The sequence below is a fragment of the Arachis hypogaea genome, chromosome 10, assembly GCF_003086295.3.
Source record: "Arachis hypogaea cultivar Tifrunner chromosome 10, arahy.Tifrunner.gnm2.J5K5, whole genome shotgun sequence".
Classification (NCBI taxonomy): Eukaryota; Viridiplantae; Streptophyta; class Magnoliopsida; order Fabales; family Fabaceae; genus Arachis; species Arachis hypogaea.
The window spans coordinates 110,264,656-110,336,744 of NC_092045.1; the positions used below are offsets into that span (position 1 = coordinate 110,264,656).

The 72,089-nt window shown below is 29.5% G+C and overlaps 7 protein-coding genes and 1 long non-coding RNA gene across 14 annotated transcripts in view; 4 read left to right on the top strand and 4 right to left on the bottom strand.

Annotated features, from left to right (window-relative positions):
- The window catches only part of LOC112716515 (uncharacterized), a 1,843-nt gene extending 1,699 nt beyond the window's left edge, over positions 1–144 (top strand). For all 3 annotated transcript variants that reach the window (XM_025768435.3, XM_025768433.3, XM_025768434.3), the window contains exon 2: positions 1–144. This exon is cut by the window's left edge and continues 1,176 nt beyond it. The gene's annotated coding sequence lies outside the window, so the exon portion shown is untranslated.
- A 9,208-nt stretch (positions 145–9,352) lies between these two features.
- Positions 9,353–12,051, top strand: LOC112716517 (transcription initiation factor TFIID subunit 8). Of its 2 annotated transcripts, XR_003160383.3 has the most exons (4): positions 9,353–9,406; positions 9,530–10,541; positions 11,536–11,614; positions 11,927–12,051. XR_003160383.3 is itself a non-coding variant. In XM_072205424.1 (3 exons), the coding sequence occupies exons 1-2, from the start codon at positions 9,362–9,364 to the stop codon at positions 10,502–10,504; spliced, it is 1,020 nt and encodes a 339-aa protein (XP_072061525.1). In that variant the 5' UTR covers positions 9,353–9,361; the 3' UTR covers positions 10,505–10,541; positions 11,536–11,755. The 2 variants fall into 2 exon arrangements, 1 of the variants encoding a protein (XP_072061525.1); XM_072205424.1 differs by lacking the exon at positions 11,927–12,051 and having other exon boundaries at positions 11,536–11,755.
- On the bottom strand, positions 11,631–16,549 carry LOC112716518 (protein LONGIFOLIA 2). The gene is made up of 5 exons (XM_025768439.3): positions 16,194–16,549; positions 14,951–15,003; positions 13,032–14,873; positions 12,800–12,953; positions 11,631–12,699 (listed from the first exon to the last, which is right to left on the bottom strand). The coding sequence occupies exons 1-5, from the start codon at positions 16,339–16,341 to the stop codon at positions 11,909–11,911; spliced, it is 2,988 nt and encodes a 995-aa protein (XP_025624224.1). The 5' UTR covers positions 16,342–16,549; the 3' UTR covers positions 11,631–11,908.
- Positions 16,550–43,897: 27,348 nt separating this feature from the next.
- Positions 43,898–48,629, bottom strand: LOC112716519 (uncharacterized FCP1 homology domain-containing protein C1271.03c). 2 transcript variants are annotated; one of them, XM_025768440.3, is made up of 8 exons: positions 48,453–48,629; positions 47,064–47,186; positions 46,268–46,748; positions 46,109–46,190; positions 45,445–45,511; positions 44,930–45,115; positions 44,757–44,820; positions 43,898–44,443 (listed from the first exon to the last, which is right to left on the bottom strand). In XM_025768440.3, the coding sequence occupies exons 3-8, from the start codon at positions 46,602–46,604 to the stop codon at positions 44,229–44,231; spliced, it is 951 nt and encodes a 316-aa protein (XP_025624225.1). In that variant the 5' UTR covers positions 46,605–46,748; positions 47,064–47,186; positions 48,453–48,629; the 3' UTR covers positions 43,898–44,228. The 2 variants fall into 2 exon arrangements, with proteins under 2 accessions (XP_025624225.1, XP_025624226.1); XM_025768441.2 differs by lacking the exon at positions 47,064–47,186 and having other exon boundaries at positions 48,453–48,628.
- A 1,959-nt stretch (positions 48,630–50,588) lies between these two features.
- LOC112716520 (UDP-glycosyltransferase 74G1) lies at positions 50,589–53,243 on the bottom strand. Its single transcript, XM_025768442.3, has 2 exons — positions 52,487–53,243; positions 50,589–51,651 (listed from the first exon to the last, which is right to left on the bottom strand). Exons 1-2 carry the CDS (start codon positions 53,153–53,155, stop codon positions 50,905–50,907), a joined length of 1,416 nt encoding a protein of 471 aa, XP_025624227.1. The 5' UTR covers positions 53,156–53,243; the 3' UTR covers positions 50,589–50,904.
- A 9,783-nt stretch (positions 53,244–63,026) lies between these two features.
- LOC112716523 (uncharacterized) lies at positions 63,027–64,360 on the top strand. Its single transcript, XR_003160387.3, has 3 exons — positions 63,027–63,471; positions 63,705–63,740; positions 63,907–64,360. It is a non-coding gene; the product is annotated as an uncharacterized lncRNA (long non-coding RNA).
- A 418-nt stretch (positions 64,361–64,778) lies between these two features.
- Positions 64,779–68,802, bottom strand: LOC112716522 (probable protein phosphatase 2C 73). Of its 3 annotated transcripts, none has more exons than XM_072205425.1 (5): positions 68,449–68,802; positions 66,064–67,045; positions 65,859–65,976; positions 65,672–65,776; positions 64,779–65,240 (listed from the first exon to the last, which is right to left on the bottom strand). In XM_072205425.1, the coding sequence occupies exons 2-5, from the start codon at positions 66,430–66,432 to the stop codon at positions 65,218–65,220; spliced, it is 615 nt and encodes a 204-aa protein (XP_072061526.1). In that variant the 5' UTR covers positions 66,433–67,045; positions 68,449–68,802; the 3' UTR covers positions 64,779–65,217. The 3 variants fall into 3 exon arrangements, with proteins under 3 accessions (XP_072061526.1, XP_025624229.1, XP_025624228.1); XM_025768444.3 differs by having other exon boundaries at positions 64,779–65,296; XM_025768443.3 differs by having other exon boundaries at positions 64,779–65,776.
- Positions 68,803–70,735: 1,933 nt separating this feature from the next.
- Positions 70,736–71,230, top strand: LOC112717950 (uncharacterized). Its single transcript, XM_025769869.1, has one exon. The coding sequence runs from the start codon at positions 70,736–70,738 to the stop codon at positions 71,228–71,230; it is 495 nt and encodes a 164-aa protein (XP_025625654.1).
- The last annotated feature ends 859 nt before the right edge of the window (positions 71,231–72,089 follow it).

Consider the following 72,089-nt stretch of genomic DNA (forward strand, 5'->3'; position numbering starts at 1 on the left):
TTATTCTGTGTTCTTGTATACTGATTTTGATTAGTTTATTACTATTATGTGTACAATTTTCCGTTCAGTTTGAGTTTGAGATTTGAATTTACGTCTTATATGACATACAAAGGTTTATAAAGAATGGTTTAATTTTAGTTGTAATTAATGTTATCTCATTTTGATAGTGCCTTTAGTTTGGGATTTATTATAAGAGGATATTCGTATCTTAAGTGTGTGTTTTATTAAACCCTTAGTGATACAACATTATTCTACTTTTTTTCATGCTTCGATATTTTTACATCTTTTGGTATTACATGAGAGTATGAGACCAAAAATATATAGCAAAGGAAAGCATATTAAATCTGCAATAAGTTAGATGCACTAGTCTTCAACAAAATTAAATTAATTAATTAAAATTATATAACTTCATTTTGTACAAGAAATCACATTTTTTATATAGTAGTAATGAAACCAATCAACACATTAAATATGTTTCATCAATTTTTTCCTACAGAATTTTCTTAATTATTATATTGTTATATTATAAAATTGCTAGAGATATAATTATTTTGACATCCAAGCAAGTTTAACATCCAAGTTTATTAAAGTGATTTTAGGTCACGCGCTTTTTTCATTTTCTTCTCCTTCTTTTCACGTTCGTTTACGCACGGAGCTTCTTCTTCTTTTTCGCATTCCTCCTCCTCCTCATTCTCCTCCTTTTTTTTCGCGTTTCTTCTTTTTCATGTATTTTCTTCTTATTGTCGTTCTTTTGTTGTTATTATTTATGTATTCTTTTATTTTTTCCGCCTTCTCTCCCTGGTGAGAAGCAGTAGAAGGTGAAGAGGAAGAGTTTTGAATTGTGTAAAACAAAAATGAACCAAAATAGCCAACTCCACTGAATCGAACATCATTCATGTGTTGAATAAAATATCATAAACATTTAATTATCAAAAAAAAAATATTTCTACATGCACAAGGATTCAATTGAACACACTAACAATCAAGTAAATCAAAATGAGCAACTCCACTTAACCGAGCAACATTCATATGCTGAATAAAATGTCAAAAATATTCAATCATCAATAATAGTATTTTTCCATGCAAAAGAAGTCAACTGAACACATAACAATAAGGTGAACTGAAATGGTCAACACCACTGAACCGAATGCCAATCATGTGCTGAATAAAATGTGATAAGCATTCAATTAGTAAGAAATTTTTTTTGCATGCATAAGGACTCAACTGAACACATTAACAATCAAGTGAATCAAAATGAGCAACTCCACTTAACCGAGAAAAATGTTGGTGTTATTGGTGATGACTATAACAAAATATGCGTGCGCGAACCGAGCAATATTCATGAGCAGAATAAAGCGTCATAAACATTCAATCATCAAGAATAGAATTTTTCCATGGAAAAGAAGTCAACTGAACACATAACAATCAGGTGAACCGAAATGGCCAACACCACTGAATCAAACACCAATCATGTGTTGAATAAAGCGTGATAAACATTCAATCAGTAAGAAAAATATTTATGCATGCACAAGGACTCAACTGAATACATTAACAATCAAGTGAATCAAAATGAGCAATTCCACTTAATCGAGCAAAATTTTAGTGTTGTTGGTGATGATTATAACGAAAGAAGACTGCGTGTGCGAAGAAAAAGAAGCAGAAGAAGAACCTACGTATACGAATTTGAAAAAAGAAGGAGAAGGAGGAAGAGGAGGAGAAGAAAATGGAAAGGAGAAGACGAAGACGAAGACGAAGAGATTGCGTTATGAAATGCGCGTGTGATCACGTTCCTTTAATGAGAGTGATTTTTGTTAGTGTTGGGCCTACTTGGATGAACTTAGATGAAAATATACTTAAATGTGTAGCAATAACTCAATTATTTATGTGCCTTTCTAGCTTTTTCTATCAATTTAAATTTTAGGAGAAGTAATTTTATGATATAGTATCAAAATTTTTTTGACTCCATCTAGAGGGACAAAGCTGTTGTTATTGTTGTTGTTGTATCAAAATTTTTATGACCGAAAAATTTAGAATTCAATCTTTATTATTCCTTAAAAGAAAAAAATATTATAAGACAAAAAAAATACAAAAATTCAAACAAATTTAAAAGAAATTTTTACTTAAAAGAACATGTTAAAAATATAACTATTTGTGTTTTTTTATCAACTTAAATTTTTAAAAGAAGTAATTTCATGATATAAGTATCTTATAAACAAAATATTAATTATCATGTGTTAGCTTTTGTCTTTGAATACTATTTTTAATTTAGCAAGGAGATGCAAAAGATTTGTTATTCTCATTTTCATCTCTTATATTTTTCTGTGTTATTTTTTTTATCGGTTAAAATTTGTATTTTTATCTAGAAAAAGGTTAGAAAATTAATAAAATTTATTATTTTTAATTTATAGTTAGTCAATAATATTTAAAAATGTAATTTAAAAATATATTATTGAGTTATAAGCTAAAAAAATTGAATTAATAACTAAAAATATTAAATTCTGTTGGACCTTAAACTTTCTCAAATAAATATTACAAGGGTTACTATCTTAATGTATTTGATGAATTTGTTGTGACTGGTGACTATGGAAATGTAACTTTTAAGTGTAAAAGCTCGATGTTCTTGAATATTTCTAAGATCTCGTTTGAGACGGAAAATGTAATTATTATTATTTATATTTTTGCATGGCGAAAATTTAAATGCCGTTTATTTTTATATATAAAAATAATAATAAAAAATCGTTTATAAATAATAATTTAATTAAATTTATTAAATTATCTAATAATTTTTAAATATCAACTTTACATAAAAATAAGTATATTTAAACTTTTACGCTTTCATATTGTATTGTTAAGGGAGACATTATTTTTTTAAAAGTTGTGATAAACGACAATAGTGATTGGACAATGTTTTCATTAGAGTTTTGCTCGATATCATGCAAATGTTTTTCGCACTTGAATTGTATGTTGATCTTGATGATATAGATCAGATGGAGGCCAGGCATGACCAGTTCTTATTTATGGAATTGTGGAAAGTCATAATGATAGTTTGTTCCTTTATCATATATACTCGATTAGCCATGTGTTGAGGTTCTTGTACATCAAAAATCTATCATTTTGATAATAAGTAAAATAAACAATATTGTTTTGTTGCTGGTGTTGTTAACTTACTTTGTTAATCAACGCATTTGAAGAAACTTGGTATTTTGAAAGTGAAAATGTAGAATTAGAGATTAATTGATTAAAAATGATGACATTAATAATTATGGCTCATACAAAAGTGGTTAAAATCTTATCCATAATAATATGTTCATATAGATGATTGATGATCCATTGATGATGAGGAAGATTACCAAATACATCAGTGCTTAGATTTGATTATCAATATAACAATGTCAGAAACAGCCAAAAACCAGCTAAATATTTTTAGATGAATTCAAATTTTTTATGTAAATGATATTTATATTAGGTATTAGGATGTTTCTTCTATTAAGTATCAGAATATTTTTTTTTCATACTAAAATAGATATTTTTTTTATATTTTATAAATTTTTTATATACTAAAAATCGGGATTGTTAAAAGCAGAATTCTATGATCTCCGCCTCTAATTCTCCAACGTTAATTTGGAGTGAGAAGTAATTAATAACAAATATTATAAATTAAAAACAAATAAAATTAATTAAATATAATTATAAATTAGTTAAATTATTTAATTTTTGGCTGATTATCTCATGATTTCATATACTTTTCCTTATTAATATGATTATTTATATTTGTGTGTAATAGATTTTATATGTATTTTTTAATTTTTAAATATTTTAAAATAAAAATTTATGTGTAATTATTTTTATATAAAATTAATAATTAAATATTATTAAATAATAATTTAATTAAATATATTAAATTATTTAATTATTTTTTATTAATAATTTTATATAAAAATATTTGGACGTGAGTTTTTACCGTATTTTAATACTAACAAAAGTTTACTATTTCTATGAATGATGCATTGGTTCTTGAAGAAAAGTTCTTAAACGAAGAAGCCGTATGTAATTGCAAGACTTGCGCATAAATAAGTCTATGGTTTACAAGTAGTATTAATATTTAAATTGGCCCTGAAATTTGTACCCCGACTCAATTTAGCCTTCAAGGTTTCAATCGACTATAATTGTACCCTGAAATTTTGCCTCGAGTTTCAATTTGGCCCTTCTGACGTTTTCCGTCACTGGAGAGCTGACCTGGCAATTTTGGTAGACACCTGGCACCCTAGCAGTTAGATGACGTGGCAAAATATTTGAAGACTTCAATTTAACCCCTAAAAATTTCAAATAAAACCTAAAAAAGTTCCAATTTTCCCAAATCGAAGAGTGTCTCCAAGAGGTGAGAAGAATGTTGTGAAGCAGCAGCCAAAGCTCAGATAACTCTGGTAGAGCTCGTTCGCATGGTGGCTGGGTGAAGAACACACACGGTAACAGAGGTGGGAAGGTTCCACATTGGTGCGGTTATGGGTTGCGTCCTATTCTTCGGTGGTCTGGGACGGATTCTAATTCAGAAAGACCATTCTATGGATGCTCTAACTATAATATGAGTTAGTTGAATTATTGCAAGTTGATTGTGTATGTGTCTTATTTCTCAAATGCTTGTTGATTTTGTAGCTGTTCTTCCTCTCAATTTTTTTTTGATTTTTTGTGTTGTAGACTACCGGTAAGATATGGTGTGATTTTTTTAATTTGGCAAATGTTGAAGAAGAAGAAGCCATAGTTGGCAGAAATGAAAGTTCAATTAGTGAAGACCATTGAAAAATATCTCTGAGATGAAAAATTAGTGCAGTTGAAGTTGAAATTAGAATATTAAAAATGTGGAATATTATGTTGTCTGTGTTTGTTATTATTTTTGGAATTGTGATTGTAGCTTGTGAATTAGGTGGGATGAAATATATGTAACTGTATATCAGTTATGTGAATGAAACATTGTTATGTATTTAATGAGAAAATAGAAATAGAATTTTATGTTCTCTTTGCTAATGATATATCCTGTAAAAATTCTTTAAAACTGAGATTATATATGAAGCTGCTATGAGTCTGTATATGAAGACAATATCAGGAGCTGACTCTAATAACTATATATGTAGTATGTACTTTTATTAGTGAATAAATTTAAGTGTATAGTTCATTTGTGAAAAAGATATAAATAGATGAGATGTTATGACAAAAGAAAATCTAATAAAACCTTGTGTGGTTCTTGCACTTGACAGAAGACTCAGAAATAAGTAATTCATTAAGTAATTCATAGTCATTAATCATTGTCAATATCACAGCATTAGCAATAACAGTATCTGTATCATACCTTAGATACCCTAGATAACATAGTTTCAAATATCCTAAGCCAAAACAGATTACTCTACATAACATAGTAACAAAATATCAAAAGAGCATAGTTTAATCAAATGCTCTCTACAAAATATGTTCTACACAACTTTCAGTCAACATTGCAAAGTATTTTCTATTTTGTTGTTGGTGGTTTGAAGCTTGGGGTGGAAACGAATGTCATAAACTCTGCCAAGCGTGCAGCTGTCCCAGAACTTGCTCCTTGCATTGGATCCACATTGAAAGTTATTTTCCTCTTAGATTGCAACTTGTGAGGCCTTGTCACCTGTTGTGGAGGTGGAGGTGGGTCTGATGGAGGGACCTAGTAAAATTGTGAACAGAAATAGTGACCAATACAACCCAATAAAAACCAATCAATATGTTATCAAATAGTATCAATAAGATAGATCTACCCAATATTTACTCGTGTATTATAAATCAATATAAACCAGTTAACAGTTAATCAAATATTAGAAACCAAACACTACCTGTTCCTGATTTTCTGGCTGAGAATAAGTGGGTTGGGTGAGTACAATCTCTGAAGTATTTGCATCAGCAACAGTTTGACCTGGTGCTAATGGAGCATTTTCATTAATCTCAGCAGCTTGGGTGTTAGTAGTAGCAGCGTTTGCTGGATCTGTAACCTCTCTAGAGTTAAAAGCTTTTTCTTTTGCAACAACTGCCGCTGCTGCATTAACAAGGGCACTAGCAAGGTCATCAGCTTTTCTATGAGCACAACTCCTCTTTGTATGCCCTCTCGTACCACATAGTAAGTACATGTGAATTCTTTGTATTTCCTCTTCAACTTGGTTTCAGTTTTTGACTTCTTAACACTAGATGACTCTTCATCAGCATCCTTCCGTCTTTTTTGGGTTATTGGCCCTGGCTTTCGCTTCATTTTAGGTGCATAAGGCCTATTTTGTTCACTTCTCTTCCAAAAATATTGTCCTGGTATTGGATTGAGAGAGTACTTGTAGATATCTCTATAAGCTTCCATGGTCAGCCAATGATAACAAAAATCCTCAGGATTTCGATTTATCTTGGAGATAGCTGCACATGCATGGACACACAACATGCCTACAAGGACAGATGTTATGAAACAGTATCCAACAATCTATTTAAATAGAAACTAATCACCGGAGACATAAAACATAGTGAAACAAATAAGAACACTTAAATGAATACAAACCAGTCACTATCTAATCTAAACTATGTTTAATTAAATGAATACAAACCTCATTCTTGTTACTGAACTTCATTCCAACTTGTAGCTTTAGTTCACCGAATCGGCCACCCTCGGAGAAGATTGGGTGCACATCATCAGCGTCGTCATCATCACTCCACTCCTCATCTGAGTTTGGGGGGTTTTCAATTCTTCAGACTTCCAAGAGTCGTTTCCATCAGAATCATCGTGAATCGGATCATATGCATCATAAGATTCTTGGTTGTTTTCTCTGTTACCCAATACTTGTACCCAATCTACTTCTTCATCAGAATTCTCCACAACCAAACCGTCATCTTCCTCTACTATTTTCTTCTTGTAGTAGTCTGTCAGTGAAAATACATCTAATACGTCCTCATCCAGCCCAATCAACTCATCAGTATGATCATTGTCATAAACCAAACTGCCATTTGATTTGATGACAAAATTTCCTCCATGATGATACACAATCGTTATACGTTCATCCATCTATAAATAAGATTCAGGAGATAATGGTTAAAAACAACACTAACTTTAATAAATTGACAACAACACTAATTTCAATTTGTCTCATGCAATCCTTAAATATAATTACATATATAATTGTTCCCATTTAAAGGGAATATTAAAAGTGATCATAAGTAATTAATGGGAGAAACTATTCAAATTAAAACATTAAGAAGAAAAGTTAAAGATACGGTATAATCCCCATTTACTCAAACCTCTTCAAATATTTTTTACTAAAAGAGCACATTCTTCCATTTAACAAATTGATATGAAAAGAGTTGAAGTCAACTAATATTAATGAAGCACCTACTAGGATAAACACAAGATTCATCCATAAAATTCACACATGCATATATTCAACCCCTATTATTAATATAATCTACAAACTTATCAATATAATATAAGTTGACAATGGTGTTCAACTGAATTTAAGAATTGTCCTATATTAGCAATTTATATGTTCTGCTACATTAGATGAAAATATGGAAACAAGTTCCTTTTTTAATGTGATAAGGATCCGTAGAAAACTATGCCAGGATAAAAGAAGAAAGGAATATCTAGAACAAGACGAATATAATGAAAAAAATAGCATAAACTCTATTAACGAAACAATAATCAAAAGTTAAATACACTACAATGACTGACCAAGATACAAAATCTTCAGTTCATGATTATCACTTAAACATTCATGGTGGTCATTGATGCATACAATGTTCAACACAGAAAATATTTTATTTTTACAAGAAATTATCCAATCAACAATTAAATTAAAATGGGATATGAAGGAGTATAATTGTTATTTTAAAATGGAATATGAAGAATCAAATATTGTTCAAACAGATAAAGAATTAAACGATTCGGTTGATCACAGCTACACACATGCAAAAAAATTAAACCCTAACATACAAAAATTCTATCATCATCAACAACCATAATCAACCACATTCTCCCAAAGTTTCACTAATAAAGTAGGGTGAAAAAAATGAAAAACAACACACAACCAACATTTTGATAAAAACAGAACACGATAGTTGAGAGCATCGATTTTGTTACTAACCTATTTTTCAAAAGATGACTCCCAGGTAATTAATCTTCACAATGGGGTAGAAAGAAGTAAGAAAAGCTTCAAAGCTCCATTACTGGGACATCCATGGTGCTTCTCTGACGGGAAGAAAAACGAGAGGAAGTGGAGAAAGAGAAAGGGTCAACTGAGTCTCACCTTTGGAGTGGTTAGTGTTTGGATTTTCATTTAACCCCTTCTTAAGGGATACGACGTCGTTTCTAACAATTTCGGCGCCAACAGTAAAACGGCGTCGTTTTGAGACTGTTAGGTGTCATTTAAATTTGTCAGGTCAGCTCTCCGGTGACGGAAAACGCCGGAAGGGCTAAATTGAGGCTCGAGGTAAAATTTTAGGGTACAATTAGAGTCAATTAAAACCTTGAGGGCTAAATTGAATCGGAGGTCAAATTTCAGGGACCAATTTGAATATTAACTCGTAGTATCCATACCTAAATTTACATTTAAAGGGATGCGAATTATATTAAGAAAATTAGAGAAACTCACTTGCATTAACTATATTTTTGTGAAGTTGACAAATGTTAATTATTAGATAATTTATAATTTTAGTTAAATTATTATTTAATAATTTTTAATTTTATATAAAAATAATTATATAAATTTTTATTTTAAAAAAATTAACTGAATAAATTATTTTTATAATAAAATGTGATTAATTTTTTTCTTATATTTTTTTATTAATTTTTATTGTGCCAATAGATATTAAACCAACTTAATTATTAAAATAATTTAATTATTAATATTATCAAAAATCCTATATTACAATATTTTTGCAATAAGCAATTATATACTTAGAGCTTCATTTAGAGTTTATCATTTGAAAATTATGGCTGTAAGGTCTGATATTTAAATATAAATAAAATATTATTTTTTACTTAAAAATTTAAAGATAGTCAAATATAATCATAAAAGATATAAATATAATCTAATACAGTAATACTCATAAATATTGGATTAATTTAATGAAGGTAAATACTTTAATAATGATATCTTTGTATAAAGATTAAATTGTGAACTACTATTAGATAAATTAATATTTTAATTGAATTATTTAATTAAATTATCTAATAATTTATAATGTGATGTTCATATTAAAACAACATTATTAAAATATTTACCTTAAAGTCACAAAAAAAAGTATTTACCTTTAATGAAATTATCCAAAGTATATTAGAGAGAGTTATAACAAATTATCTATTTTGGTTAGCACGATGCAATTGACTCCTTATGTTATGGAGCGAAGAAAAAGCAAAAAGGTATAATTTAATTTCGATACGTGCATTCAATTCCTTACTGGATGATTAGACGATTTTATAAAGTATTTTACGGGAAGTGCATCAAAATTAAAAAATATGTGTTTTTTTTTTTTTCAATTTAAGTTTTATGAAGCTCTGAACATGATCAATGGCGGTGACGACACTGGAAGAAGCTTTCAACAGAGGAAGTTGTGTAGCGGCGGCGACGATTTTGCCAAAGCAATCGCCAAACTCGTTGTGGCACAACTCTGCGAGATCGAAGGGTTCCAGAGTTTTCAGCACTTAGCACTTGACACATTATCCGATGTTGCGGTTCGTTACATTTTCAATACAGGAAAATCTGCGCATTACAATGCTAATCTTTCAGGAAGAAATGAATGCAATGTGTTTGATGTGATTCTAGGGTTGGAAGAGTTGGGATCAGTTCAAGGCTTTGTGGCTGCTTCTGATGTTGATCATTGCCTTGCAGGTTCCGGAATTGTTCGGGAGATTGTTGATTTTGTTTATGAATCTGAACAGATTCCGTTTGTTTTCACTGTTCCGAAGTTTCCGGTGACGAGAGAAAGGGCGATGAGTGCTAGTTTCTCGCGAATTGCGGAAGATCCTCCCGGGGAGCATATTCCGACTTGGTTGCCGGCATTTCCTGATCGGAATGGAAGAGGGATGGAAGGTAATGCTGCGAAAGAGGAACATTCTCTCCTACATTTGCAGAAGCATCTTTTGTCCAATGGATTTGAAGTATCTACATTTGTTGATCATGGTGATGCTAAGGCCAAACGAATAGCTATAGAAAGTAATCCGTTTCTTGCTGCGCCTTTATGGGATAAGGAAGTTGCGTCTGTTGTTCCTCCTCCGGTAAAGATACTCAATGATGTGGATTCAGGGAATCCTCCTGTTGTGGAAAATTGTGTTGGAGATGAATGTGTTTCTGTAGTGGAGGCATTTGCTCCGGCAATTGAAGGGGTAAAAGGTGCACGGTGCGAGTTTAGGGAAGGGAAGATGACAGAGCTTCATTTGAATAAGAAGCATGCTGTGAGTTTTAAGATTGGGACGAGAAATAAATTGTTGGGAAGGTTGGCGGATTTGAGTCCGGAATGAAAGGAGCAGCGGAAAACAAAGATGAGCTCGTTCAGTTGTAAGTCATAATTGTTTTCAAAAGAATTATGATACTTGTTCTGCAGGCTGTTATGGTAGCTAGTTCTTTGATAGTGAAATAGGTCCTTCTCTGCTTATGGGCATTATAACATGGATGTTACAATTTCATAGTAACATGCATGTTACTATTTTGACAATTTATTTTTCAGGTTTGTGCTTGTCATTGACATATTACTATTTAGTTGATGATTCTTTTTTCATTCAAGACTGTTGTCACCCTTTATGACCTTGTGCTATATATTACATGAAAATATTGTTGAAACTCTAAGGGAAAAAGATGCTAAAGAGAGAAGAGAGAAAATACTATGAAAATTTAAGATGTTAAATTTATACTACAACATTGATCAAAGAAACCTATTTATGTTCCCTTGCCCTTGTGCTTTTCTTGTATCGCATCCAAACCATATGCACTAGTTAACTACAAAGTGTTCCTTTCTCCTTCCCTACCCTTCCGTCCAAAACAAAACTCGTAAACATCCCTCAAGTGGTATCTGGTTGAACTACACCTAGTAACTGGCTAAGGCACCAAGTTGCAGCTTCATTTGATCTTTATGAGATGGTATCCTTGTAAAGGAATTCAATATTTAGATATTTTGTCGATTCCATAGCTCAATTTCTTGTTCTATTATTATTTCTAGTTTGTCTGCAGTTTGTTTTTGAGATGTGCCACTAATTTGTGGGTATTATCATTGCTTTTAAGATCCAGCATGTAAAAAACTTAGTATTAGTTGAGTTGTGATTTTTTCTCTCTTGGTTGGTTTGGTTTAAAGTAGAAAGATAATTTATAATCAGTTATATTCAGATTGAATTTTACCTTGCATAACTGAACAGAAGTCTACTGAATGAAGGAATTGGGCTACAGCACCATACTGTGTATATAGAAAACATGTCATGTTTCCAAGAACATGAACTTTTTAACCTATGCTCTTTGAAGGTGAAAGTAATTGAGATATTTTCTTAATTTTTGTTGGCAGACACCAGACAATGGATACATTAACTATCTTCAAAGGCCACAATCAATGAGTTTAATATGGCTATTGAGCTATAGTGAAGGTAATATTGAGATATAGAAGTAAAGAAATTTAAGACATCTTTGAATGTTAAAAGGTCATGCCCCTGAAATAAACACTTCTGTATTTCTGCATTTATTTCATGAACTATAAATACATGGAAGAAAGATGAAAGAAGACATAAGTGTTAATGAGTTTATATACATCATAATGGTTACTATTAAGCAACTTATTTTTCCTTCGAAAATATATAGTATATATAAAGTATAAACTATAGACATAAAACAAAGTGGATAAATCAAGACTATTACTTCTGAAACCACTTAATTGGAAATTCCTACTTCGGAAACAGCAGTTGCCTGCAATGCCTAGCTGGATAGTTAGCTACTTCAGCTCTCACAACTTCTGTAATCAAATCTTTAAAGATCAAGCGTTCAATATCCAACACAACATTTGGTATCTCGGTGTTGCACTCTGTTGAAATTGTGGGTTGATGCATTAAATCTCCCCATAAGTGACTTGTCGATTCTGCAACCTCATCAACCAACTCAAAGTTTGTGTTTTTGGGTTGTAAATTATCAATTTCTGTGCAAAGCTCATCCAGAAGTTGCCGTCCATTCAGTTTGCGATCTACTACTGCTGGCTGATTTGGCAGGCACCAGAGTGTGGAAGGACTCTCCAATATTAGTTTTTGTACTAGAATCTCATTAACAACATCAAATATGAGTTTTCTTTGCATTTCTTCAAGATTATTTATCCTAAGAATCTTCCCAGCATTGTGCTTCATATTGAACTGCAGCTTGTTTGTCTTCAATAGTTCAAGTGCAAAGAACAACTTTGGGTTTATCAGGTGACCTGGTGAATGAACTGCCTGGATTAAGCTGGGGCTACTGAGCAGCCCTGATGCGAGCAATATTTCTGCTATGTATTTACGGTCAGAATCTTTTCTCTCTCTGCAATTGGTGAATTTCTCGCTATTATCGTCATTTTGCCAAAGAACTTTATCCAAATTCTGAGTTTGAAGGTCATCATCACTGGTTCCATTGCTGAAGTTGGCCTTTGTGTTATTGAATGAAAGAGGAAGGTCCAATGCATGCCCTATGTTATCAGGAGTGGCTAAAGCTTCATCTGTAGAAATATAAATATGAAAGAGTTAAAATGTAATCCAAACTCCTTTCCTATAGATGATTTTATGTGAATATCAAGAAAACTTAAGTGTAGAATATACCTAAATCTTTTGAGGTTTCTGTCTTCTTTTTAATTGGAGAAGGTGGGTCTTCACTGTAAAATCGCAGATCAAGAACAGAAACTGGACTTTGTTGTTCTGAAGTAACTGTTATCATGGCTGTAGCACTTTCCTTGTTTAGCTCCTTTGTAGCAGTCTGATCAATGAAAGAATATTAAACCTAGTTCTTATGCTTATGGGCAACCATTGTATAATGGGAGGAAGAAATACTTACATTTTGATTCATGTGAGTCACCTGTTGAATGGAAATGCTGTTGTTGCTTTCAGAATGATCAGATTGGGTGCCGTCTATATCACGGTGAGAATCCATGCTTCTGTTGCTGTCAACATTGGAGGAAATAACATCAACTTGATGCTTAAAGTTCCTCTTTTGACACCGGATCTTGCTGAAGCCTTCATTTCTTTGCTGCAAGGTACAAACTTTTTGCTTAGGGGTGGAACTTAGGGACAATGACTCTGATGATTGCTTGTGTCGTCTTCTTTTACTTTTGGACTCTGATGATTGGTTTATAGGTGAACGCTTCTCAAAACCAAACTTATTTTGTACTCTTGGGCTTCTAGTCTCTGCTGTGTGGCTGGAGTTATTGGTGTCCTCTCCATTGATGACCTGAGGGACTTTTGAGGCTTGCATTAATTTTGAAGTTTTCTTCATGTTACTCTTATCTGCAGAATGGAAACGTTGACTAAATGAATTTGTTGGACCGGTTCCTTTTGCGGCTTGACTTTCAAGATTGTCAAGCAATCTTCCATCTTTGGGATCATTGGTAGAAAACTTGATGCGGCCTGATTTGCCATTAGTCATTTCTTTGGTAGCGACATTGGATGTCCTTGAGATTTGTGCTGGCTTCATGACGATAATTGGAAACTTTCTACCCCGGGGTGAACTTGAAATATCATCAGTGACAAATGTTGGGTCGGTCTGTTGTCTTGGGGTCTGTAATTCCGAGCTTTCACTGAGACCTCTGTCAGAAGGGTAATTTGTTTCCGGGTCTCTTGTAATATCTAGTGAATCTTTGTATCTCTGCATTGCTTCCAGAATCTGCTTAAGGGCTCTGAGATCCTTTCCTGAATTTTTAAACTGAAGATCTGCAATCCTTTTCTCAATTTCACCATATACAGAGTGGGAGGGTTTTGAAGCTGTTGTCGAAGTCTCACTTCCCTTGGAAACTTGTAAATCAGGATCTTGGCTTGCATCAGGTTGCCTCCATGGGATTGGTTCAAGTGAAAATCGTGAATCTGGTGTCGCATTTCTGATTAAGGCATTGTCCCTTCTAGAAGTCCCCAAGCACTGGTTTCTTGTTATCGGGGAAACTGGACTTTGGTGTTGGTTATATCCATCACTCATGCAAGACATCTGCGAAGAAGTATCGCAAGCTTGTGTGCAATCTGGAAGTTCTTCCAGTCCCATTAACTTTGCTACAACACTCGATGCTCTCTTAGGAGTTTCCGGTTCTTGCTGCTGCTGCCTAAGCATTGTGCTCGAACTCTCATATCCTTTCTCTGCACCCTTCATGAGATTTTGAGATCTTGTTGCTCCGCTATAACTCTTGTTGGATCCTTCTCTGCTGTCCAAGGAAAGCCTTGGGATTTCCTTGTGCTTTAATAATTGTTGCATTTCCCTCTCATCATAAGAGCGTCGAGGCGAATCCCATGGCCTTCCCCAAGACTTAGCAAGATTATGGAGGGGTTCATTGGTGACAATGCCTCTGCTATTGACAGATTTAGGCAACTGCAAAGGCCGGGGAGAGTCGATGTGTTTCAAGATACGGCCCTTCTTTTCCTCTTTAGCTGCAGTTTTGACTGATAACCCTCGTGGCTCTCTCTGCATTGAGTCTTTGACAATATCGTGGAAATCCAGGGACTGATGAACTGGGGTGTCGGGTTGTTTTACTGCTTTTGGATTGGAGTTTTCTTGGATCTTGATTTGGCTGAGAATTGTTCTGTTGAACTCGAAGGATGACATGCTAGATGAGCAAGAGGATGATGAGTTGGAAGTTCCCGATGATTCTGTGGAGAATTGTTGATTCTCTCTTGCAACCTTCACATTATTGTTAGCCTGAAATTACATTCAAATATTTAATTGTTTCTGAAATTTTTCTCTGATCACTATTGAAATTTCTGGTATCTACTCACCATTGCATTTAGCATCTTATTATTCAGCTCTTTGGCTTCATTTCTTGTTTCACCTGGGAAAGGGAAGGAAGTTTTAGTAGGAAGTATATTTTATATATATATATATATATATTAGAAAGGGTCTGAAGAAAGGTTTGCCATTCATGATATAGTCCCTAGAAAAGCAAAAGATATCCATAAATATAACTGTATACGAATTTAAGTTGAGCATAAACAGGGAGCACTTTTATTTATCACAGAAATATGGGGTGTCTATTGCTCAGAAGCTTTAAAATACTTGTGGAAAATCCCAAATCTTATATTTGATATATTATTGTTATTATTAATTATGTATCACTTGGGAATGTATAAATTCTTCTAGGCTTTATAAGAACTTCAAGTACTCAACACGTATAGGCAAACAAATCAGTGAAAACTCAGAAACAGGAGAAACTTTTTTTTTTTGTTTAAACAACACTGGTGAAGGGTGTTATTCTAAAATTCAGCAATTTTCAAAAATACTTTCTCTAATATCTGAACATTCTATTTCAGGCCACGAAACAGGTATGAACCTCCAAGAAAATTTCCAACAGACTTTCTCTAACCAAATATAATTTTTAAGGTAACTTTCGGAAAAAGGATAAAAAGCAGAGTTGCTTCAATTTCAAAATAGATAATAATATTACCTCTCTCATGCATACAGCCAAATAAATAAATAAGATTAAAATTTAAAAAAAAAAGCGCCTAGACAAAGATGTTTATCAGTGATTAGGTTGTTTTTTTTTTCTTTTTTCTTCTTTTTTTTTAAATCTCGTTCATAGTGCGCTTAAGCCTTGACAATTATTATCAATAGAAAAAGTGAAAAGACAGGAAATGAGAGAACTATGTGAAAGTAAATAATATATATATATATATATATATATATATATATATATATATATATATATATATATATATATATAAGATTTAATTGGGTGTGACCATTACTCACTACTCTCGGAAGTTAGCTATTTTAAACTTAATAATCAGTAATTAATTATAACATGTCAATGTCAATGTTAATATTAGTGTTTAATTCTAATTTTTCAGCACTAATAAAAAATAATTATAAAATTATCCACACATCAATGTTCTAAAACACAAGTATTTCTAAATTAACACTAATCAGTCACCCAAAATAAAAATTAACACTTATCAGAAATCAAAATTCATATGTAACAGAAGGAATAAAAGAAAATACGTCAGTTTCAGAAAATGTATGTACCAGGTGGAGTAGTATTATTATAGTTGTTGTTTGTAAGGAACCAGTGACGATGATCAAAGAGCTGAAGGAATCCACTGATGCACCCCATCTGCTTCTTCAAATCTGGATTCTCTTCCTTCATTGATGTGAAAACCTTCTTGCTAGACATTCCTGTATTTCAAGACCTTATAAGTTAACTAACTATATACTATTATTATACAATACCATGTCCTTGTTTGGTACTTCTATGAATATTGTGAAGGAAGAGTTTGAAATAAATGTGTGAAGGTGAATAAGAAAAGGCTTAGGAATATAACAATACAGGGCATTGAATAATGACTATAGAATGAAGTTGCATAATGAAAATGGATGAGGATATATATATATATATATATATATATATATATATATATATATATATATATATATATATATATATATATATATATATATATATATATAGTTGAGTTTAATTTATTGAGGTACATGGTTACATGTGTATGCATGTGAACAGAAGAGAATGTCCATGGAATCATCAAATAATAGATATTAGATAAGAATGAGACATTACACAGAAAATTAAACTACATAAATTAGATGTTGGGTTTTCACATAACAGCCGTGAGAAACTATATAAGAATATATATGTAACTTTGTGCAACATGCATAAGGAACAAAAAGAAGCAGTGAAAACCAAGTAATCCCCCAAAGTGCAATTGTTATACTGCCACAAAATGTACAGAATTTTTTTTTTTTTTTTGTGTAACAGAAACAGCTACAGGATTGTATTATCTAATTTCTATAGTAGGAATATATAAGGAGCCTTAATGACAAGATTTTAATTACATTAAGCAAGAGATGAGAAAGATAGGCGCTTCTTGGAAAATGATAGGTTATTAGAAGTAATAAATAAATTAGTAAGTTTTAAATTTTTTATTTTTTTACAATTTTGTTAAAAAAGTGGTAATTTGATTAATAAGTTTTTTTTTTTAATTTGTATCATTAATATAAAATATAATTGATAAAAAAGGATAAAATACTTAATTTACTAAAAAGTATTTAAAGATGAGCCATATATATAACATATATTAAATAAAAAATTATTTAATTACTAAAAAATATAACCTTTCTTATTTAATAAGAGACTAACAATGTGTGGGTCAATTTAACAGTAGATGATAATAACAATATAGTAATAAATTGGTCAACATACATTTTGGTTCACACTTTCACTATTGATAAATAATTTCATGTTCAAAGTTTTTATTTCGGTAAAGATAATTTGTTTCTTGAAAAAAAAGTAGATTACATTTTGTTCTTTTAGTTATTAATTTATATCTATACTCAATAATTTAGAATAACAGCGAGAAAGAAAGAAAGAAAGAAAATGAGACAATAATTATGTAAAATAAATTTGATCTTTTATAATGATAATAATTTCCAATCATGTAAATTTTTAAAAACAAAGAATTATTTTTAAACAAATATAATAATGATTAATTAATGAGTAAAACAAACTTTTCTAAAATATGACTCAGATCTGCTATAGGTTCATTTCCTAGCAATTCTATTTAGACAAAACAACGTGGGTGGGTCTCTGCCTCGCAGCCTTGGACCTCTCTAAATTCTAAAGCATCATGTGGAGCTTGTCAGACGAAAAAAATAAAAATAAGTTGAGTGGACTTTGTATCAAAATAAATAAATAAATAAAAGAAATAAAATAAAAAATGTTTGGAAAAATCAAAATTCAAGTCATGAATAACAACTTAAAAAAATTAACTTAAGTTGATCAAATAATTAGTTTGTTTGTCTATTTAAATTTCGTTTTATGTATGTACGCAATAATTTATTAACTATCAATAAATTTTAAATAAAATTCTAATTTTACGACAGATTAATATTTATCCCGACGGATTAAAAGATGTCGTAAAAAGAAAGAAAAAATCATCAGCAGAATAAAATCGAATTAACTAATGTAAGCCTAAACTTGAGTTTAATAGTTTATGAAGTTATATCCCTTCATAAATTCAATACACTACACATGCAATATGTCGAAGTTTACTATTATTTAAATTATAATAATAATCATGATTCTTGGCGTTATACCATTGTAAAATCATGCTGTCTAATAGCAACAACAAACTTATCCATAACGAGAGCAAGAGTCACATAGCCAAACTCATGCAATATCTCGCACCTCGCAATAATTTTAGTTATTTTTTTCTAATAATATTAGCTTTTGCTTCCAAAATTGATATTTCATTGTAATTGAATAATGCTAATTGAACAAGTTATTTTTATAATTAAATTTAATAATATATTTTTTTTATCTTTTAACTAAAGTTTTTAATTAATTATTAATTTAAATTATTAAATTAATTTAATTAAATTTAATTATTAAATTAATTTAGTCATATAGTATTACCAATATCTGTAACAACAAAAATTGACTGAAATGGTAAAAGTTTTGAATAGTACCTTACTAAAATATAAGAGCATCTCTAATATTAGTTTTAATTTTATTTTATTTTGAGTCTTACAAGATAACACATAAATATTTGTAGAACTATTCACTATAAATAGTAATTTGAAATTAAAAATAAAATTTGTCTCTCTAATGTTTGTTAGTCTTAATATAATTAGAATTTTATATTATTTTTAATTATTTTTATTAATATAATTATACGAGTAACAAAATTTTATTGATTTTTTTATTAGAATGATATCGTATCTCTAAGATGATATCAATTTCATTTCATTAATAAACTCTAATACAGATTTTAATTTTAAATTAATTCATTTATTGAAGATATAAAAAATAATACTCTAAAAATACTCTATTAAAAATATCTAAGTATATGATTTTTTTGGGGGAAAAAAACAGCAAGGAGAATCAATTGGTAAAATATTTATTGAACTTAAATGTGTTTTGATTTTAGTAAGCTATCAATTATCATATATGAATTTACCTCATTTTATTTAAATAAAAATATATTTAAATAGTCATTCTTTTAAGAAAAAAACATATTTTTTAAATTAGTTACACTATGACCACACTATTACAAGTAATTTAGAGATGTCAAATAATAAAAAAATTATCTAATCATATAATAAACTAAAAAATCTCAAGAGAACCATCAATACAAAAAACTAACTATTATAATGGAAGAGTTCAATCCTTCATAAAAAAAATTTCAGGTGTTAATTTTTGAGGAGAGATTTTTTTTTCAAGTATTGAAACCTCAACTCATAATATAGAGACATTAGTACATGTCGCTAAAACGCTAATCTTTTATAATGAGGTATTCTCGTTTCTGATTCTTCTCTTGCATAAGATATCAAGAAGGAGATATTATTGGACAACAGTTTTATTATTCTTTGTTCAACTCCAGTCTAATCAGAACCGTGGAAAAGCATCCGACAAAAACACTGAACCTCCATCTAACTATACATTATAGTCAGAATCCACCTCAAACTCAAAGAAGAAGTTATTAATAATTGAGTTCAATGTACTTTAGATAAATGAATGTACCTCTTGACTATACGCATGGTTTTGGGTTAAGGGTGGTCCAATAATGTGGAGACACTAGCTAGGGTAGACTACCCATAATTATATCAGAAATGTTAAGCCAACTAAACTTTTTTTTATTAAATTAAATTTATATACACATATTTATATTTTCATTTTTTATTTTCATTCACTTTTTTTTTCATAACTTTTCATTATTATCATTATCGTGGTATCACTTTCATGATCTTTTACTACCTCTTTCTCCTCTTTTATCATTATCATCTTAGTTTAATATCACACAATCAATTTAATGAAAACAAAAGTAACACAATACAAAAATTTTAGGACAAGTTACTCAAATAAAATAATTATAAATTAATATTACTAAATTACACCCTTTTTTTTAACTCAAAAAATAAGAAGTAGCGATTTCTGAAAAAGTGTGGCAATGTATAAACCGCTATAAACAGTAGCGGTTTATGTGAGGTTTATCTTTAACCTTTTTTTAATAAGGTAAAAAAATTATTAAATATTAAATAGATAAGAATTGTATTAGATGCAAATAATGTGAATTGAATTGTTAAAATTTCTACTTGATTTGCACTAAAATATAAATAAATATAATTTAAATTATAAAATTTTTAAAAAATAATACCAAATATGCTATATGAGTACACTATATCAATAAGTATTATTTACTTAAATTCAATTTTTAGATAAATAAATTTTAAATCATAAAACTTTAAAATTTAAAAAATTAATACCAACTTATTATATGAATAAAAAAATGAATATTGTCTATTTAAATTTAATTTTTAGATTAAAAAATAAATTATAAAACTTGCTATACGAGTACATATGAAAATTATTCATTTAAATTTAAAGAATAATAATACTATTTTTAAATTATATCTTTTCATAATTTAAAAAAATTTTAAATTGATTAAATTAAAATAAATTAAATTAAAAAAATAAAATTAACATAATTCAAATCGATTAAAATCATATTACAAACATTTTTTATTATTTTTTTATTTTTAAGAGTTGGATCCCATCATTCCCACTGCTATTATTGTTATGGGAGGGTTACATTCTCTCCATTCCATAACCATTTTGGTGACCCCAAGAGCTTGTGGGGGAAGAAAAGCTTTGTTACAAAAGGTGCAATTGTACGAAGTTTTCTTCTTTTGCGAATCCTGGCTACCAATAACGAGTATTTTGTCAGGATTGAATTTCTATTTTTCAGTGGAATTACTGTCATCTTCAATAACAGTAGTAAAACTATCTTTATTAGAATTCTTAGAACCATCATGATCATGGTCATCTTCTAACACGTTGCTTTGTGCTTGTTATTCGTGTTGTTTGAAATATTTGGTTCATGGAATAGGATCCCCTTATCCTTGTTCATTTCATCAAAATTAACCTTCTCTTTACCCTTTTTGTTGTTTTGCTGGGGAAGAAGAGATGTTGTTTGACATGGTTGACACAAACATCTTTTATGGTATAGAATAAAAGATACTTTTAGTATGATTTTAATCGATTTAAATTATGTTATTTTTTAATTTATTTTATTTTAATTTAATTAATTTAAAATTTTTAAATTATTAAAAATATATAATTTAGTTTACAAACTTTTAAAACTTTAAATAAAAATAAAATAACATTATCATTTTTCAAATTTAAATGAATAATTGTCATATGTACTCCTATAGCAAGGTTTATAATTTATTTTTTTAAATCTAAAAAAAGAATTTAAATAGACATTATTCATTTTTTTTTATTCATATAACAAGTTTGGTATTATTTTTTTTATTTTAAAAGTTTTATAATTTAAATTTTATTTATTTAGAAATTGAATTTAAGTGGACAATACTTATTGATATAGTGTATTCATATAGTATATTTGGTATTATATTTTAAATTTTAAAAATTTTATAATTTAAATTATATTTTTTATATTTTAGTGTGGATGGAAATTTTGACAATCCAATTCACGTTGAATCTCTATTTGCATCTAATACAATTTTTATCTATTTAATAAATTCTCTTTTTATCTTATTAAAAATTGTCAAGGATAAATCTCACGTAAACCATTATTATTTATAGCGGTTTATATATTACCACACTCTTTCAGAAACCACTGCCTATAGAGGTTTCTACATGCACCATTTTAAACGTAAATCGCGACTGGTACCAATAGCTTTTTATATAGATATATAAAAAATTACAATTACGTCTTGAGTTTGAAAAAGTTGTAATATGGGTAATATTAATTTGTAATCGTTTTATTTAAGTAACTTGTCCAAAATTTTAGGTTATTAATGACATAAAAAATCAGTTGAAAACAATATAGTACGAAAATTTTGATAAATAACACAAAATTTTAAAGAATCACATGTCTAAAATATTAATTCACTCAACCATTAAAATAATTTAAATGTGTTTTGGAATAAAAACAAATAACAATTTATTATAAATGACACATAAATAATTAAACCTTTTATATATGAATTCGATACCACTCAATTAGTTTAATAATGAACGAAATTAGTTAAAAATTTATTCATATATATGACTGTTAAAAAATTTTTTGTGTTAAAAAATTTTTTGTGTCAAAATTAAAAGATTTTATATGTCACAGCTAAAAAAATTTCAGTACAATTTTTTTAATAAATTCTACACAATTCAAAATCCTCCTCCTCCTCATCATCATCATTATCATTATATTCTCATAATTTTTTTTATTTCATTCTCTTAGGGGTGCACAGACCCGGCTCGGTCCCGAACACTTTAGGGACTAATTTGGTGTGATTTCATCGGGTCTAGGGTCGGGTACGGGTCTCAAAAATAGACCCGGTCATTATTTCGGGTCGGGTCCGGGCCATAGCTCGGGTCACCCGAAGTCGGCCCGGTGGCCCGGTCATCATACACAATTAATATTTTGTGTTATTAGTGATAGATCATGACTATTCTTATGTGGAATTTTATTGTAAACCTTAATATTTTGTGTTATTAGTCATTATAAGACTATAAATTAATGTATTATGTTTAGAATGCATAAGACTTTAGACTAATACATAAGATTGTGTTATTTGTATTGATTTAAATATTTGGTATTATTAGACAATATTAGTATTGATTGTGGTTATGCTTTAATTTTGAAGAAGGGTTGGTTCTTGTTATATTTTTCTAAGTGAATTTTACCATGTTAACTAATGGTTGGAGTCTTGGAAATTTGAATTTTTTTACATGCTAGCTTACAAGAAGGTATCAACGTAATGTAATGTTAACGGCCCGGTTTTCACCCGGTATAATTGTGGCCCGAAAGTGTATTGGTTTCATCGGGTCTAGGGCCGGGTTCGGGTCTAATAAATAGACCCGGTGTATATTTCGGGTCAGGTCTGGGTCACATCAAACCCGGCTTCACCCGGCCCATGTGCACCCCTACATTCTCTTAACAAGAATCTATGTTACGGTTAAAAAATTTCGATATCAAAATTAAAAAAAAAATCCTATGTCATAATTAAAAAATTTCAGTGTTATTTTTTTGGATAAATTATGCACAATTTAAAATCTTCTATTTTCTTTCTTTTTTTATCATCATTATCATCTTTTTTTTCTTCTTCTTGTTTTTTTATTTATAATTCTTCTTATATCTCACTCTCTTAATAAAAATACAAATAAAAAATTAAATAAAAAATGTTGAGAAAAAAATATGGCAATAATAACAAAAATAAAAGAATAATAATGATGAGAAAATATACGAAAAAAATATGTGATTTATGTATATGTAGTATAAATAGTTTTTATTGAATTTGAATTAATTTAATTAAATTTAATTGACAAAAATACTTAGATGATAACGAATCTGTAATTATATATGCTATAGGAATGGAAAGGCTCATACAGTCGCTTTATTATCTCTAAAATGATATGAAACTATACATTAAATAATCAATTGAGAGAGAAGGGGTCCTATGGCAAGAAAAAATTGCTGCTATGTGGTTTTCGCCGCAATTTTTCGTCCCTTATTCTCATTCTGCCACTCTCAAATAGGTTTTTTTTTTTTGGAAAAAATACACAAGTCTCAACACAGTTATAATTAAAAAAAATCACAAAAACAGAAATAAAGATAAATAAATAAGATCATATAAGGTATTACTACATGTCATTTAAGGTATCTCCAATACATCTCTCATTTTCTTTTGTCATTGGAGTAAAAATTGAGACCAGGGGAAAAGATCGAATCTCGGTTGAGTGAAAACGTCTCATTTCTCTTTTCATATTTTAATAATATTTATCCACCAATTCTGTTATGTCTATATTTTGTAGGGTAATTAAAAACTATTTTGATATTAGACTAAACGAAATTTTTTGTCAAAAATTTTAAAAAATAACTTCTAAATTTTAATTTTTTTAGTTTTATCTTAAAAATTTTTGCTTTATGTCAAATATACTCAAACAGCTAATGTTTTAAAAAATTTAGGAAAACAATACTTGACAACTAAAAGTCAGTAACAAAATTTTGTGTCTAACTTATTTATTTATGTTAAAAATTGTCCTTATGAAGTTATTTCTGAATTGATCATAAACCTTTTTAAAAATTAATTATCAGAAATATATTTAATACGAATCAAAATCTTTTTATAAAAATATTGAAACAAAATAAAATTTAGAAGTATTTTTAAAATTTTTGACAAATTTTATAAACAAAAAATATATTTTACTCTTGATATTAATATTTTTATTTATTTTATTAATTACAAAAATAATTTAAGTATACCTTTAATTAAATAATAAATATACGGATATCACAAGAAGAGTGTTTACTATGTATAAATAGTATTATTGTTTATCAATTATTAAATTTACCAATATCATATTTTAATAATATTCTTTTAAGTAGGGATACAATTGATATCTAGAATCGTTTATCCATGGAGATGCTGTTTGTGAATCTTCACTGCCATTAATTTTTAAATAGTTTAATTTATTCTATTAATCTTTATAATTTTGTTAAATATAATTTATAATTAAATTTTTATATTTTTAATTTTAATTGAGTCTTATATTATTTTTAATTTTGTAATTATATTTTTGTCAATGTAAAAAAATTAGAATTAACTGAATATTTATTTACAAATTGAAAATACATACTCACAATTAAGAATTAAATTAAATTTTTTATTATATATTTTTAAAAAATAATATTATATTAATTTTAATATTTTTTATACGAAAATAACCTAATTATAAAATTAAGAATAATGTAAAAATTTAATTAAAAAAAGATGTAGAAACTCAACTAAAAATTTGATAAAACTCTAAATTCTAAATTCTAAATTATAGAATAATTAAACCGATTTAAATAGATGAGTTAGATATGTTACTTATGAATTTTTTATTTTTTGTTTTTTATTTTCTCAGAGCAAAATATATATCCATAGAGTGAGAAGAAAGTTGGAAAATAGCAAATAAAACAAAACAAAGCAAAAGCACAAGCCAAGCCAGAGGGGCAAAATCAAACCAATCAGAGTGATTAATGTTGCTTACACAATCAAACAAACAAACTTATCAATTTATGCACATTTTTATAGTGCCAATGTTTTACAGCATGTCTGGAAACAAATTTAAGGGGCAAAAAAAATTACTGTTTTTGTTTGTTTGATTGTCTTGAATCGATCTTGTGAGGGGTGAAATTTTTTTATTTTATTTTTAATTTTAAAAAATTATTTTGCATATTAAAATTTATTTTGATCAAATTAGTTCTTAATTATTCCCTAAGTAGAATCAATCTTATTAAATTGAATAAAAAACACGAAAATGAGGAGAAATTGAAAATGAAAAGAAAGTAAGTAACTAGCGGAAATACTTAGTTCAAATTAATGTTAATTATTTTCATACTGTTTTTAAAATTTCCCTTTTAATCACTGTGAAGATTCAAATTTTAGTCCGCATCCCACAAGCTTATATAAATTGTATTTTTTTTTTCCTAAACAAAAAACCTAGAAACAACTTAGGGTATATTTCGTTTAAGTTTTAGGGGGAACTATTTTTGAAAAATTAAATTAAAAATAACCTTCAGATAAATTAATTTTAAAAGAATTAAATTTTCTTTGAATATGTTACAAATAAAATTATAAAATTAATTTTGTTTGGAAAAGATAAAATCAGATTACTTTGCTTTAATTTTGAAGATATAATTAGCACATTGCATACTAAAATAACTTTAAAGTAAATTGAAACATTCTCAAATAATAATGTAGATGAAATAGCACTTCACTTGTTGCCACCAAAATTCAATTTAGGCAACAGAATCTGATGATGGTTTAGTAGGAAAAAGTTAAGAAAGTCTATGCATGTCCAATTACTGTACAATCTCATTCTTAATTATTCACAATAATAATTAAATTTGTTCAGGAACAATATCCTCTTAAGTTAAAAAAAAAGTTAGTAAAATAAAGAGTTAATCATTTTTAAACTAAAATTAATAGTAATTAATCTCTCACTTTATTAATTTTTTATTTTAGAGGAGTTAAATTCTAAGTTTAGATCCTCTAATTATAAACCAAATAAGCGATTAATTATATGTTACTACTTTTATAGCTCTCTTAAAACTTTGATTATTGTAATTAGTAGATAATCATTTATTAAATGTAATGAGAAAAATAAAATAAAAATTCAAAAGTCATATATATATATATATATAAAGTTTGCTAAACATTTTAAAAATATCTATATATTTATTTTATCTCAGTTTTGTTCCAAAAGTTTTAGAGTTTGCATTAATTGTATTTTTGACCGTTAAATTTTTAAGAAGTATAGAACTATTTCAATTATAATATTTGACAAGTAGGAGCTAATAATAGAATTTTGTGTCTGATTTATTTGTATTAAAAGTTGTCTTTATTGTTAAATTGATTTTAAGTTTTTTGAAAAATTGATTGTTTTATTAAAAAGTATATATATAAAATTTTTTTGAGATAAAATTAAAACAAAATCAATTTTAATAGTATTTTAAAATTTTTTTGATAAATTTCAGAGAAAAAAAATATGTTTTGCCCTTTTAAATATTATCCTCATGCATGCACGCTCATAGTTGCACAATTATTAATGGGGTTGTGGCTTTAACTTCTAGGATGATCGATGATGACCCTTTATATAGTGATTTAGTTTAGTCTATTTAATATTATTGTACTAATAAACAAGGACAATATAATTGAAACCAACAAGCTAAGGTACATTTCATGCTTCTTATACCTCTTTTCATGTGCACTTCACTTATTTGATTATTTCTCATTTGTCTTGGTATAATTGAACATAAACATTAATTAACTTCAATTTGATAAAATAAATAACTTTATTTAGCTGTATAAGAATTAACTTTGATTTAATAAAATTTAAATTATTATGTGCATAATTATTGTGTTCCTATAAATAAAACAATAGCTTCTGTTTTGGTCGTGCTAGTGTTTCCAAAATTGATACACAAGCTTCCCACGTTGTACCAAAAGGTACAATAATGCTAATAATGAACCGCTTATGTAGCTTTTTCTTAATTAAAATTGTGCATAATATTATAATGGGAGTCACTCAGATAAAGGTACCGAAAACGTTTTTTTTATAAAGATGTTTTTTAATAATTTAAATTTAACACATATAATTGATTAAATCGTGTTATTTTTGTCAAAATTAGGCTAAACAAATTGATTTGACCAAAAAATGGTGAATCAAATCTTGAACTGGTCTACATTAATATTATTTTGATAGAAAATGACTAAAATACCCTATTATAAAAAATGACTAAAATACTTCTATTATATATAATAATTTTGAAAATCTTAAATTTTAGTCCTTTATTTTTCTATCGTAGAGTTAGGATTTAGAATTTTTAAAATTAAAAAAATATATATAATAAGAGTATTTTAATCATTCTCTATAATAAGGGTATTGTAGTAATTTTTTATAAAAAAATAATATTAATTTAGATCAGTTCAAGATTTGATTTATTATTTTTTTCCTTAAATTAATTTGTCTAACCTAATTTTGACAAAAAGAACATGATTTAATCGATTATATATATTAAATTTTAATTACTGAAAAATATCTTTAAAAAAAGATGTTTTAGGTGTCTTTATCTGAATGACTTCCTATTATAATAAGGTTCATTTGTACGAGTGATCAAGCGGATAATTGATAATTCTTGGGAGGATCTCATGTTTATTACTTAAAAAAAATTGATTTACAGCATTTTTTAAATATTTATAGCAATTTAAACCGCCAATATTATTAAAAATAATGGTTTTAAAAAACAATGTAGTTATGAACGTCATTCTAACTAATTGTTGTGATAATTTTTAAAAAGCTGTCTCAATTTTTTAATATGTTAAAACGACAGTTCAAACTGTCATTATATTCACTAATTAAATATTTCATTCTAAAAGTGCTTCTTAAATAATTTAAAATTGCAGGAAGAGTAAATAATATAATAGTTTATGTGAATAGCTGAATAACATGGAGATTAATACATATATATATCGTACCATACAAGAAATTATAGAAGCGTTTAGACTTGAGAGTTGAGACTGTTACTTTTACTACTCTAACTCTATCTCAAATTAGAAATAGACTATATAATATTTTCTGCTATAATGGAACAAAATGCTCGAGTGTAATCACATATATCACAAATACCTTATTAGCATATCTAATTTCAATCAATTTTACATGTCTAAAAAATTCAACCTAATTAAAAATTAACAGTATAAATCACTATACAATTTCATCGGTTCACATTTCATGACTCATTGCAATCACAATAACTCAATGGTAATCATAATCACATCAATTGCAATCTAAAATTGCAATTACAAGTTTATAATAAGACATAAAACCAAATTTAACCACACCTCTTTTTATTCTTGTTGTTGCTGTTAATCTTGTTACTTTTCATTCATCTATTCGCGATGAATTTTCGCAAACGACCTAAAAGAAGAGATTTATCACAGTAACAAAAAGTAGAGAAATAATTTGTACTTTAAATTTTAAAATATAAAAAAATAGTAAGCTGATCTGTCTGATTTAAAACAAAAGAGAAGTGCTGAGAATTTTGGTAGAAAAGACACATAGAATGACAAGGAGAAGAGACTGGAGGAGACGTTATCGGAAAAGATTGTCACTAGAGAATATATCACTGGAAAAAATTATCGTTGGAGAAGATTGTTGAAAACGCAAGAGGATTGGAGATCGTCACAAGAGGCAGCAGTGTCGTACGCGTAGTGTTTTAACCAAGTGTTTCTAAAATTAGGGATTATCAATTTGTACTTTATATATATAAGTGATAACGGCGGTTCAAATCCGCTATAATTACTAAAACTGCCACCAACTACAAATTAATTATGATAGTAACAAAAAATGTCATAATATCTAAATATTATGATACTTCTTTAAAATTGTCGGAAATATAAATACAGTTTAAAATTTTTTTTTGTAGTGTATGACTAGGTTAATTAGGTGATAAACTATCTTGCTAATCATGCTTAAAATCAACAGGTGTGATGAGTACATTATAAATTTTAAATTTAATAAAAATTCGTTGAAAACTGCAGATTTGGAGATTAATAAAAACTTTAAAATTCTCGCCCTATAAATAATAAAACTCGTGAACTAGATTTAACCTTCTAAAGCTTTTTCTCTCGTCCAAAATTTCCCAAAATAAAAGCATAGAAGAGAACAAAATTAATAAATCCTCTTTTTTCGATCCACTATTTCGATGGCCTATTATTGGTTGAAAAATATTGATTTTTTAGTAAAACCGATGCATAAGATTGAGTAGGAATTGTAAAAATAATTAAAGTTACTAGAAACTTGTATAAAAATAAAATTGTTAGGTTTAATTATTTCATTAATTTTTATAATTTTATTAAATTTGTAATTAGATTTTTATATTTTTTTTAGATTTAACAAAATATTTATCAACAAATTGAAAATACTTATAATTAAGATTTTAATTAAATTTTTAATTAATTATTTTTTGAAAATAATATTCTATTAATTTTAACGTTTTTAAAACGAAAAGAACCTAATTACAAAATTAAAATTAATGTAGAAACCTAAATAAAAAGAAAAAAATTATAAAAACCTAACTACAAATATGATAAAACTATAAGAACCAAGAAAATAATTAAATCAATTTTTTTCTATTAATAGTTTCATTCACTTTCGTTATCATAGGAGAAGACAACATTAATAATTATATCTCTAATACTTTCTTTCAAACAAGAGCCCCTTTTGGATTTATTTAATTTTTAGCATACGCATTCTTTTCTTCTATATTTGCCTTATGCTATTATTTTTTTTCTTTTTTGAATTCACCAAAGATCGAACTCTAAACCTTTCGAATATAGAACTCTGATATTATGTCATGAAAACACTCATCTAAAAAATTTAAACTGATAGGAGAAGATAACATTAATAGTTATATCTCTAATAGGCAAAAGATAGAATTAGGTGAAAAATAAATATTTTTACTTAGTTTAAAAAGAATATATTAGAATCCTACCTCCTCTTCCAGTTAGGAAAAAAAATTCTAAATCGAACCAAGTTCAATATTTAATTCATTAATTCTTTATATGATACAATGACAACAATTCTTTATTTATACTTCTAAAGAACAAAATAATTCTAATATACTTAATTAATATCCCTCTTAATATTATATTATTGTAACAGAATATGTGTATTATATATGATATTTTTTTCTAGCAAAACTTTTTCTTAACATTATTCAAGATTGAAGTCTACTTTGAATGATTTGTGCAAATTATTTATTACCTCGCTGAATAAGACGCTCTCTAGGTGGAGGCGTGTGACATCTCATGTTGTAAAAATGATTTATTTCAAAGTAAAAAAAGTCAAATCATCATTTGATTATTATTGCTGCACATTCCTAAAGTCATGCATTGTTTGAATTTTTTTAAAAGGAGGCTAACACGACCACATGGGAAAGTGGAATCGTCACGAGGCACACCTTACTTTTTGGCATGGACAAACTCATTATAAGTAACTAATTAAAGGTCGATCCAAGTAGAAGCTTTAGTTTGATCTCATTTATAATGGTGTATGATTTGCTTGCACGTGATATTTCCATGTAATCTAATATGGTGTAGGGATCGGAGAATTTTATCATTATAGTTGGCATTCTTTTGTTAAGAGAGTGATTAAACAACAAAGAAAATGACGTTTTATTATGTTGAAAATAATAATAGAGAATCAAGGTGTGTAGTATATCTATATGATCTGATCATTACAAGAAAAACGCGATTTATTAGCGACAATTTTTAAAGATTTTGTGATAATTTTTAAACTACTACTAAACGAATTCGTTACACTTGGTTGATAGTTATGTTTTAAGAGATTGGCAAATGGATTTGTAACTCCATCCATCAATTGCTAAATAGATAATTGATTTGTGACTGTTTATAACTAACATTATTTTTTTTAATAGTTTTAAAAAATAAAAGTTCAGCATATCTACATAAGATTTAAAAAAATGTTAAACTATCATAATATTTTGTATTTTTTTAGGTTTGATTATTCTGTCGGTCCTTATAATTTTGTTGAATTTTCAATTAGGTCTCTATACTTTTTTTTTCTTTAAATTGAGTCTCGAAACTAATATTTTTTTTTTCAATTAGGTCTTTACCGTAAAAAAATCATTTGATTTACAGGAATATTCCATTCCCAAATTAAAGATATCTTCAATTTTTTTTAAATATCTAATTGTGCCTTTCTTTTATTTTTATAGAGACAAAATTAACCTTCTCGCTCATCTTCTTCCTTCTCTCCGTCTCCCTCCTCTACTCCTGCTCTCTTCTCCCACCTCCCGAGCTCGACTTTGATTACCAGAACATAGAGAAAGGAAGGGAAGGAGGAGTTGGAAAAACTATGAGCGAAAGAGAACATTCGAACGAAATTCATCACTTTAGAGAAACTCATAGGTGATGATGCGTTGAGTAGTGGTGATGTTGGCGATGAAAAAGGTCTAAACCCATGCGTTTTTCACTAAAGAAAAGCTCGGAGATATGCTGGAATTTCCACTAAAGAAAAGCTCCCATATCAATTGTGTCGATCTTCGAGATGGCCTCCGACACTGTCACCTTGGCTTCTTCACTTTCATTGTAATCACGAATCCGCTGCTTCGATCTAATAGGGGCATTGTCGAATCCTTCTTCAGCCACCCTCCACACCTTAATAGAGAGAAAGACAGAATGAGAGAGAGACGAAAGAGAGATCACGTTGCGGGGAGAAAGAAAGGGGTCGAGGAAGAGCGAGGCGGCGATGGGTGACAGCATTGCTGCCATCGTTGTTGGAAGAGGTCACTGATGAGCTGCTTCCTTCTCGTTCATTGTCGGTGTTTGCCGTCTCAAATTTGGTCTCCGTTATGCTTCGTTTTGTTTATCTTTTTTCTGCTTCATTTTGCTTCTGTTTCTACTTTATTTTACTTTTGCTTCACTTTACTTCTGCTTCTATTTTTGTTTTTAAATTGATTTTACTTCTGTCCAATGATTATGTTAAAAAAATTGATTGTGCTAAAAAATTCTAATTATGAGTTCTGATTATTTGTGTTTGCTTATAATTAAAATGATTATGTTTTGGCAAAATTCTGCTTCTGATCATGCTAAAAATTGATTATGACAAAAATTTTAGTTCTAAATTTGTGTTGATTATGACAAAAATTATGCCATAAAAAAAAGGAGCTTGTTAGTAAAGGAAGAGTGGTGATGAAAAAAGAGAGTGAAAAGATGGTAGAGGACAATGATGGTGAAAGAAAGAAAGACACGGATGAAGGTAAATTAGTAAATTTATATTTTATAAGCATTTTTTAATGTTTACTGTTAATAAGGATTTAATTAAAAAAATCTAATATGGTATAGAGATCCGATTAAAAAAAATATATAAAGATCTAATTAAAAATTCGATAAAATTATAAAAACCGATAAAATAATTTTTTTATTATAACTTATTTCCTTTACATCGATTAAACTTAAAATACTTGCATGAGAGAAAACTAAATAAATAGACAATACTAAACTTATAGGTCATTCCAAAACGTTAACCATTATCATTAATCAAACTCTTGCAACAAAAAGAAACACATATTGACCCTGTTAACGTTCTCTTATAAGTAATTAAGATAAAAGAATAATGTCAAAGAAAAACAAAATAACTTTTTTTTAATGGTCAGATTAAAGATTAATTTATCATAGATCTAAGTTCTGTTTAAAGATTTATTGTTGATTAATTAGTTACTACATGTCTAAGACAAGATTTAAATGCGTAACATTTATTTAAGTAAACGAGGGAGTTAATTACTCGACCAATTCAAGTTGGTTATATTACAAATTTTATTTAATCAAACCTTATTAATTGAATAAATTGAATCATGATTAGATGTAACGTTTTTATATTAAAATTTATGTTACTTAGCTTGTTTTATTTGACAATATTATAATTTATGCTACTTATTGATTGATCACTTCGAAGCTCCAACAAGACGATCAAAACATAGCTTTGATCTCCACATTCTAATTTTCTGGTATAGCCTGAAAAACATGTCGCTTTTAAATTTGCTTCTATTTTCTAAGAGTCGATTAGACATTAGATGATGTATGTCACATATATGTTGACTTATTAAGTAGTAGTTATTAAGAATTCATTATGACGATGAACTAGTGAATATGAACCTCCACATGTGGCACAATTACTACCTCAATTATGAACGTCCACGTGTTATTACTTCTTCCTCAATTCTAAAAAATAATAATAGTTTAAAATTAGAGTAATTTACGCTAATAAAATGAATAGTAGAGTTTAAAATTATGAAACAGATGTCTTAAATTAAAATTTGTTACACATTTTATCTTAAAATAGAATTGATTCAATTTGCGTTATTTACATGTATTATTTAAGATAACAACGCATGTAACAAATTCTAATTTAAAATATCTGTATAATCTTAAATTTTATTTATTTTATTACCGTAAATTATCCTTAATAATTAAATTATTTTATTGAACCCCCCGTTTTACATATTATTGTATAGAATATTTGATCAAGAAGAAGAAAAAGGAACAAAAAAATTAAAGGAGACTTAGTTAAACTATGTTAAAAAATTATTTAACCACGTAATATTTTTATTTTACATAATTATTATTGATTGCAGAAATATTTTTATAAAATAATTATTTTTTCATACTAGTAACCATCACCAATAATAATTGGTGTAGTGAGTATGTGGCATTATATTAGAGAGATAGAGCTTTTTCCGTGGCGCTAATAATAATGATGCATGTTATTATTCCTAGGAAGTGCTCAAAAAAGGGACCCTCTTATGGTGTGACTATTAAGCAACGGACACACCATGTTAGATTTGGGTTTGTATTAGCATTCATTATTATGAAAATATTGAACACATCCTTGTTCCCTTTATCACATGTATGTTGGTTTAATAAATTGCATGTTTAACAATCACCATTAATATCTTTTCCTCTTTCTTATTATATATATTGATGGGATATGACGCCTTGAATTGGAAGTTATAATGCATGCTTGCATGGTTATCTTTCACTTTCCTTAGAGGGTATATCGAATATGATATTAATATATATATAATTGAACATATTATTATTATTGTGAGTTCTGCTAATCAAAGTACACTTGCATTAAGATTATTAATATATAATTGAACATATTTTAATTAATATACAATTGAACATATTTTAATTAGGTAAATTCTACCCAACTTCCTCTAAAATAATATGTAAGTTACCTTTTATGATGTATTATATTTTAATTGGTTTGAAATGGGTAATGATATAATTTCTTAAAATATTAAAACTTCACTCCCATTGATTGAAGCATATCTTCACTCCTCCATTCTTTTTTCTTCATGTAACTTCGGTCCTTCCAAGTCGCGGTGGTGACAAGAAGCAGCGTCGTTGTTGCGATCTACTGTCCTCTCACGTAATTTCTCTCTTCAATACATCATTTTTTAACGACATTGTTGAATTTTCATTGCCTGTTATTCCCCGTCACCACTATCTCCCGTCGTCTCACTCTATCACTCTTTCTGCTGTAGATCACTTCTTACCAACATAATTAATGGTTAGTTTAGTTATTAAATTTTTTTCATTAAAAAACATATTTTTATTTAATTACATGATAAGATATATATTCATAGGTAAAATATAATATAATATAATATAATAAATCTATTTAAAATACTTAGAAGTATAATTAAAATCATGAACATATAAATATAATAATAAATTTGTACTCTAAACAAGTAAACATATTTTTTTTATCATACATAAATTATTTAAAAATAAATACATTATTAAAATTAATAATACAAATTTAAAATGATAAAATCCAATTTTCTTACCGTATTTTTTTTATAGTATTTTTATTCTTTTAATTTTTAATTTAGTAGTACTTTATTATTTAATTAATGATTAAAAAATTATTTTTATGAGAAATTATTTTTTGTATTATCTTAAAGAAGAGACCAATATAACAGTTTAAAAAAATCTAAAAATGATATTTTAAATAAAAAGTATTTAATATTAAAATTTTTTAATACAAAAATAAATTGTATAAATATTTAATAGATAGATATAAAATACATGCCTAAAATAAATAAAACAGATAAAATGGGAATACTCATGAGAAATAACGAATTATTTTTGTCTGTTTAATTTATTTTAGACATACTCACAAAAAATAAAGAATTATTTTTATCTGTTTTATTTATTTTAGACATGTATTTTATATTTATATCTTAAATATCTATACAATTTATTTTTGTATTTAAAATTTTTAATATTAACTATTTTTTATTTAAAATATCATTTTTACATTATTTTTTAAACTGTTATATTAGTCTCTTTTTTAAGATAATACAAAAAATAATTTCTCATAAAAATAATTTATTTAATCATTAATTAAATAATAAAGTACTAATAAATTAAAATTAAAAGAATAAAAATAGTATAAAAAATATTTGTAAGAAAGTCGAATTTTATCATTTTAAACTTGTGTTATTAATTTTAATAATTTATTTATTTTTTTAAATAATTTATGTATGATAAAAGATATGTTTACTTGTTTAGATCTGAGTACAAATTTTATTATTATATTTATATATTCCTGGTTTTAATTTTATTTTTAAGTACTTTGATTAGATTTATTTTATTATATTATATTTTGCATATGGGAAGGACGGCAAAGTTACGGACGAAAAAAATTCAACGACCTCGTTAAAGATGATGAAGAAAGAGAAATTGCGTGATAGAGCAGTAGATGACGACGGTCACTTCTTGTCACAAACGTGGACGACATGTATGGAAGGATTCGAAGTTACGTGATGAAGAAAGAATGGAGGAGTTGGAAAGGTGCTTCAACGGGAATGGAGTTTTTGATATTTTAAGAAATTATACTATTACCCATCTCAAATAGTAATTACAAAATAATTCAATTATGGTTAAGATAATGACCAATTAGAGTGTAACACATTATGAATGGTAACTTACATGTTATTTTAGAGAGGGTAGGGTAGAATTCACCTTTTAATTAATATGATATTAATATATAATTGAACATATTTTAATTAAGATTATTAATTAAAATAGCATTTTTTATGGAGAAGTAATTTTTATATATTTAATTCATTGAAAACATTAAAACTTTATTTTATTTTTTATATTGTTAATAATTCCTTTAGAGTATTTGTTAGCAAAATAATAATAATAATAATAATAATAATAATAATAATAATAATAATAATAATAATAATAATAATAATAATAATAATAATAATAATAATAATTGAAGCTGGATATATATAATCTTTTCATTAGATACTCACTGTGTGTGTGAGTGTGTGGGGTATCTGTCACGTGTAATTAGAATTATTGATAATATTGTAATAATTATCTGGTCATTGCAATCAATCTGAGTGAAAATATAATACTCTACAATAATGAATTTAGAAATACTTTAATAAGAGGCTTTCATCCATGGTTCTCTTATTTTTATCAGAATAAAAAGTTAATTAATTTTCTTCCATGTCTACAGAGCTAAAATAAGAATTCTTGCTTTGTAACACCTTCTAATGAAATCTTTGATAAAGACATATACTAAGGCAAATTAATTGAGTGGGGCAAAGCCAAATAGTGCTTGTGGACTTTAGCATGTATGCCAATCTAGTATTATTAGTAATCATAAGAAAGTATCAAGTTTTAATTAAGGTCTAATTAAGGAGACCTAAGCATGTGTATGACACTTCATATATGCCACAAAAATGTCAAGGTTTGTATTTTTATTTTTAGTAAAGTAAAAAATATATATAAAAACAGAAATCCTTAGGATAGTTTTTGTTTTAATAAAAATTTAGATAATTTGTCAGACCACCATGAAGTTGTAATTCACCAAATTAGACCATCTTAGTGTAATTCATCCGCTCTATCACAATAACCAAATTAAAGTAAATAATGTATATAATAATTTCTTATTGTACTTCTAGTTATGTTCTTGCATTTGCGTGTATAATGCAAAGGGACTTATTTTATTACAATTTTTTGGATGTTAAATATAATGGATCGGATTATTTTTTGTTGGTATTAAAAATATATTATACCATGGATAATATCTCATAGTATAATGAATTTTTTGTTTATTTTATGGGATAATTAGGAGATTATCTATAGTAAAACTCTTTACAATATATGAATGGATATAATTTTTTTGGTATGAATAGTTTGATGAACATAAATAATTTTATTTGGACATTTTATTTGAACTATTGAATTTATGTTCTTAAGCTTGTGGCGCGAGTATTAGCAGGTATTGATTGAAATTTGAGCATAGGCTCATAAACACACATCTTTAGCTAATTTAATTCGTTGGAAAAGATAAATTAGTAGCTCTTTCTATTGTGCAAGTGGTATTGATTGGATTAGTCCATTTTTTTGTAGGTTATATATTTATTTATGTAGCATTTTTCATGGTCAGATTTTTTATTTGCATCTTTTCTTTTTATGGAGAACATTTTCTATATTTAATTTTTATTTATATTTTTATATTTAAGATCTGACTTGTATGGTTGATTGATATTAATAAAAAATTAGAGAGTCATTTAGATAAAGACGTTCAAAACGTTTTTTTTAAATATATTTTTTAATAATTAAAATTTAATACATATAATCGATTAAATTGTGTTATTTTTGCCAAAATTAGGCTAAACAAATTGATTTGACCAAAAAATGATGAATCAAATCTTGAACTGGTCTAAATTAATATTATTCTTTTTTATAAAAAATGACTACAATACCCTATTATAAAAAATGAATAAAATACTTCTATTATATATATATTAATTTTAAAAATCCTAATTTTAATCCTTTATTTTTCTATTCTAAATTAAGATTTAGAATTTTTAAAATTAATAAATATATATAAAATAATAATTACTACCGCGTAATAATGCATCTACATGTTTTTATTAACGTCAATTTTTAACCGAAAGACCAAAAATAATTTATCGAAATTTTAAATTATCTAAACACATACTTTATGAAATGATTAACGCATTTTTGTTGTCTAGGGCAACAAAATCGAGTTAGTAAATAATAATAGGTTAAAAAAAATTTCTTCAATATTTTATTTATTTTTATGATCAACAATAATAAAAAGATCCGTTTATCATTTTGTATAAATAATTTATTCCATTTTTACAAAATAATAAAGGAGCACATTTAATATTTATTTGTGAATGATTAGTTGTCAATTCTTCCCTTTACCTTATGTAACATCCTGTTTCTGACAAATACTGTGTAAGAATATTTTCATGCAACACAGACATTAATTCTTACATGCACATTGCAAAGTGTGTGGAACAAAATGGTGTTGTTTAATTTGATGTAGCTCAAAACAAAAAGAAAGCAGCCACGCAAAGAGAAAAATTGGTGTAGAACTAATGGATGCCAGCGTTGAAGAACATGGTTTCTGTTTTGTAACATCACCGACCAACGTGATTAGTTGTAGGAGATAATAGTTCAGAAGAATTATTGCCATCATCTGTCATATCATATGCATTCGTTACTTAAAATGTGATGATACATTATTATTGGGTGTATGTTATGATTAATTATATATTTTAAATCATTTTTATTATATTATTTTTATTTATATAATATTATAAAATTTGAGAAATATTTACATATTTTTAAATTATATTTAATATATCTTTCGAAAATTTATTTTTGTTTAAAGTTTAACTATAATTTGATTGGTTATTAGAACTTTAAAATTATTATCATTTCATGTATTAAACATATATACTTAAAATTATTATATTATATAAAATATATAACGATTAAAAGACGATTTGGTCTCTAATTTTCTGAAATTACTCGAACAATTGCCAATAAACAATTATGATGATTATTTTTTTTTTAAATGAAATTATGATGATTATTATTAGAAACATATAAAATGGAACGAAAGTAAGGTACTGTGGTCTAGTACGTGCCGTGGCCGGTGGCATACTCCAAAGCCATAATTAAGGTGTTCATAAATGGGGTCATATTTAATTAGATTTAGATCTGATTTATAAAATAAATCGAGTTAAATTGAGAATCGATCCAATGTAAAATTTTATATACTAAAATAATAAATTTTAATTTTAAAATTAAATTTAATAAATATTATATTATTTTTTTTAGTGACTAATAAATATTATATTATTTATATCAAAATAAATTATTTTAAAATAAAAAATAATACCCGTATAATATAAAAATATTAATTAAAATATAAAAATATAATATAGTATTATTAATTTTATTCTAAAATATATATTTTTATTAAAAAAATTAGACCAAACCAAATAACCTAAAACGTAACTCAAATCAGATTCAAAAATAATACTGACAAATTTAAATTTGATAAAATATGCCTTATATTCATATCAAATATCATGTTGGACCGAATTTTAAACACTCGTAGCCATAATATGTGTTTGTCAAAAGTAGTTGATTGAAACTTGAAACACATAAAGTTATTATTATGGTAAAGTTTCACATGTATTTGTTTTCATATAAAGGTGTTAGTTGAAAATTATTAGATTATTTGATATATTTAACAAAATTATTATCTAAAAATTTTTAACCAATAACTTCATATAAAAATAACTACATATGAGTTTTTATCTATTATTAAAGACTTATTGCAATATTTAAATTTGCACATCTAAAGATAAGGATAGGGAACAAAAGATTCTATAAATCAATAATAAGTTAATGACACATCGGGTTAACAAAAAAATTGGAGAAAATCATATTAATTGATTATCAAGTGGCAAATCATAAAATGCGTTTAATGTTAATCGAAAATCTATTATTCATGCAAATTATTTAGGGTTAGCACAAATGCTCTTTTAACAACCAATAAGCGCGGGAAAATCTCTCTCTTACTCTCTGCTTAAAGTCCCACGAAATGATATTCAAATTAAAGAAATAAATTGGACGAATCGTTCTCGAACCATTAATTTTTTTTATTTTTATCTTTTAAAATTCAATGGCTATCATCTAATAGTTGTTGTCGTTAAAGATGACACATTAGACGGTCGCTTGGTATAAATGATGGAACCAAAATTCTAATATTAAAGGGCGAAGATTTTATAATTCTAATATTAAAAAATAGATAAATTTATATTAAATTTGAATTTGAATTTATCAATTATATATTTGAAGAAGTTGAAGGTGGAGGAGGAGGACCACGGCTCACGCCGGCCCCCCTTTAGTTCCGCCACTGCTTGGTAATATGATTGTGAATCCTAACTAACTGAAAACTTCTATTAGACCCCAAATTTATAAATCCTAATCCCCCTCCTAACTTGCAACTTGATGATAAAGCTTACAATTTTTGTGTATCCCCCACTATAAGAAATTAGGATTATCAGGGATAGTTACCAGATACATGCCTAACATACCAGGCTTAATACAACCTTAATGATAACAACTAAGAGGTGACAGCCAATGGATTTTGTAAAGAGAAATTTAGGGTTAATATTCAAATTCGTCCCTGAAAGATCACGCGATCTTCATTTTTGTTTTCGGATGATTAGTCTCTGAAAGATAAACTGTTCGTCAAATTAGTCCTTCCGTCAATTGTAAGATGACGTGTCACGTTAAGTGCCACGTGGCATGATGACGCGACACCTTACGTGGCAGGTCAGTGACACGTAGCATGCCATGTGGCACTTGACATGTAAAAAGTATTTTATTAGTCAAAATAGTCTTTGAAAATTTAGAGTAAGTCATTTTCATCCCTCAAATTTTAAAACTTAATCAAACTAGTCCTTATATAATTTTTTTTATAATATTAAATTTATAATATTTTTTTATACTACTAATTTTAATATTATTTTTTAAACCTTAATAAACAAAATTCTCATTACATAAAATAATAAAAATAATTAAATTTTTATAAAGTTATTTTGTCATTTGTATTTTAAAATTTTATATTTTTAAATTATAATTTTTTATGTGAATTTTTTTATTTAAATGAGTTTATCAAATTATTATTGATTATATATTTAAAAATTTAATATTTTAAATTTTACTAAATAATATAGTAATTATTTTAAATTTTAAATTATAATTTTTATTATTATTTAATTTATATAGTAAGACTCAATAATTAAAAAACTGGTTTATGGAATTACTTTTTGAATCTTAATATTCTAATATAATTTTTTTAAAAACAAAAGGAATTTTATTTTAATACAAAGCATATCTATTTAAATAATGTACTAGTGTGGAGTAGCCTGTGTTATGCATATATATAATGTTTCTTATTTCATTTTATCTCATTGATTTGTGAAATTAAAAGAAAAATTATATAATTTATCTCAAACATATGAAACACACAAAAATTTATTATGATCTTTGCACGTATTACGTTTAAGAAGCAATTCGTTAATAATAATAATAATAATAATAATAATAATAATAATAATAATAATAATAATAATAAAGCCACAAATTTTCAATATTTTGTAAAGTTTGGAATTGAAACAAAATTTGTGGATCTTCTTGAATTTTAACTTTAAGTATCACTACCATTACATCCTATATGTAAGTAATACCGTAATGAAAAAAAAGATGTAGTAGAAAAAAAATAGTGGTATAACTTTATTTAGGTTAACATACATAAATTTTGATTTTGAGCATATTACTTTGTTTAGGTTAATAAATACATACATTTCAATTTTGAGTATATATATATATATATATATATATATATATATATATATATATATATATATATATATATATATATATATATTCCAGCAAAATGCAATCATGTAAAAAAAAGATTTTAGAATAGAAAAGAATAAGAGAGATTTTGAGAAGAATTAAAAGAGAGAGATAATTTTATTGAAAATTTTTTTAAGAATAAAAGATACAATTATTAATGTTTTGTTTGTCAATTACATTTCTATTAAAATTAGTAGTATCAAAAAATATTTCAAATATAATATTTTGAAGAAAAAATAAAAATTATATAAAGACTAGTTTGACTAATTTTTAAAATTTGAGGGATGAAAATGACTTACGTCTGGACTTTCAAGGACTATTTTGACTAATAAAAAACTTTTTTACATGTCAAGTGACACGTGGCATGACACGTGTCACTGACCTGTCACGTAGCGTGCCAAGTGTCACTGACCTGCCACATGGCGTGTCACGTCATCATGCTACGTGGCACTTAACATGTCACGTTATCATCCAATTGACGGAAAGACTAATTTGACTAACAGTTTATGAGGAATGAAAATGACTTACGTCTAGACTTTCAATGACTATTTTGACTAATAAAAAACTTTGCCACGTGTCACTGACCTGTCACGTGGCGCGCCAAGTGTCACTGACCTGCCACCTGGCGTGTCACGTCATTATGCTACGTGACACTTAACATGACACGTCATCATCCAATTGACGGAAGGACTAATTTGACTAACAGTTTATCTTTCAGGAACTAATTTAATTAAAAAAATCATTCGGAGACGAAAATAAAGATCGCGTAATCTTTTAGAGAGAAATTTGAACATTAACCCGAGAAATTTATATATTTTAGGAGTCATAGGTTCGTTTCTTTAATTCTGAGACATGTTTTCGAACTTGAAAATTTTCAAGTGCAAAAATAGTCATTTAATTTTAGGGTTATAGCGGTTTTTTATACAATACACTACCAAAATAGTATAGATATATGGTCCGATATTGTTTCATATATTTCTTAACAAAGTGATTAATCATCTAATTAATCAAATTTTTTTCCATACAATAATTAAATATTTCATAACAAAATAATCAAATATTTTGGCATTAGCATAATCAAACTTTTTATGAATATAAAAAATCATCCACTACTATATTTTTATATGGTTGTTAATATTTGGATTTGATTATAAATATAAATTTAGTTCAATTATATTATTTGTAAAATTGATTATTTTATTTATAAAATTTGATTATAAATATAAATGTCTGAAATTTTATATTCTAATATATATTATATATAAATAATTATAATAACCATTCATTTTACATTTACCTAGAATTGGCAAACGAATTATTTGAGAATTTTTTTTTTCTTTTCAAATCAAACATCGGTGTCCTAATCAACCCACCAGAACTAAATTTTCAACTTACATATGTGAAATGTTTTTTTTTTTTTTGGTTTAGAAACGGGGACATATTTGAAATGTTATTTATTTATTTATTTGCACATGTGATGTGAAAACCCAAGAAAAAAAAATTACTTCACATTAGAATCAACCAATTGGGCCAATCACAACTACATAAATTTAGCGCTCACTCCAGTAGACCAAAATAAAAAAAAGGTAACCAAAATAAAATGACAATTCATCAACGGGTTTTTTTTTTCTTTTATTGGGAAACTGAACTTCGTTCATTGATGGAAACTCGCGAAGTTCAAGTATCACAAATCATTTATCTGATTTATCACAACTCCTGTTACAATCAAGAAAAAGATGCTGGAAGAGAGATCAAACAAGTCCCTATTTTCAATTTCAATCTTTTAATTTTGAAATTAGAAAATACTGCAAAGAGAAACAAGCCATAAGATATAATCATAAGCAAAACTAAATTCTCAGTAATAATGAACTATTCATACATGTTATCAGTATGTTATAAAGGAATCATCATCAGCCATATAATAACAATACATTACTCATAAATCTAACTCTTGAAATTTTCTCCTCTATTTTTACCCTTTTTGTACCAAACTAACCTTTAATTAAAGAGTTTTACAACAATGTTAAGAGAACAAAAAAAAAATTGATGCTTCATGAAACAATTGTTGTATATTTGATGAGAAAAATCGAGACCCTTCTATATCTCCATTTGCTTTGAAAATATAAAAAATAGATAATAGAAAATCTATAGGATTTGGATAATTCAATAGGAAGAATGCACTTGGTTGTTTAAGTTAGCAGAGACATTGTCTTCAAGTTGAGAAGCAAAAAGGCTATCAAGAACTTGGAGGTAGAAGTTCCAAGAAGGACTAGTTTTAGTAATTGGTTCTTGTCCAAATGGATGTTCCTCGACATAGTTTGGGATACTTTCGACATTCACCAATCCATTTAGATATTCTCGCAGGTCGCCTCCATCAGCTGTCATGAACCATAATCAGGTTACTGTTCAATTAGATTCGATAAGATCTAATCTACATAGCGGGATAAGGCTTGGTTGTTGTTCTTGTTCTTACAGAAAAGAAGAAATGAACAAACACTCGCAATTCCCTAGATGCATCTTTTAGGCACCAAAATTGTAAACAGTTAAAGAATGTCATGTTGCATTAAATGAGATTCAAGCCAAAAAGTAAAGAAAAAGCTAAAGAAAATGAAGGCCAATCAAGTGGATATGAGAAAAACAAAAAGCAAAATCAAATAATTTAGTGTCTTTGAAAAGATTAAGGATATGTACCTAGTGCATTGTCGTCACTCCTATTCTGATAACTGAATGAAAGAGGAAAGACTGAGGTGTGTGGCTAAAACAATTGAACAAAATTTACTAAAGTAAATTAGGATTTAACATTGTAAGAAAGAAATTTGGCTTAAAAAGGCATAAAGAAAGCAAAGTTTGTTTTGTTTATGTACAGGATTCAGCAATGCTTTGTACGGAGAATCATCTAACAGCAATGTGTTCGATTCGTTGAAATACCCTTTCTCCCAAGGAAGATTAGGATAGCGTTTCTCCCAAACATTCCTCAGATCCTTAAACAACACCTTCTTGTGCTTGTTTTCCATAGTTCTGACATTGGTTCCTGTACAATGAGAAGCATCCTGCAAAAAGTGACAACTGTAGAATCAACTGGAATCCAAACAGGGTTTATCCCAGGACAAAAGTGACAAATAGTTGAAATATATTAAGAAATGCCTCAATTTCTTGGTAAGATACAAAAATTTGGGAGAACTCCAGAGATGTGTATTAATGAAATCCAATTCTTTTGTATAGAAAGTAGAAAGTAGAGAAAGGCAAAAAAGAAAAAGAAAAACAATTAACAAAGTGACAATTTACTAAATTTACTAAACCAAGAGAACTCTCTGTAAGTCATTGAGAAACAAAAATAGAGAGATTTTGTAACTCAGAAAAGAGCTAAACAAATGTTTACCCAATAAAAGAGCAACTTCTCTTTCATGTCTGCCATTAAATAATCAAGGACTCGTTGAACATTTTTTCTGCAATGAAAAAGAAAATCAAGAAATCAGTTTAGTCTGTACTGCTGATTGTTAACAATCTACAATATGTCAAAAAGTAAAGAGGATACATGTAATTCCAAACTTTAGGTTGCGTTTGTTTACAGAAACAGGACACTAAGCCAAAAACACAGAAATACAAAATCGTATTTAGCAGATAAGACATGGATAGAGACATTGTGTTTAGAGACACTGAATTAGTGTATTTTGTATCTATCCTGACAGAAAGGACACAAAGATACTAATAAGGGATACAATTTATTTTTTATTTTTTCTTTCATTATTCTTGTTAGTTTTTTATAATTATACTTTTTATTATTATATTTTTCTTCTCAAATTTTTTGAATGAAAAAAAAAATGAGAATAAATTAGATTTTCATAATTTGTTCTACTTTATTACCAAACAGAATACAAGAACACCAAATTTTATGTCTCTGTCATTTATGTCTTGTTCTTAGTGTCTTGTCTTATCCTGTTCTCAGAAACAAACGCCTTATGGAGCAGGAAACAGGACATGCAAAACAAAAATGTTTACTTAATTGAGAAGTCAGATTTACTCAAAAAGATGTCGAATAGTACTTTTTTCTCGAAGACCATACAGCAACTTCGAATTTCTCAAAGCAGAATTTCAGAAACTCAGTATAGAAGGGTCTCTGGAATACTGAAAATGAAGACAGCATAATTAGTAAAACATGGATGAATATCAAAATATGCAGAATAATAGGAATCTTCACTCACTGGCTCGTCCTGCCACAATTCTGTCGGCTTTGTGATCTTTTGGACGAGGAGAAACAACATCTGCAAGCAACCCGTTTATATCAAGAATGAGAAGCTTTTTCTTCAAACATCCAATTCGTCCTCCAGTCAGAGACATTCTAGAAAGTTTTAAACTAAACTCTCCATTTATGTCAGGAACAGATATTGTCCTCGTTTCATCAGTGTAAGAAGAAAATTCTTTGACATTTTTTCTTTCATCCGACTCGGTTTCTCTTGTTTCTTCAATAGCTTGCTTTGAAATATTACAAATTATATTGCCGTTTCTTTGTATTGCATGAAGCTCCATCCTATTTTCCATTCCGAAAGAAGAGAACAGAATTGTAATGCAGGGATCAATATGTTTCTATATACAAAACTAAAATCCAAAATGTTAGTCTAGTCAGAGTCCAAGGTCTTATTGCATCTTATATCACCCCAATCCAATGTCCTTTGCCAATTGAACCTGCAAATATGAACAAAAATAACAAATAACATAACAAAATTATATTGACAAAAAAGAAAATGATGGGAAGAAAGAACATGTGCAATTTAGTATAGTTTAGCACTACCAGTAATATATATATATATATATATATATATATATATATATATATATATATAAGAAAAAGCTGAATACATTCCACAGATTATTAGACATAAACAAATAAAATCAAGTTTGCCACATTCTCTAACTCAAGCATTAAGAGCTGCATATATTTCATGGAATTTCACAAAGATATTTGAAATATCAAGCCCCAATGACAAATAGCAAGGATACCATTTTAAACAATCTTTGCTTTATACTGTTAGCAACCTCCAACAAGTACTACAAGTTGCAACTTCATACACAAAGTCTTCATGCTCACTTGCACGTGAAGTTTGTTTGGTAGAAGGTTAAATGCTGGCATGAAAATGATGGAGAAATTTAGCGTCAACTTACAGCTTGATATGTTGGTCACACTACTACTCACATATTCTAAATCTTTAAAATCGAATATTCATAGCAAATGATTTAAAACTATTAAATTAATCTTATCATCTGCCACCCTTTTGTATTCTTGGAACATATTTTGTTCATAAAGTTTCAGTTTACACACCATCATGACAAATCGACTAGCACTATCTAGTACATATCCTATTGAATTTGCATTCCCTTTTGCTGTTAATTCCTTCTTGCTTATGTTTTCCTGATTATATTAGCAGACAAATCCCCATAAAATTGCTTTTTACGAAAAGTTGAATCCAAGAGAGGGAGGAGCCTATACTTCCAAACTCTAACCTTGATTTTTGGTTAAGAAATATCAAATTCATAACATAATTTTACAGTTCATGCTTGTACTATCATAGTGCAAGAGAAACTAGGAAGGATTAGTGACTTTTTCTAGAAGGATAAAACAACAGATAAAAGCACAATGTATCATGAATTAATCCATTAATCATCAAAAGGGTGCCTAAAATTTAAAGTATATTATATGGTGACTCGCAAAGTCGCAATAAAGATGTCTTTATATGAAGATGATAGCTAAGATGTGAACATGTATTATATCAAGCAATTTAATTAAATATGTCAAATTATCTAATGGTTCTCATCTGTCATCTTCATCTGTCATCTTCACACAAAGACATCATATAAGTAGCCACAAGATTATATATATATATATATATATATATATATATATATATATATATATAAGGAAGAAAACATGAAAAACAGTAAACAAAAAGGGTTAAAGCGGCATCAAGACAGGACAGATAAACAAAATGTCATTCCAATGTCACAGTTCCCACATTCATGAGAACACAAATCAGCAACATATGAGAAATCCAATCTGAACGTCTAATTAGCAATTATTTTTGCATAATGTCTTACGGCACTCTGATTAAAGTTTTAAACACCTTTAACGGAATTAATACATTGGTAAATCTCAACTTAGTGCGGTTTAGTTGTCAATAAAATCAGGGTATATGGAAAATGAATTACAATATAACTTCATATTTTCATATTTGCATGTTTTCAATTAAGAGTTTTAGCTTTGGAAACCCTAAAGATTATTTGTGCGAACAAAATCCAATTTCAAGAAGCATTAAAATTGATAATACAAAATATAAACTAATCCAATAGACAAAAGCAGCGAGAAAAAGGAAGCGAAAAACAGAATTAAGATACCTATATATCATGATGAAGTGTACTGGCAACGATGATTGGCAGAAGAAGAGGTAGTTAGGAAGAGAAGATGAAGGAAAGTGCATTGCAGGATCGGAGGGAGAGAACAAAGACGAGAAGTTGAAGTATTTGACTTGAGATCGTGGCGGAAAAGGAACAGACAACCAACAAACACCAACTCGTTTGGGCTTTGAGCTTGGGCCAAGTTCCATTAGTCTGAGCAATATATGGGCTATCAGTTGAATAAAAAATAGCTTGCTTCTTGGGCTGGGCCCAATCTGTTAAAACATGTTAAATGGACGGACTTTTGGTCCAAGTAATTTAAATGTTATTTTATTTCATTTTACTTTTAATTTTTATAAATCCGATTATATTTATTCTTAAATAATAATATATTGATATATATAAAATAATAAGGGACCTACTAAAGTGCTGATGGTGGTGATCATCATGTGATGTGGATCATAGGTGTCGCTGACGGATTTTGACGCGTGATATTGTATAGTGCGGAATGGGACTTTGTGAATATGGCTAGCCGCTAACGTTGGATTTATTTCATTTTTTCGTTTGTTGTTTCGTAGATTTAATTACTAATCAGTGATAATGAAGTATTTAGATTAAAAATAAGATGGACCAAAGATTTTGGGTTAGCATATTTTTATTTTTTTGGTAGGTACGAATTAAAATAGACAATTTTGTACGGCTAAAAAATAAAGATAGGTTCCTAGCTTTAAGGTGGAGTATTGGACGTTATGTTTTTGGAAGAAGACAGCGAAACTGAAAGAAGGTAGAATTCTAAGTCTTTGTGAGACACAAGTAGAGAAAGACAGTGTTGTTAGTACGTACAAAATAAAAACTGTACCATCTTCTCTTTTAATTTAAGTTATGACAGATCCTCTCAATTCTAACTCTCTCTTTATCTCTCAATAGAGATGAGCGTCACCAGTCACCAGCTTTAAAGTCACGTTAGTCCGCTTCGAAATCTTGTGTTCGGTTGCTTCTCGATGATCATTTGGTGGAATCGAACGGTTAAAGAAATCTTGTGTTCGGTTGTTTCTCGATGATCATTTGGTGGAATCGAACGGTTAAAGATGCTTCATGCCATAATCTTGTGTTCGGTTGCTTCTCGATGATCATTTGGTGGAATCGAACGGTTAAAGAAATCTTGTGTTCGGTTGTTTCTCGATGATCATTTGATGGAATCGAACGGTTAAAGATGCTTCATGCCATTATCTTTTTTTTTTTTTGGTTTTCCACGGTATCTCCCAATTCGACAGGTTAAGGACTAATCCGCCGCGGTACTGAACTCCATTTAAGGGTTTGCCGCTGGCCAATGGGTTGCTGCATGCACAAGGCGAAATTCGAACCCCCGACACTTACTTAAGCGGACTAGTGAGCTAACCACTAGACCAACCCAACTTAATTTTTAATGAAACCGAATTATTATTATCTTATACAATCCGGTCCATCTCTACTAAACAAAAAAAAGTCCAACAATCACACTTTTTCTGAAATTCAATTCTTTTTTATTACACAATTCTTTAAACAAATATGATTACCAAGCTCAAACAGAAATTATGATCTTCCATCACAACGGATGAATAAACAATACTCAACTCAGTTATCTTATGAACACACATGTTATTCTCATTGTGTGACATTTATCACCAACATCACATGGTAATTTACACTGTTAATACCATAAAATTTCTCTAATAATAATACTTTAGGATTAAAATTGGACAACTAATACTTTAAAATAACAATGAAGTATATTATCGGAATTTTTTTGGTAAAAAGTATAACAAAAGTTGACTGAATTAATAATCCATACTAATCTAGGTGGCAAGAGGGGAAAAAAAGCCACCCTATTCAAAATTTGCCAAAACTCCCGCAGTTTGATGTGTGAGATTAAAAATAATTTGATTATTATGGTGTTTAAAAAATAGTGTTAAATTTGTTAAAGAAAGTTAAAATTAAAATTTAATTTAAAATATAAAAATAATTATTTTTAAATATTTAAAATTTATTAAAAAATAAATTAAACAAAAATTAGACACAAAATCTTATCTAACAACAATTTTATAAATTATAATCAATTACACTAGAAGTATAGTGCATTTTTTTAACAAAAAAATGTTCAACACAAGCTTAGCAGTCAGCACATAATATATAATTCAACTCAAAAAATCAGATTCAATTACAAAAATGTACCCAAAAAAATCAAAAGAGAAAATATTTCAAATCAGACAAAACTCAATAGAAAAAAAATGGTTTTCCTATTTTTTTGATAGAAAAATATTACTAAATTACCCAATCAGGGCATATACCCATGTGATAGGCAAATTCTCACCATACCCATACAGATATATATTATTCAAATTAAATTGACAACCTTATTATTTTAATTTCAACTTAGAAGTCCACATTAATAACAAATTTTAGAATTGCATCATCATTTGGCAGCAGCATACTGAGCCAACTTTGCCACAAACTCTTCAATATTCTTATCAGAACTTCCCCCCTCATCAACAGAATCCTTAGCAAGATTCTTCCATTTGATGGCATTTTCCTTAATTCCATTCCCTTTCTCACTCTCCATAATTTCCTTTATGCAATTCCCAATAGTTTCTCTTTTAACCACACCTTCCACACCTTCCACCTCATCAACCACAACCTTGAGCCCCATGTTCCAAACATCCTTAATATACTTTGCATTTATGGTTTGGTCAGTCCAAAGTGGCATTGCAATCATAGGAACACCTAAGCTCAAAGCCTCCAATGTGGAATTCCAACCACAATGTGAAATAAAGCACCCAACAGCATCATGTGTTAACACTTGTAATTGAGGACACCATGTAACTATTAAACCCTTTTCTAATGTGTCAAAAAATGTTCCCTTTGGAAGTTTGTTTTGTTCTGAAGCTCTAACCACCCACATGAAATAATAGTTACTATTTTTCAAACCATAAGCTAGTTCCTCGGTTTGTTTCTCACTAAGACCTGCCATGCTCCCAAAAGAGACATACACAACTGAACCTTTGGGCTTGTCATTGAGCCATTCAATGCAAGCATCTATGTTTTGGTTATGGATACTAATACCATAGTCCTTGTCATGTTGGAGTCTTTTGTCTAGGTACATAGATGGTACACATGGTCCTATTGTCTTCAGTGGCCAAATCTTTGACAACCATTCAATCACCTAAAGTAATAGTTTAAATAATAACATCAGTAGAGATAGTAAAAATAATATTCATACACTAAGAAAGTTTTACAGATTTATTCAATTATATATGATTACATCAACAAAATTAATTATATTTTACATTCATAATATAAATAATTATCTAATAGTGGATGTAATTAAATATATAATTTTATATTATCAATATATCAAAATTAAAAATTAATAATAAAAACAAGAATTACTTTTTTTCATTTATTTATTCAATGTTTGACAAGTCAAATCGGTTCATTAAATTAATATTTTGTGATAAAGACAACCAGCAGTTATAATAATAAAGTAATATCCAATAAAAATGAGAGTGAGAATGTCGTATATATTTAAACACATTTTATTAATTAGATAAATTCTAAATTTTTATTTTATTATGTTCATATAAATAGTTAAAATTTAAAAAACTCGTCTGCAAATAATCAAATTAATTATTTTAAAAAAGAAATCAATTTTATAATTTATTAATTTATTTTTTAGTAAAAACTCAGATACAATAACTTCACATAAATAACTGTTAAATAATTTAACTGATTTAATTAAAATTTTACCTACTTCAATTATCAACTTCACATTCAATTTACTTTTTCTCTTATTTATTACGGTTAATATCAGTCTATTTTCAAAAGTGCACAACACATATCTAATAATGTTTTTCCCCTCTGGTAGAGATAATATAATAAAGTGGGTAAACTTTTCCGGTATATATAACCGAATTCATAAACCAAACTTAAACCATTATTCACCGTAACAAAAGTAAAATTTGATGAGCCACTAAAAGTGAGGAGTTATATATTATTACCTCTTGTTCGAGTTCATCAAATGTGTTTGCAAGCACCCAATCTGCCTTATGAATGTTTGAAAACTGATCCGTAACGATGTCAAAGTAGCCAGGATAGGATCCATACTCATACAAGAAAGATGGCAACTCTTGTGGCAAAAGCTTAACCAACCCCGGCAACGAATATTCCGATTCCGAAAGTGGCAACTCAATCAACTTCTTGTGAGCATGGAAGTATACGTTGTTCACGGCACATGGCTGAGTGAAGAACGCAGCACCAAGGATTCCAAACTCTTTTGCAACATCAAGTGCCCAAGGCATGAAAGCATCATAAACAACACAATCCACAGGGACATTATTGTAATTGCAACTATCACTTCCGAGTTTGCGAATAAGGTTTGATAGAGTTTGGCGTCCAACCTTCCAGAAGGTGTCCTTGTAGATCTCTAGGGTGGCGGCGGCTAAATGGCCGCCGTCGTCATACCCGTCTGAGATGCTCTCCGGTTCGATATCCGGAGAGAAATTATTGTTATTGTTGTTGGTTTGGTTCCAAAAGGAAAGAGTGGTTACAAGTGTGATCTTGATTCCTTTGTGTGATAAACGCTTAGAGAACTGAATCATGGGGTTAATGTGGCCTTGTCCTGGGTAGGCCAAGACCAAACAGTGAGCTACATGTTTGGTTTTGAACATTTTCTCTCCCCTATTTCTCAATTCTAAAATGCTTGTGATTTGATTATTTGATGTGAGATGCTCATGTTCAATAATACTTGGAATTGCACATATAAATATTGGAGCAACGCTACATCACCTGTATATATTATCAATGGAAAAGTCTAAGTGCCAGCAATTTTATTGCATTTTGGCCAGCATGTAACCATCAGATAAAGGTGAGCTATTGGATGAAATTTCACATCAATCTCACACCATCAAATCATCATTGATGACTAGTTAATGGCTACCAATCACAAATGTTGCTGCCCCTAGCATTACTCATTATCAATTTATGTCAGTAATAATTTGCAGCTATATATTTACAGAGTTTTTTTATACAAAAAATATTTAGTTTGATTTATATTTATAAGAGTTTATACACATAAATTAATATAATTTATATTTATATTTTTTAAAATTAATATACACAAATTAGTAAAATTTATTTATTAAAAAATAATTTAATATTTATATTAATTAAATAATAATAAAAAATAATAAAAATTATTGACCGTTAAAAATATCTCTCAATATCAATAAGGTGACTATTGTATTTAAATTCATCACGTGTTAAATAAATGTACAATTTTTTATAAATTAGGAATGAGACTCAAATTTAAAATTTTTAGATGAAAATAAAAAGATTATGTCATTTAAACTATTGTTCGTTTGTTAAATAATATATTTACAAAGTTACTGTACAATAATATATGAAAAAGTATTCTCTAATTTTAGAAGAGTATTTGGGTAATTATTTAATATTTTTATATTTCTTAATAAAATATATTTATAAACTAATAAAAAAATTGATAGACAGAGTATTCATTTTCTTTATTTTTTATAAATATTTATTTTACATATTTTAAATATATTTTATATGTATGAGAGATAAATAATTACTAGTGGCTAACTTTTTATCTGTTAACTTTTTAAATTAGTCAAACTTTAATTAGTGTAAATTTATACTCAACCTTATATATATAAAAAGATGGAATGACGACAAAGTTAAACATTATTAAGTAAAGTCGCCAGTAATATTCTTAAAAAAAATGCCATGGATCTGCATAATTTGTTTTATATCTAATAATAAGTTCTGTCACATGTATTAAGAGTCAATTTTTTTGGGTTATTTAAAATATGGATTGGATGCAAGCTAAGTTATACGACCATTTTTCAAATTCAACTTTTATTTAAAAGTATAAAGATAATGAAGAGAAAAAAAATTTAAAAACTCTTAGTAAATACTACGAACATAATCTAATTTATTTTTAATATGTATTCTACATTAATAACTAATTTTAATTGATGAATTTAGTATACATGTAACATTGTTTAAAATCTAAATACTGAGTCATGAAAATGGGTTATTACAAAACTTACTAAATTATTAAATGGAGAGGAATTAAATACAATTTAAATTATTTCTCTAAAATGTTATATAAAAAGAAAAATGAAAAGTTAAACATAAAAAGTAATCTTCTTGCTGTATAATTTTAACTCTTGAGGATTCTTGGTTTGGCATAGTTTGTTCAACCTCATTGTCTGTTCTTGTAGTAGTGTATATGTAACAAGGCGTGGAAATATTGTATCATAATAATAATCAAATTTCTTTTATTAACTCGTATGATATGTTACATATGATGATAAGGTTCAAAAACCCAACCTTTCTTGTCATACTAAGTGGGAAAAAAACAGTAAAACACACACACACTGTAAACTTTCGTCTCACTGCTGCTATAACATATAGCAGAGTGTATAAATATAATTCATTTATTATTTGGTACTTCCGTACTTTTTACAATTTGCGTAAGGAGGTATGTCATCAAGCAAGTTGCGTAAGCAGGTATGTCATCAAGCATAATTTCATATTTTAATTTGGTATTTATCACAGGTAGACAATAAAAGTACTAAATAATTTGAACAATAGATATATCGGGTATTTATTCTACTAAATGTGCGGATATTTATTCTTATATTAAGATTTAGGTAGATAATTTGAAAATGTAGTGTGTTTTGATTTGATTAGTTATTGTTCAAAAAAATTATGGAGGCCACTCTGATAAACACATCAAAAACGTCTTTTTTTAAAGACGGTACGCGTGTCACATTATTATTGGACGAAATATTAAATCGGTCAATAAAATATTTTGATTAAACCAAAATAAAATCGGTTGATTATAATTATTAGAGCTGATTTGATCCGATCGGTTTACATAATCTGAACCAAATCATATTTAAATTTTTTATCAAAATGACAAATATATCCTTAACTTTTATTTTGCAGACATTTAAATCTATAAAAATATATAATTACAATTAAGTCCTTTTTCTGGTAATACAATTAAGTCCTTAAAAAAAACCCTAAACTCTTGGTAGCCCAAGCCCAAGCCCAAGCCAAGACAAACCCAATCTCAATGGCTCACCAATTTCTCACTCTAACCCCAAAAAACCCCTAGCCCTAGCAATCAGCATCTCCTTCGTCTCCTTCGTCTTCTTCGTCTCATCTCTCTGCTCACTATCGCGATCTCAAGCTTTCTCCTTCTCTCGTCTCGGGTCTCGCACTCAAGGTTTTCGTCGCTCTCCGTGTCGCCAGTCGTCACCATCTCGCACTCAGTCGCACTCGCACGCCTTCCCTGCGCTCGTTGTCGCCGGCGGCAGAAGCACCCAGACCCGGGACTGGTCGTCGTCGTCGTCGCTCCATGGCTCCTCACCGTCTCGGACTTAGTCATGCGCCTTCTCGCGCTTGTCGTTTCCGGCGGCAGAAGTAGCCGGTCCCGAGGTTGGTCGTCGTTGTCATCTTCATACTTTGAATCTTGCCGTCAGCTTCCTCCCCGCCCTCAGATTCCTTCGCCCAACCAGAAGCTGGTCCCCGATTTGATGATTTCCGATAAATTTCTTTGGTCTTTTTTTTTTCAGTTTTGTTGCCCTAATTCATCACTGCATTTGAATTTGTTGCAGAAAATATAACTGAACTAGTTTTTATTTTTGCTGAAAATCATCATTGTCGTGAATTTGTTAGTATTTATTACCACCGAACCTTGAATAATTTGTTGACTTAGTTTCTTTGTTGCTTAAAATCATCACTAAGATGAATTTTGTACTGAATTTGTTGCTGTCATGCTCAAATAATTACTTAGCTAAATATTTTTGTTGTTGGAAATGTGAGTTGAATATATTAGTGATTGCACCTTGAATTTGTTGTTGTCTTGCTAAATAATCACTTAGTGCATGAAAACGAATGTTAAAGGAAGATCGCTACTAGAAATCAATATTTCTCCTTTTTTCGATGATTTACTGTGTAATATCATGCTTAGTTATGCTTAAAGCAGGACAGATCTGCATGGTTGTTCATTTTTTTCGATGATTTGCTTTTTGTTACATGTCTTTGGTTGCTACAAACATGAACTAAATACATATGATTCATTGGTTAAGACATTTTCTTATTTTTTCTAAGCTTCCTCTAGTCTTTAAGGCGATTGTTTACACTTTTTTAGTCTATATTTTATCCCATTGATGCCCGTCTCTCCTGGTGTTTATTGTTTGCTTTTGACATGTGTTCTAAGACTGAGTTTTGACCTTCATCTTAAACAGAGATCCTGCAAATGTCTATTAATTTTTAACCTGATTGCTTATAATTCTTAGCATGATATACCTCTCAAATCTATAAGCTGCTGCTCTGTTGCACAAGGTTTGTTGTAGTTCTTTTTGTACAACTTTTGGTAGGACTTAATAGTCTTTTCTTGGTCATGTAGGACTAATACTATAATGGTCTGAGGTTCTGTAGGTAGTTCTTATAAAATTCCTTATATATAATAACACAAACTATGGTCAGTTAGATGAAAATCAAGACTTAGAACTATTTAAGTAGTTATATAGTATAGTCACTTCAAACTAATTGTTCATTGAACTGAATGTGGAATCCAATTGTTAACAATTTCTGCCTTTACCAAGTTTCAATTAATTTATGGTACCTATATGCTTGTTGAACTATCGACATCTCCAATTTTCCAGGGCTATTATGTCTGTAATAACTTACAACGGCCAGTTCAAGGAATACAACTTAAGCGTTGATGCCCACAATGATCTAACTTGGTCTCTGGGACGTGAATTCAATCTTTTGACAGTGATTCTGGACAAGGCTGTCATTTCATGAGTGGCAAATAGTGGATGCATGTTAGCATGATATAGTTAGGAAAACTTGAACTACCCTTGCCGCTCTTTTTCTATCCAAGGAAACAGTCTACATCTGCTGATGAGCGGATATTTTGTACGCTTTTTGGGGGTAATTTCATGTAGATTTTAGTATGTTTCAGTTAGTTTTTAGTAAAATAATATTAATTTTTAGGCAAAAATCATATTTCTGGACTTTACTATGAGTTTGTGTGTTTTTCTATGATTTCAGGTATTTTCTGGCTGAAATTGAGGGAGCTGAGCAAAAATCTGAGTTAGGCTGAAAAAAGGACTGCTGATGCTGTTGGATCCTGACCTCCCTGCACTCGAAATGGATTTTCTGGAGCTATAGGAGTCCAATTGGCGCGCTCTCAACGGCGTTGGAAAGTAGACATCCAGGGCTTTCCAGCAATATATAATAGTCCATACTTTGCGCAAGGATAGACGACGTAACTTGGCGTTAAACGCCAAGTTCATGCTGCTGTCTGGAGTTAAACGCCAGAAAAACGTCATGATCCGGAGTTGAACGCCCAAAACATGTCATAACCTGGAGTTTGACGCCAAGAAAGGCCTCTACACGTGGAAAGCTTTAGTCTCAGCCCCAGCACACACCAAGTGGGCCCCAGAAGTGGATTTCTGCACCAATTATCTTAGTTTACTCATTTTCTGTAAACCTAGGTTACTAGTTTACTATTTAAACAACTTTTAGAGACTTATCTTGTACCTCATGACATTCTCAGATCTGAATTACATACTTTTGACGGCATGAGTCTCTAAACTCCATTGTTGGGGGTGAGGAGCTCTGCAGCGTCTCGATGTTTTCCATTCAAACACGCTTGTTCTTATCTAAGATATTTATTCGCGCTTAATTGTGAAGAAGGTGATGATCCGTGACACTCATCACCTTCCTCAATCCATGAATGTGTGCCTGACAACCACCTCCGTTCTACATCAGATTGAATGAATATCTCTTAGATTCCCCAACAGAATCTTCGTGGTATAAGCCAGATTGATGGCGGCATCCATGAGAATCCAGAAAGTCTAAACCTTGTCTGTGGTATTCTGAGTAGGATTCCGGGATTGAATGACTGTGACGTGCTTCAAACTCCTGAGGGCTGGGCGTTAGTGACAGACGCAAAAGAATCAATGGATTCTATTCCAACCTGATTGAGAACCGACAGATGATTAGCCGTGCTGTGACAGAGCATAGGAACGTTTTCACTGAGAGGATGGGAAGTAGCCATTGACAACGGTGACACCCTACATAGAGCTTGCCATAGAAGGAGCCTTGCGTGTGTTGAAGGATTTCAAGGAAGAGTTGAAGTTCAAAGGACAAAGCATCTCCAAAACCCAACATATTCCCCATTACTGCACAACAAGTAACGCTGTTATTCTCTTTTATTTTTATAATCAAACCTAGTAATTTCATTAAATCCTTATTGGCCTCCTGACTAAGATTAATAAAATAAACATTGATTGCTTCAAACCAATAATCTCCGTGGGATTGACCCTTACTCACGTAAGGTATTACTTGGACGACCCAGTGCACTTGCTGGTTAGTTGTGCGAATCACAAATTCGTGCACCATCTGCTGACATGACTGTTATAACATATATGGAGGAATTATCGTTGTAAATTTGTTCTATTTTTCCTCCTAAAAATGTATATTCTCATTTTTCTGAGATACAACTCGGTCGCAGCTGATGATATGTTGTATTTATGGAGTATAAAATTATCTATAATAAAGAATTTTACTGGCCTCAATCCGAGTATAGTTATTTGGTTACATCTCGTGGTTAATGTTGTTAGCCTCTGGTCTAAATAGGGGTGGCAAACGGGCCTAAACCCGCCGGGCCGGCCCGCGTAACCCGCCAAAAAAGGCGGGCTGGGCTGGAAAATCGGGACCGCCAAATAGCAAAAGCCCGCCTAACCCGCACCGCTTAAACCGCGGGTTTTGGCGGGCTTTGGCGGGGCGGGGCGGGCTTCCCCGCCGGGCTAAGATTTTTTTTAGTGAGGGGGTATTCTTGCAATTTTTTTCCTAAAACCTAACTTCCCCCAACCTAACTTACAAGAGTATGAAGATAAAAATTGAGTGTTTTGAATTATGTTTATGTTATTTTGGAGACAATATTTATAATTATGTTTTGAATTATGTTTATTTTGCTTTGGAGAGAATATTTATACTTATATTTTGAATGAAAATTTGGTTTATAATTATATTTATTAGATATTTATAATTACAAAGACTTTAATGTTTATGAATATAAAAAATATAATTTTTTATGCCATTAGAAATTATAAATTTATTAATATGGTTGTGAAATTATATATATTACTTAGTAGTTATTAGTAAAAAAAAAAAAGAGGAGCTTTGGCGGGCTTAGCCCGCCAGCCCGCAGTTAGGCGGAGCGGGCTAGGATTTTAGGACCGCCTAATTAGGCGGGGCGGGGCGGGCCAGCCCGCCAAAGGGCGGGCTTCTGGCGGGGCGGGGCGGGGCGGGGCGGGGCAGGCTTCCCCGCTTGCCACCCCTAGGTCTAAAGCTCTAGTGTAAAGCTTTGATTTCACGTGACTTTGCTAAATTCAATTGGATCAGTCGGACTAGTTATAATATCTTTAAATTTAACATTTTATACGAAAAATATTTTAGTTTAATAATTTAAACCAATCAAACCTTTTCATTAAACAAAAAAAAATCAGTCATTTTTAATGTAAGAATCCTTTTCTTATCTAATGATTTTGCTAGTGTATATATCAATTTTGTGTTGTTTTACTTAAATCATGGATTATTAATTGAGATCCTTAATTAATTTTTTTTCTTTGAACGATGATCAATCTTTAAGAATGAAATCACATAGTTTTTATGTCAAGTTTTCCTTTCCTTTTTCTAATGATATAATCAATTTTAACTATATATGAAATGCAAGATATATATAACTTTTCTTTATAAAAATGACCAATATCCGACTACAAGTGAAAATTTTTATTTTAATGTAAGTATAAAATTTTTTAAGATTAAAAAAAATTATTGATTAATGCAATAATGAAGATCTAAGAATAAAATCATATCATTCTAATACATTAGAAAACAAAATATCGGTATAACTATGTAAATTATATTAATCACGAGATTTTGAAGCATGAATAAAATTTAAAATATTATTCCATTCTCAAAATTCGATTTAAATATTATGTTTAATAACTTAATTCACTTAAATAGAATATATTTATTAGAATTATTTTTGTAACAATAGCTAATGAAAATAAATTTATTCGGGATCAAGTTTAAAATAAAATAATAGCAATTAATGTGAATTTAAATATTTAATCAAGTATTAAAATAAAATAATGATAAACTATTGTTGTATTAATATAGTGACATCATGAATTTGATTTGTTTATAGATTTATAATTGAGTCAAGGAAGAACGATAGCCAACTCGAACTTACTTCGTTAACGTTTCTTTGGAACTGCCATGCAACTGATATAGTTTTTTTATTGCTACAAGTCATGTGAAAGACATATCTTCTGTTCCGTAAAACAAATAGTTCTTTTATTTGATTAATTAGCCATTTTTTTTATCCCCTCTTTTTTTCTATCTTTCTATCTAAAGTAAAACTTTGAATATTAGTTTTATAAGTTAAAGTGATGATGTTGATGGCAGATTTTGAACTTTAATTTGAACTTATATATTAATGTGAATTTAATATGGTACTGAAAGAAAATTAAGATCTTTTTTATGACCTAAAAGATAGCCAAAGTAAGAAAAAGAAAACAAAAATTTTAGTATCTAGGACGAAGACTGGAAACTGAGACTCGGTATCATGTTTGTTAGTTCAGAAACTAGTACTAAAATTTTAGTATCTGTTCCCAAAATTTTAGAAGTACCTCCAAAAAGTGGGGACAGGAGACTGAAATTTGGTGGGACGAAGACTGAAACTTTAATAACATTATACACCTAAAATATCATCATTTCAATTAATTAATTTCAAGTTTACTCTGTATACAAATTAAATTAAAACTTTATTCTTATTTTATATAATCTTTGTCTTCTACTTTACACCAAATACAATATTGAAACTTATTTCAATCTCGGTCTTTCAGTTTCTGCCTCGCAATCTCAATCTCTCAGTCTCTGTCGCTCTTTCAAACCCTATCTAACATAAGCGCTAATGAAAACAATGGTAAATATTATCTTATCCACACTGCCATCGCATCGGATAAGATCCACACTCTAAAAGGATCGGTGTGATTGTAGGATGCGATAAATTTTTTGTTGGTCTAGGATGGATACCAATTTAGAGAGACCATTTTATTAATACTCTAAAAATATATTTGTCTCTTGAAAAAAAAAATAACCTAAAAATATTGACTTTTTACAAAAAAGATTAATATATATAAAAAAAAAATAAAAATAAGAATGATAATTAAAAATATGAGATTTTGTTAATTGTTATAATATCATATTCTTTAAAAAAAAGGTAATAGTTTTGGGTTTGGTTTCTATAATTATGATTTTTACTTGTTAGCATTTTTTATATTATACCTTAATGACATCAATACATGTTCAAAGTATAACTATTCAAGATTTTTATTTCTCTACTGTACGAGTGAAGTTAGAGTTTTTGTCCATTTATATCACTGGATTCAACAATTGTGTAAGATTCAATTTAAAAAATATGATAAAAGACTGTCAGAGATATTTAATTATATAAAAAACCTTTAATATAAAAATTATTAAGTGAAAATAATTTTTATAATATTTATAAAAATTAATTTTTTAAAATTTCAAATGTATATGTAAACTATAGCCCACTTATTATTATTATTATTATTATTATTATTATTATTATTATTATTATTATTATTATTTATACATATTTTAAGTTAATGTTGCCAATTTTTTTGTAAGGATTTATACATATTTTTAAGTTGATTTGATTATAGGATTTTACAATGTCAAATATAAGATAGAATTAGTATGTTATAATTGAATTGAGTTCTTTTCATAATTTTCTAAAAATAATAAATAAAAATATATAATTTAGATGTAAATTTTGAATAAAAAAAACTTTATTCATAAGTATGTATTTGTTATATTTATTTATTAGTATTTAACTCTAAATTATAATTAAGAAAATATTAATTGCTACGTTTGATTATCTAAATCGATTAGTCGTGAATATGTATGCAGATCTGATCTGCAAGTCCACATATTCACACACCTAATAAATGAAGAGTAAATTATTTGTACAATTATAGTATAATTTATATTTAGTATAATTAGTAGTAAATTAGAATATTATCTTTCTCCGAATAATATAAGGGTTTATCTATCTGGTACCCATATTAAAGTTTAAATTAGAAAGAAAATAAAAAATATCATATCCAATAATTAATTTGTTTAGATATTTCAAATATCAAATAATTTAATATAATAGTAATTATTTAATATTAATATATGAAGTGGTAGTATAATTGATAAATAAGACAAAAATATTTAATTTAATTTATTTAATATTAACTATATAATTTGATTTATTTAAAAATATAAGTCTTAAATGTTCTACTATTTTCATTCTATTATTATTATATTTATTTATTATCATTTAATTTTAAATGATAATAAAGTTGTCTTAATTTAATTTTAAAATAAATATATAAATAAAAAAATGCATTAGTTATTTGAAAAATTATGAAATCCTACTGCGTTCTTTGTTTTTCTTCTATGCTCTTTCATTTCTTCATTTCTGCTTCACATTTTCCTCTTTTCCTTCCCCTTCCATTCCACTTCTCAGATCTCTGAATTCCCACTCTACTTGACCATCACAGCTACCATTTTCTCTTCTCCGGTCTCGCATTCCCATTGCCTCCCCACATTGCGACAGTCTGCTATTCTCTTCTCCAGGTCTCGTATCCCCAATGCCTCCCGACATCCCTTCGTCCCTTCTTTTCACCTCAACAATTGCAGCCACTGCTGTTGAGATTACAGAAATAACACAGCCTACGCGTAACAATTGCAGCCACATCTCTTCGTCCCTTCTTTTCACCATTCCTGAGTGGTGGTTTGTGATTTCTCGTAGCAACGGTGGAGATTCGTGGAAGCAGCCCACTCTCATAACAAATGGGTAAATTAGAATTTTAATATAAAATCTTTAATTAGAATATGATATCGTAAATTGGATTAACTTTATTATTTGGAGGATATTTTTATAAAAAATTACTAGATTGAATTTGATTTTGAATAACAAATTTGAAATTAGAATATTGTTATTATTTATTAGGAAAACTTTCTAATAAAATTAGATTTCTGCACCATTTTACGTGATGTTTTAAAACTAAGTACTCTTTTTTTTTTCAGGCACAGTAAATTGGTGGAGCAAAGAGGATGAGTTAGGTAATCATACTTGTTTTTGTTAAATAAAAAATATGATTATCAATCTTTTGTAATCTGTTTTTATCTTCTATTTTTCTTTAATTCTAATATCAATAGTGAAATTTATTTGGTTTGACTAGCAAACATCGACGGCCTCTGTAACTTCTAATTTTACTCCCACATTTAGTGTTGGCTTTGGCAACTTGAAAGCAACGGCTGAAAATACTCCTCCAGGAGCTGTATCCAAGCTACCTGAAGTGGCTGAAATATTTGAGGCGGCCTCAAATTGCTGTAGCAGGATGTGCAGTTACTACTGTTGCATGTGCTGCATCGATTGCTGTTCGCGGATGAACAACCAGTTTGCAACTGCATTGACACAGCTTTGCATTGGTCTAGGATGCTTCGGCTGCCTCACATGTTGTTCAGAGATATGCTGTTCCGAAAACGATGGCTGATGAAATCCCAATTTTGTTGTATGATGGTTCTTGTATTTTATTGCACAGAAAATTTCTCTTTGTATAGTATAGTTTTAGTTGTTCTGGCAATGTATATCCATATATTACACATGCAATAGAAAGTTAATTCTACACTCGTAGCAAAAATAGAATATGAATATACAAAAAAGTCATTTTCCAGTCAAATATTTCCTTCTTCTTTGCCTTCATCGTTTTATATTTGATTGATACCGAGTGCTTGCGATGGTTGATAAGTAATAACGAGTTTCAGAATGTGGTTTCAAGTCTTCATTTTTTTTAATCGAGTCCAACACTTGAGAGTAGAGATTCTTCAGTTCAATACAAAGCTGGAAAGCACTCATTTATTTATTTATTTAAATAGGAGGTGGAATGCATCATTATCAGTAGTTATGAGTAATCACTCGGGAAAAGTGAGTGCAGTGATGAGTTGGTCCAGCTGGGGAAAGCGAGAGACGAGGTCAGAGCGCTTAGCAAGCTCATAGAGTCCCCTACTAATCATAGCTAGCATCCTCAAGAAATAATGGTTGCAAAATGAACCTGGGGTTGAATAAGGTGTGATAATACATACAATGAAGAATAAAAAGAACTTAAGACGATTTAACCCTTTTTTTTTTGGACGAAAAGAATGTCATAGCCTTAGAGATTATTTCAACTAAGACCTATTCCAAAAGTGTAAATTCGGGGGCATATTGACTCTCTATCTGCCATATGATTTTTTACCATAGAACAAATTTGTCTCTCATCTTCAGCAGTTCCATCTGTAACTAGGAAAACTATTGGAACTGAACTTTGAGCACTAGATAGCATCTCTATTGCCTAAAATGAAGAAGATAATAATTGATTTGATGTTCAATAGATTCAGTACCTAATAACAGTTCAATAATATTCACATAGAAATGGTATTGAATATTTTTAATGTCCCGTGTATTGAATATTTGACGTGGGATACTTGAGTTTCCACTCTCGGGCCGCAGAATCCACCAGAACCCTTGCTGCTGATGCTCGAGTTGGTGCCGTGGATACTATCTCAACCACCTATTCATTGCTTAACACATCCCAGACAGGCACAAAATACCAAGATGGATATTAAGCATAAGTAGCCTAAAAAGAAACACAGGAACTAGTGAAAAAATTTCAAGTGTTGGATTCAAATTCACGATATCATATGTCTATTCACTTACAAAGGTAAACATACATATAGATGAGAATGACATGCTTTTCTTGCTTACATGGGTAGAACTATTGTGCATAGCAAAAATTTCCTACAGCAAGTAATACATAGCTTAAACTAAGTTACTTTGATTTGATGACTTTCACATGGACCAAAACTGCAAAACAAGAAAAAACTATGCATCTAGGAAACAGAAAATGCTGCAAATGCTCTATGCTAAGAGACTTTAGCGATAATTGTAACATTACTGTGGCAACTGAAACCACAAGAACAAATAAAAGCAGATATATTTTCGAAAGTCTTACTCCATCCGAGGTGTATCATCAAAAAGTAACCACACCCTTCGAACTTCTGGTTCATCTTCAAGGCAAATACCCTGCCCTTACACCTTTTGATTCTTTCAGCTTCCCCTGTAAAAAATTCAGATAAGCTATCTCAAAGCAAAAACATAGACTGAACTGAGAAAGGATGAACAATGATGACAAAACTAACTTGGCAAATCAGGTTTCAAATCAATTGTCAACTGAATTGCCACCATGGAGTCATTGCTGTCCTTGGATCCCATGATTGCTCGGGAATCCCCTATGTTGCTCATGAACAGAATTGATCCCTGGAAAGTGAACAACATAGAAATGTCAGTGAAAAGAAGCAATGAAGTATATGCAACAATTGAATGCACTACTCATTGAGCTGCTACCTGCTTCACTATGGTTACAGCCGTGCTCCCACTACAGAAACAATCCAAATATGCATGTTTGACGGTGATGGTTACAACCCGAGAAGATAACCAACGGTCTTCTGTACTTATTTTTCCGATAGGTTGTATCAAATGCAAGCACATCTCCAAAGCACTGATAATCCGCCCTACAAATGCCATCTGCCCAAAATAGATTCGCCAGCCGACTTTCATCAGTAGCACTGTACCTTTCCATGGCCATGGGGTCAACATCAGCTTTTCCAAGTAGATAGCTAATTGTTGCATTAGAATCCCCATCAATGAGCTTTGCACGACGAGTTCTTTCAATGTGGTTATCCAGATCCTACTTTGTGAATCCGACATTAGCATAACCCCCGGCTTGGCCTACCATTAGTCCCATTATCTTAGAGCTTGAAAAACCATTATTGTGCATGGTGTTTTCCTGAGCTTTTTGAGCCTCATTCATCCCACGGTGGTTTGGAATTAGGTGTACCAAGCATTGGGGAACAAGATCGTGGTTGTGCTTCTCAACTAATTTTTTAACTCTCCAAGCTGAAGTTTTGGTGTCAAAGTACATCGCAAGCATGGCTTCACAACCCGTACGAGTCAGCGCTTTATGCTTCATCTTCCTGCTCAAATTAGAGATGTATTTATTGGCTCTCTTTCCTTTCTTGTTGCAAAAAAATCGCCTTCTGCGTTATGTTCTATCTTTTCAACATGCTGTATCACGCTTGCGAACTCCGAACCCGACACACCTTGCATAACGCACATACAAGTTATAAGCTGCATCCGATGTTTCAAATGTCTGGTTTATAATATCATCGGCCGTCACAACAACACACTTGCTACTGCTGCCACCGCAATCACAAGTGCAATTTACATTCTCTTCCACACCGGTCATCAAGCAATCTTCAACGTTCTCTTGTGAATTGAGTGGTTTCGAATCAACATCCATTGCACCAGACTCGTTTTCTTTCTAATTCTATATATGTAAAAAAGTGAAAATTTTACCCCCTAAACAAAAACAGTTATAAGTAGGAGATACACATATAATTTTCTACTTCTTCACGACACCTTAGAATTGTATTTTGCAGACCTCAGTATATTTAATAGATTCAAATTCAACTCTAGTATTTTATCCAATATATTTCAAATAATTTGATTCAGAGCATAATCCTAATTCAGATACAAAATAAATGCCGAAAAAAATGACTACTCCTAATCAACAAAATATACTTTAAATTTAGATTAAATTTCAACTCCGTCTAAGTTTTGCACACCCTTACCAAGGTTTCTCAAACCAAACAAACATCTAAATAATCATTTATGACATGTTTATATTTTGTATTCAAGTGTTGTGTGAGACTGTGAGTATTATTGTTCTTCATCCTGCCACTAGAGAATTATGTATATTATTATTGCTAAGTTGTAAACTTGATGTACCCTTAATTATATGATTATAAATAAATGAAGAGTTATTTACACTATCAATTTAAAATACCAGCTTAAATTAGATGGTTGCACACTAAATTAACAAAAAAGTCAAGCTTAGGCACTAATTTAATTGCAGAATTATCATTTCTTCAAAAGTAAACACTAACAAGTCCAATGTCATTTACAGTTTTATTTAATTAAGAAAAATGAAATTGGTCAACCAAACATGGCAAACACTTAACCCAAACATGTTGGTTTCTTTCTTGACTCATCTATCTACCCTTTTGAGTTCTAAGGTATGTGTAACTGTGTCCACAACAATGTTATACTCTATACTTATTTTTTCAGTTTGTGATCAGACATGCAGGTCAATGCTTAATTGTTATTGTTAATGGATAATCTTAAGAGTAATTGTAAAGCTTTAAAGGATAATAAACTTTTCTATCAACGTATAAGTTTTGTTAGCACACAATGCAATTGAGCTTAACCCTTGATATTATTAATTTATTTTTTGGTTTCAAGGAACCTAAATAAACCCTTTTATTAGTATAACTTTCTTTTTTTCTGTACATATGTACACACTCAGAAGCTATTCATATTCATACTTCATTTATACACTGCTTTTGACAGAAAATTGAAGGATGGCAATTATATTTTTTTATATTACTATTTCCCTTTCATCAGAACTTCTTATTTCAAAATCAATTTCAATTTTAGTTACCAGTTTTTAGCATAACCCATTTAATTCTGTTTGATCCCAATTATACAATTATTAATAAAATAGTAAAAAACTCCAATTTTGTCTTCAATCATTGATACAGTTCATCTTTTTATGAATACCCATGTGCCCATATTGGTGATCTTCACTCAATGTGATTATTTTTGACAAAAAAATCAAACACAACAACCAAACACAAAACAGATGAAGAGAAAAATTTGTTGAAAACTCACCAGATTGGGACCAGGTTGTGCGAAGGAGGCCGAGGAGTTGCTGAAGGTGAGGAGGAAGTCGGGGACTTGCTGCTTCTATCTCGGCGTCGACGGGCGCAATGACGGCGCGAGATTGACTACGAGGCAGTGACAAGACACGGAGCGGCGACGACGTCCAGGTCTGGGAGTTGCTGCTACTGCCGCCAGTGACGACGACGGCAAGGAAGGCATGCGAGATCGGAGCCTGGAGAGACCGACGACGAGCTTGTCGGATGATGCTGATAGAAGGAGAAAACTTGGGTCAATGAGATATGAGAGATGAGAGAGCTTCTGTGAAAGTGACGTTGAGGGAGGAGAATAATTATGAAACGACGTAGTTTGGTGGACTGAAGAAAAGGGCAAAAAATGAAAAGATTCGGACCGGTTTATTTAAACCAATTGGGTCAAACCGGATTTAAAGCATTTGGTTTAAAAATAAATTTTATAAACCGGTTTTATAAACTACCAATCATAAAGTGCCACGTCAACAACTTAAAAAAAGTTGTTTTGACAATGTTTATGTGAGTCTCCCCCAAAAATTATTAGTTACCTAGCATAACCTTTGCTATAATACCTAAACTTTATTGTCTAATTACTAAAAAAATTAAATAATTAATTTTAAATTTAAAAATGTAAAATAAATTTTTTTAAAATATTTAAAAATCATTATAAAAAATAAATTAAGTAAAAATTAAATATCAAATAAAAAATATTATAAAATTAATTTTTAAATTTACGTGGTGAATTGGTTTCTTAAAGCAAGAGTAAAGTATAGGAGTTATCAAGTGTATCTGGGAATATCGGTGTTTCAGTTGTTTTAACCGTTAATTTTAATTAATATATATTATATATATTTTTTATAATTCAGATCAATGGTTAAAACAATTGAAACACCGATATTCTCAGTATACCTGAAACTCTTTCTAAAGTATAATAGGCTAGATAACTTTGAAAAAAACAATGTCATCATGATCATGTTGTTAAAGTTTTATGTTTAAAAAATTTAGATTTTTTTTATTATTGGATTACAAACTCGACTTAAAATAAAAAAAAAGTGCCTAGTTTTTAGTTGTGATTTTTTTTACATTGTCAGAATAATAATTAAGGATAGAACATCACTACTAAATACTAATTTAAAAAAAATAATAGGAATAAAAAATACCTAATACAAAAAAAGAGGATTTATATAAAAATTAAACAAATTTAAAAGAGATTTCTGTTTGTACAGACATATTAGAGATATATAATTATTTATGTTACTTTTTTTTAACTTAAATTTTTTTAAAAAATAATTTCATAATATATACTATTAGTTAATTAGGATTTGGTTGTATAAAGATTGTTCACCTACTACTACTACTACTACTACTATTATTATTATTATTATTATTATTATTATTATTATTATTATTATTATTATTGATATGAGCTGTAAAGTCGGTTACGAGTTATAAGTTCGGTAACGTATCCACTACCATAACCGATTATCTGCTATAATCGGCATTCATTCTCACCCAATAATATCGGACAAGCAATAAATTACCTCTCCAAACGTTACGACCTAGGTCTAACGTTCAACAATAAACGAGCATAAGAGGAAAAGCAAGAACGGGAGGAGGTAAGCAATCTTTCACAAGAAAAAGTCTCCATACACATTCTCTTATTGACTTGAGCGTCGGAGTGCCTTTGCAGGTACCCACCTCCCGCACTCCTTCTTTGTTGACGAGGTTTTGGATCGCGCCTTAGGAGTCCACCGACCTTATCAAGGGGACGACCAATACCTCGGCTTGAGCAGGTAAGAACATTGGCGCCCACCGTGGGGCCCGAAGATTTGAAACGTCATTTGAGCTAAGCCCCAAAATCTCCACGCACCCCCATGGCTGATGCTCCCCCGCCAACTCCATCCGAGCTTCTAAGGATGGTGACCGAGCTTCAACAAGTGAATCAGCGAATGGCGCAGGATAATCAGAGAATGCAAAACCAAATCGCACAGCTGGTACAAGCTCGCTTAGAGCATCATAATAATGATCACGAGAACAACGAATGAACTCATGTTTCTGAGACACCACAAAGCAATGATGAAGAAAATCAACGGAATGAAGAAGCTCAGCCTGATAATGAGGAAGAACAACCTGACAACTCGGCGGGACCATTTACAGCAGATATAATGAACTTTTAACTCCCCAGACAATTCACCCTTCCGACAACCTTAATCCCATATGACGGATTGGGTGACCCAAAGCAGCACGTCAAGAAGTTCCGATCTATTATGATTGTTAACGGTGCATCCGATCCAATTCTTTGTCGATGTTTCCCATCTTTTTTAGACGGTCCTGCACTTGACTGGTTTTGTTCTTTGCCTGCAGATTCGATATCCCGTTTTCAGGAGCTAGCCAGCCAATTTGAAGACCATTTTGCAGCATCCGTAATATACCTCCACGATTCAGACTATCTGACGACTATTAAGCAGGGACCACAAGAGAGCCTGAAAGATTATATAACTCGTTTTACGAAAGTGGCCATGCAGATCCCTGATCTCCATCCCGAAGTCCATCTCCATGCCATTAAGAGCGGCCTGCATCCAGGAAAATTTCAGGAGACCATTGCCGTAGCCAAACCAAAAACCTTGGCCGAGTTCCGCGAGAAGGCCAAGGGACAGATTGATATTGAAGAACTCCGCCAAGCACGAAGGGCAGACAAATCGGCCGTGAAGGATGATGAAAAACCACGCGATAACAAGAAGAGCTTCAAGCCAGTTCCGTGATATGAATCTTATACCCAGTTTAATACCAAACGGGATGATATAATCAAGGAGATACTGAACTCTAAACTGATCAAACCCCCTCGAAAGGCAGGCACCTATCCAGAAGCAAAAAACGTAGACAAAACCCAATACTGCACTTTTCACCAAAAGCATGGCCACACAACCGACGAATGCGTCATTGCCAAAGATTTATTGGAACGCTTGGCACGGCAAGGGCATCTTGACAAGTTTATTACAGGACATATGCAAAAAAGAGCAGCATCGAGCTCCGAGCAACCTCCAACAGGTCCATCATCAAAGGACAAGGATAAAGCTCCTGCCCACCCTAGAGGGGTGATCAATTGCATTTCAGGTGGCTATGCTGGTGGTGGCCATACAAGCTTGGCTCGAAAAAGGACCTACAGGGCCATGTTAGCAGTCGAGAATAACTCTCATAACCCCACCCCGACGCAGGACGTCCCCGAGCTGACCTTCGGACATGCCGACCTCAACGCTACTTACACCAATTATGATGATCCCGTGGTTATTTCCATCCAGCTGGGCGACCTTATAGTCAAAAAAGTACTACTTGATCCAGGAAGTAGCGCTGATATCCTTTTCTTTAGCACATTTCAAAAAATGAAACTGAGCACTAACATTTTACAGCAATATTCGGGAGAACTAGTCGATTTCTCAGGAGAGCGAGTTCCCGTGATGGGATCCGTGTGGTTACAAACCACTCTCGGAGAACACCCTTTGTCTAAAACACAAGACATCCAATATCTGGTGGTCGACTGTTTCAGTCCTTATAATGCTATATTAGGGAGGCCATTTTTGAATAAATTCACTGCAATAGTCTTAACATTTTACCTTTGTGTCA

Excerpts from the sequence above, each read along its gene's own strand:
- LOC112716517 (XM_072205424.1), top strand. The coding sequence starts at position 9,362 with ATGCAATTGACTCCTTATGTTATGGAGCGAAGAAAAAGCAAAAAG. Across the intron at positions 9,407-9,529 it reads AGCGAAGAAAAAGCAAAAAG|TTTTATGAAGCTCTGAACAT; the intron begins GTATAATTTAAT and ends TTTCAATTTAAG.
- LOC112716518 (XM_025768439.3), bottom strand. The coding sequence starts at position 16,341 with ATGTCTAGCAAGAAGGTTTTCACATCAATGAAGGAAGAGAATCCAGAT. Across the intron at positions 14,874-14,950 it reads ATAAGATGCTAAATGCAATG|GCTAACAATAATGTGAAGGT; the intron begins GTGAGTAGATAC and ends ATGTAATTTCAG. Across the intron at positions 12,954-13,031 it reads TGACTCACATGAATCAAAAT|ACTGCTACAAAGGAGCTAAA; the intron begins GTAAGTATTTCT and ends TTCATTGATCAG.
- LOC112716519 (XM_025768440.3), bottom strand. The coding sequence starts at position 46,604 with ATGGAAAATAGGATGGAGCTTCATGCAATACAAAGAAACGGCAATATA. Across the intron at positions 45,116-45,444 it reads AGAAGTTGCTCTTTTATTGG|GATGCTTCTCATTGTACAGG; the intron begins GTAAACATTTGT and ends CACTTTTTGCAG. Across the intron at positions 44,444-44,756 it reads GAGTGACGACAATGCACTAG|CTGATGGAGGCGACCTGCGA; the intron begins GTACATATCCTT and ends GGTTCATGACAG.
- LOC112716520 (XM_025768442.3), bottom strand. The coding sequence starts at position 53,155 with ATGTTCAAAACCAAACATGTAGCTCACTGTTTGGTCTTGGCCTACCCA. Across the intron at positions 51,652-52,486 it reads TTGATGAACTCGAACAAGAG|GTGATTGAATGGTTGTCAAA; the intron begins GTAATAATATAT and ends CTATTACTTTAG.
- LOC112716522 (XM_025768443.3), bottom strand. The coding sequence starts at position 66,432 with ATGCTAATGTCGGATTCACAAAGTAGGATCTGGATAACCACATTGAAA. Across the intron at positions 65,977-66,063 it reads CTGTAACCATAGTGAAGCAG|GGATCAATTCTGTTCATGAG; the intron begins GTAGCAGCTCAA and ends TTCACTTTCCAG. Across the intron at positions 65,777-65,858 it reads TTTGAAACCTGATTTGCCAA|GGGAAGCTGAAAGAATCAAA; the intron begins GTTAGTTTTGTC and ends AATTTTTTACAG.
- LOC112717950 (XM_025769869.1), top strand. The coding sequence starts at position 70,736 with ATGATTGTTAACGGTGCATCCGATCCAATTCTTTGTCGATGTTTCCCA.